The following is a 72,089-nucleotide window of genomic DNA, read 5'->3' as shown; positions in this document are numbered from 1 at the left end:
AGTTACGGAATGGATTCCAAGGGAAGGGAAGCGTAGCAGAGGGCGGCAGAAAGTTAGGTGGGCGGATGAGATTAAGAAGTTGGCAGGGACAACATGGCCACAATTAGTACATGACCGGGGTAGTTGGAGAAGTATGGGAGAGGCATTTGCCCTGCAGTGGGCGTAACCAGGCTGATGATGATGATGATGATGATGAACTTATATGCTTGACAATTGCGCTCATTGTGAAATAATTTAATTTACAACGGGAATAAAGCAGCGGCAGTGTCCACACTCAGTTTGTCTTTAAATGGCTTCAACTCCATGACAGTTCCTTTGTTTTGGACTTCTGTGGGAGCGTACTCGTCAAAGCGCACAAGAATCAATCTTGATTGCAGAAGGCTGCTGAACGGCACGAAGGCAGAAATGTGGAGCAGGTTCCAAGAAAGTAAAAGGCGTTTTAGAGTATATAGCGAAGTCTTGAGGCGTGCTATCGTCACAACATTTCCATAAATACCAAATAACATGAAAAGAAGCCGACAAAAATATGTGGACGTCGTAGAAGCTGTGCAACTTCTACGACGTTAAAGATAACAACCCTTGACAAAACGCTGAGTAGGGTGGGAAAATTTTGCGACAAATAAATTGGCCGTAGAAGGACTTGCGATACCGGCAGGCGTTGAACAGAGGCTCAGTTAATTATGTTGTTGACTCCAGTGCGCATCACTGTTGAGCGACTACCAATAAAAGCGAAATGTTTGCCATCGGTCATCCCAGGTTGAGTTGAGAATGAAATGTGGGACGGGTACTCTATCACACCAGTTGATGAAGATAATGGACTCCATGTTGCCAGTCCTTCAGGCCTGAGATGAGAACACCGATCTTCCTATGATGAGGATGCAAATGCATTGTGTTATGGGCCGAGTCTCGCCTTCCTCGAACTGCCAAAATCCCTTAATGACGGCCTTCGATGTCGCACAACTCTTGAATACTGTTAAGTGTGAGGAGCTGTGCGCGATGCCTCTTAGTACGTGGGTGGGCTTTTCGTCTTTCGGTATTAGCAAGTCGTAACGGTGGTGGGACAGCCAGTACAGATAACAGACAAGCCCGCATGCATTACTGCACAATCGTCAGAAATAGCGGCCTTTCTTTCTGCAGTTGAGTGCCTCACGTGAGGATATTTGGACAACTAACTGCAAGTAACGTATCTATTCTAACCAAAGACAAACAACTGGCCCGGTGTCGAGTAAGTCTGACGCACCATTGTGAGTGCAGCAAGTGAAAACTAAGTGCGAAACCGCAGCTTGCGGACACATGGAGCCACCAAGAGAACAACAGCCATGAAGAGTGCATACGGGCTGTCGAGATGGGGCCACGTGAGTACGTGGTCCAATCAGAGACGCGAAGACGAAAACGACGAAGTAAGGTGACGAGTGCCACTCTGATTCACCCCGTGTGCGTGTGTACGAAATGATTCAATCAGGCTTGCCTTCGTGGTAATCTGATGGCGTGTTTGCTACCACTGGTCACGTATGGGGAATGTGTGCGCAAAAATGGGAGTGATTGCTAGAAGAGAGGCAGCAGAAGACCACCCATCCATCATCATCAGCCTGGCTACGCCCACTGCAGGGCGCCTCTCCCATACTTCTCGAACTACCTTGGCCATGTGCTAATTGTGGCCATGTTGTCCCTGCAAAATTCTTAATCTCATCCTTTCTGCCGCCCCCTGCGATTCCTGGAATTTAGTCCGTAACCCTTAATGCCCATGGTTTATCTTGCTCCCTCATTACATGCCCTGCTTATGCCCATTTGTTTTTCTTGATTTCAACTCACATGTCATTGACTCACATTTGTTCCCTCACACAATCTGCTCCTTTCTTATCCCCTTAACGTTACACCCATCATACTTCTTTCCATAGCTCGTTGCGTCGTCCTCAATTTAAATAGAAGCCTTTTCGTAAGCCTCCAGGTTTCTGCCCCGTAGATGAGTACTGGTAAGACACATCTTTTATACATTTTTGTCTTGAGGGATAATGGCAACCTTCTGTTCATGATCTGAGAATGCCTGCCAAACGCACCCCTGCCCATTTATATTCTTCTGATTATTTCAGTCTCATGATCCGGATAAGTGGTCACTACCTGCCCTAAGTAGATGTATTTCCTTACCACTTTCAGTCCCTCGCTACCTATCGCAACATGCTGTTCTCTACCGACACTGCTAGATATTACTTCAGTTTTCCGCAGATTAATATTTAGACCCATCTTTCTACTTTGCCTGTCCAGGTCACTGAGCATGCATTGCAATTTGTCCCCTGAGTTACAAAGCAAGGCAATATCATCAACAAATCGCAAGTTACTAAGGTAATCTCCATTAACTCTTATCCCCAATTCTTCCCAATCCAGGTCTCTGAATACCTGCTGCAAACATGCTGTGAATAGCAGTGGAGAGATCGTATCTCCTTGCCTGACGCCCTTCTTTATTGGGATTTTGTTGCTTACTTTATGGAGGACTACGGTGGGTGTGGAGCCGCTATAGAAATGATTCAGTATTTTTACATACGGCTCGTCTTCGTCCGGATTGCATAATGGCTACTTGGCTGCTGAGTTTTCGACTGAATTTAAACACTTTGTCGTAATTAATGAAATATATGTATAATGGTTGGTTATATTCCGGGCATTTCTCTATCACCTGATTGATAATGTGAAAATGGTCTTTTGTTGAGTAGCCTTTACGAAATCCTGACTGGTCCTTTGGTTCACAGACGTCTAAGGTGTTCCTGATACTACTTGCGGTGACCTTAATAAATACTTTGTAAACAATGGACAGTAAGCTGATCAGTCTATAATTCGTCAATTCTTTGGCCTCCCCTTATGGATTAAGATTATGTTGGCGTTCTTCCAAGATTCCGGTACGCTTGAGGTCATGAGGCATTGCGTATACAGGATGTCCAGTTTGTCTAGAACAATCTGTCTACCATCTTTCTACAAATGTGCTGTTACCTGATCCTCCGCAACTGCCTTCCCCCTTTGCATAGCTTCCACGGCTTTCTTTACTTCTTCAGGCGTTACTTGTGGGATGTCAAATTGCTCTAGACTATTCCCTCTTCCATTATCATCTTGGCTACCACTGGTATTGTATACATCTCTACAGAAATCCTCAGCCACTTGAACTATCTTATCCATATCAGCAATAATATTGCCGGCTTTGTCTCTTAACCTATAAATCTGAGTCTTGCCTATTCCTAGTTTCTTCTTCACTGCTTTTAGGCTTTCTCCCTTCCTGATAGCATGCTCAAATCTAGCCATATTATACTTCCTTATGTCAGCTATCTTACGCTTGTTGATTAAATTGGAACGTTCTGCCAGTTCTATTCTAGCTGTAGGGTTAGATGCTTTCATACATTGGCGTTTCTTAATAAGATATTCCGTCTCCTGCGGTAGCTTACAGGTATCCTGTCTAACGAAGTTGCCACTGACTTCTATGGCACACTCCGTAATGATGCCCATAAGATTGTCGTTCATTGCTTCAACACTAAGGTCCTCTTCCTGAGTTAAAGCCGAAATACCCGTTTTGTAGCTTGATCCGGAATTCCTCTACTTTCCTTCTTACTGCTAACTCATTGATCGGCTTCCTATGTAATAGTTTCGTCCGTTCCCTCCTCAAGTCTAGCCTAATTCGAGATCTTACCATCGTATGGTCACTGCAGCGCACCTTGCCGAGCACGTCCACATCTTGTATGATGCCAGGGTTAGCTTAGAGTATAAAGTCTATTTCATTTCTAGTCTCGCCATTCGGGCTCCTCCTCGTCCATTTTAGGCTATCCCGCTTGCGGAAGAAGGTATACATTATCGGCGAATTATTCCTTTCTGCAAACTCTACTAATAACTCTCCCCTGCTATTCCTATAACCTATGTGATATTCCCCCCTTACTTGTCTTCAGCCTGCTTCTTGCCTACCCTGGCATTGAAGTCGCCCATCAGTATAGTGTATTTTATTTTGACTTTACCCATCGCCCATTCCACGTCTTCATGGAAGCTTCCGACTTACTGGTCATCATGACTGGATGTAGGCGCGTAGACCTGTAGTACCTTCAATGTGTACCTCTTGCTAAGTTTCACAAGAGGACCTGCCACCCTCGTTAACGTTATAGAATTCCTGTGTGTTACCAGCCATATCCTTATTAATCAGCAATCTGGCTCCTAGTTCTCGTCTCTCCGCTAAGCCCCGGTAGCACAGTACGTGCCTGCTTTTTAGCACTGTATATGCTTCTTTTGTCCTCCTAACCTCACTGAGCCCTATCATATCCCATTTACTACCCTCTAATTCCTCCAATAACACTGCTAGACTCGCCTCACTAGATAACGTTCTAACGTTGAACGTTGCCAGGTTCAGATTCCGATGGGGGCCTGTCCGGAGCCAGCTATTCTTAGCACCGTTACACGTTGCCAGGTTCAGATTGCAATGGCGGCTTGTCCGGATCCAGAGATTCTTAGCACCCTCTGTTGCGTCCCAGGTCTGACCACCGCCGTGGTCAGTTGCTTCGCAGCTGCTGGGGACTGAGGTCTGGGGTTTCATATTCTCGAGCGACCAATTCCTGTGGTGCATCGTCTTCAAGATGTTTCCCATGTCTCTACATCGCACGCGTAGAAGTATACGAAGAAAGTGCCTTCTGACACAGCGCCAGAAACGAGCAGGACTTGTATGCTGCAGTTTGCACGAAGGAGAACGCGACGCGGCAGCGATGGTGTAGATGTGGCGGCAAGCTATGCAGGAATGCAATGCCGCCACAGCGAAATGGGCGACTGCCCAGCCTGTCTGGCCGTGTGTTTATGCACACTTAGCACCGAGCCCCTCTAGCCCGTCCACACGAAGGCTAAGCTACTTATGATCCTTTACTACAGACGGCGCTAGTTGTCTGATCGGTCTACGGATCCTACATGGAAACAGTGCTTTTGCTTGCATGTAGGTTCTCTAGACAAGTCTACAAGTCCGGCGCTTCCAGCGTGCGAGCAAGCAGCCAGTGAAGTCGCATACGTCGTGCCGCTGATGGTAAGATAGCTAAAATTTTATCCTGCGCTTTAAACGTGACCCGCGGCAGCGCGGTGATCCGGTATTGCCGCAGCGCTAGTGCACAAGTGCCCGGCGAGCGATCTCTTCAGTGAACTTTAACAGTATGCTGCTGGTAAGCCAAGCTAGCGCGCGATGCACCTGTTCCAAAGGCTGCGGCATGCGACAGGACTTGAACTATTCCCGCGATAGCCACACAAGGTTGCAGAGCGTCCAATTTCCGCCGCTTCAGCGTAACTGCGCCACGCGTGGATCCCCTCACCGTTCACCCGGACCACACCACACTTTTAGCTTGACCACCCCAATACGCTCTTCTTCGAACGGAGGCAGAACGCATCGAGACCCTGCTGTTGAACGTAGGCACGGAGATAGAAAAAACCGAGTGGACTCGGAGAATATTTCGCTATAAGAGAACTTCGCGGGCCCGCAGCAGCCTTGCAACAGCGCACGAAGCAGCTGAGAAAGTTCACTAACTCAGTGACTAGTACACGCGCAAGGCCTGTTCAGTGCTCATAGGAAGGTTGCGAACGTAGTTCCCGCGCCTACTAGGGCGCCCCTCACGGCGGCGAGCGCGCACCCGGCAGGATACGATCGGCTCGCTTGCTTTCGGAAAGCGTGTGTGTGCACTGTTTCGCGCGCGGCTGTTGTCTTTTCTGAGCAATGTTGAAGTGCAGCCCGAGCTGTTGCGCAGTGGGCTGCAACAGCACGTGATCACGACGAACAAAGTTTTACAGGTTTCCGAGACGACCGTATGAAGTAGAACGGCGTAAACGCTGGATCGCGCTTGTCCGACGGCAGACTGTTTTATGTTCCGGTGTATTCCAAGTGCGTTAACGCTGAATTGGTTGCTGTACAGCAACGGGACACTGCTGGTCTGTTGGTTGCATCGCTCCTCGGAGATCCCGTCTAAAGGTCGGTTCCATCGCTCCTTATTGCAATCTTCTCTATTCAGGCTCTCCTTAAAGGCATCGTGCCTTCTCTAGATACCACAGCTGGGCAAAAGAAGCCTTTGATTTGTTTTTCTGGCCCTTAGTAGCGGCTGGCTGTTCGGGCCCTTCGGCCCATGGCTCATACCCACTAGCGGGGTATGGCTGACACGAAGGTGCCCGGCGCGCGATTACCGCCCGGCAATCGCGATGACACATCGTACACAGGCGACTCGATGCGGTCGGATGTTTCTGTATTTGACGCGGATGGAGATCGCTTAATCGCAGATCTCCATATCGGTTCGCAGGAGGCTGGGGCTCCTGCGGCAGTGGGGCGCGTTCCAGCAGCTGGCTCTGGCGGGTTGCAGGGCGCGGCGGCGCCTAGTTGGGAGCGCGGCTTGGTCGATGCCGCGCTCACTGCTGCCTACCACCGCGCGGTGGAATTTCAACAGGAAATCACAGACGTCCTGTATGACACTAATTTTAAGGTGACCAACTGCCACAGGTCGCACATCCTGGGCCTGCTGAGGCAGTTGATGCAAGAATGCGCCGATATGCGAGCAGTGGCGGCGCAGCAGTGCGGCCGCGCTGAAGAGCTGAGCGACCAGCTGGACCGGATGCGTGGTGCCGGCCCGGTGATGTGCCCGGAGGCTGCCTCCCTTGTGACGCCGGGGCTGACTTATGCGGCGGTTGCCCGGACCGGTGCATTGAGTAGTGCTCTGGCGACCGGTGCAGGCGCGTCAGGCCTCGTCCGTGTGGGTCCGGCGTCTGCCCCGGCGATCGTTTCTGAGATGGTTCCATTGCAAGCTCCAGCAACAAAACGGGAGCATGCTCACACCATGTTTTTAACACCGCTGGTGCCGTCGCCCACTGCTGCGCAGGACGTATTCCGTCTACTTAAAAGCAACAGTGACCCTGTTCAGGCGAACCTAACTGATTTGACGCTCCGCAGAACACCTTACAGAGTCACGGTATTGTCAGACGACCTTGCTACCATGCAGCGTCTACAACAGTATATAGAGAATAACACCATAACCAAAATGGCTATGTCTGTTCGCCTGATTAATCGACGCAAGCCACAAGTAAAACTTACAGGGGTCGACTCTGACGTTCCGGCAAACGCGCTTATTGATCAAATCAACCTGCGCAACACAGACCTTAACCTTGACCCATCGTCATGTGAGGTGCGGGTCTCGTTCCGTGAGCGTTCGGGGAATTTCTCCCACGTAATCGCGGTAGATCCACCGGCGTTTCGGATGCTAATGAGCCGCGGGCGTGTCGCTCTAGGATGGACTTCTGCGAGCGTGGTGGAAGACCTTCACGTGCCAACGTGCACCTTTTGTTCCACCTACGGTCACCCCCGGTGCGCATGTCCCGTCCGAACACAGCCTGAGCGCGCAGTATGCACGCGATGCGCGGGGCCGCACCTCGGCGAGCGGTGCGCCGTTCACTTGGGGGATGCGGCCGTCTGCTGAAGCGAGTGTAAGCGCGCAGGATCACCGAGTGCTCACCCTGCGGGCTCCCAGGCCTGTCCCATTCTACAGGGCAGGATAGCCCGCTTGCCGGCCCGCACCGACTATGGATAACCGAGCTTTCTCCATCTCTGCGTCCCAGTTCGGCGGTCCGCTGTCGCTCGCGGTCGCCGATGGCGCTTGGAGCTGCGCGCCCTGTTGGAGCGTGCGGCCTTCGGCGTGGCGAGCTGGCGGGAGATCGCCGTGCGGCTTTCGACTGCGTCCTTGCTTCTTTCTATGCTTTTCCATCTCCTTGGTCACAGTCTCTTTCTTTGGAGCCTCTTTATATTTTCCTTTTTCCTGTTCACCGTGTCTGCGATCGTGCGGCTGCCTGCGGGGGTGGAGGAGGTCCTGTGGTACGTTTGGCGTCCGTCTCTGTGCGGTGACATTGGGCCACCGTGTCCTGGCGTCATCGGCGTGAGCTGGCGTTTGGTTGCGCGTACGATATGTTGATTGGACTTACCATGTCCTAGACCTTGGATACGTCTGGCTGGTCTGTGCCTGTTGCTCAGCCACTCCTGCATTGGACATGGCTGATCTACATCCGTTCAAATTTAATCAGGCTAACCTTGCCAGCAGCCGCGACGCCACAACGCTTTTAATTCACCGCATGCTCGAGCAGGACATATGGTTTGCTATGATATCCGACCCGCATACGCGTGACCACAGAGTGACCAATGTGCACCACGCACCCCACACTTTCCATGCCAACGAACTTCCACGTGTGGTCCTGCTGGCACGGGCTCCGTGCCTACTGTATTTCACTATTTACAAATATAATATATCACAGAACTACTAATTCTAAAAATTCTTACCCAGCTTTTGCACGCATCTTATGATGCACCTCACCCACTTTCTCAGTCCTGAGAAGAAGGCTGAGGTCTTCATTTGATTTGTTGGGCTCCTCAGAGTCCTTGTCCGGACAAGGACCTTCGCTGAGGATACCCAATTTTTGAAATATATTATACCATGTGTTTGGCGCATGATAGCCTGAGTTGCTTATGTGCCATAAAACCCAATACAATACAATACAATTGTATCGCAATTGGTTGTGGCGGTACATTGCGAGGGTGCGGGCGTTTCTTGTGGGGTTGTTGCTGTGTATGCACCGCCCCAGCGTGCCCTTGGGCCCATACTAGACGAACTCAACCAAGTATTCACGCAATATCCATCCTCCAGTTTTGTCTTGGGCGGGGATTTCAACGCGAAGCACGCGTTATGGGGACCCGTTGCAGGGGATGAGCGCGGCGCGCAGCTTGTTCAATTAGCCTGCGGTAACAACCTGCACATACGTAATCTCCTCGACTCCCTCCCAACATTTGAGACGCCCTATGCCCGCTCGTGGATAGACGTGACCTTGGCGTCTGTCTCACTTGTAGGCGGTCGGTACCGTTGGTCCGTCTAGGACGAGGACACCTTATCGGACCACCGATACATTGAGTTTACGCTGAGCGATGCCGCGAGCGCGCCCGAGAGGCGGCTCACCAACTACGCTCGGGCGCAGATCTTGGAGATTCTCAGCCGCGATCCCTGGTTTCGTCATATATGTCGCTGCCGCTTCTCGTCGGCTTGGATGCTCGACGCGGCGGTTGAGTGATTCTATAGCACATATAACACCTTATGCAAGCGGTACGCCCGCAATCCACGGCCCCGTAGTGAGGGTGCCAAGACTTGGTGGACGCCTCAGTTGACTGCGGAACGGTATCGAGTGCGCGCGATGCGCAGGCGTTATCAGCGCGTACGTGACCCCGCCTTGTGCGAGGTGTTTCGCTTACAGTACGCACAGGCGTTCGCGGTATATAAGCACAGCCTCCGTTGCGCGAAAGAAGCCGCCGACCGAGCGCTGTGCTCGGACATCACGTCGCGCAACCTCTTCGGCCGGCCTTTCCAGTCGGCGTTTGCCAAGCTGCGCCCTATAACCTGCATTCCCCCACTCGAGACCTCGGACGGCGCCCTTACCATCTCGATCCAGGCGTCAGCAGCGCTTTTATTGAGCACGCACGTTGCGGTTGACGATCCCGCGCCGGACAACGACTACCACAGCCGCATTCGCGCGATCGCGTGCTCTCCTTATCCAGAGGTGCCCAACGATCATCCTATCAACCAGCACTCCCTACTTCTGGGCAACCTGCGCGCGGCGCCGGGGCTAGATGGGCTGACGAGCATGTTTGTGCAAAATCTTTTTCAGATGCACCCTCACTTCTTCTTACATATCTTTAACGCCGCTCTTCGATTAGGACACTTTCCCTCTAACTGGAAGACGGGTCGAATCATTTTTATTCTCAAGCCTGGCCAGCCCCCATCTTCCGTCCGCCTATCGTCCGCTAGTAATGAATTCACTTTTCGGTAAAATTCTGCAACGCCTACTTAATTCTCGCCTCTATTAATTTCTTCACTCTCGTCACCTCATCAACGAAAACCAATTTCGCTTTACCCATGCCCGGAGTGCACCGCTGCCCCTATATGCCCTAAAGCACCGGCTCAGTGCACTTAAGACCGCCAAGACGCCCGCAGTGTTAATTTCACTGCATTTTACGGGCGCCTTTGACAGTTTCTGGCGCAATGCCGTGTTGTTTTTTCTGCGCAAGCACAAACCGTTGCCCGATGAACTTATATCGCCTCCTCCAGTCATTTCTTACCGATCGGACGGTCGTCCTCCGGAGTAAGACTAGGGACATCTCGGCTCACCCTTCCATCGGCAGTCCGCAGGGATCGCCTCTTAGCCCTCTGCTATGGAATTTGATAATTCATTCCTTACTAAGTCTCCCGCTACCAGAGGGCGCGCATATACTTGCCTACGCTGATGATATCAGCATAGGCCTGTCGTATTACTCTCTGGATCGTCCCGATTGCAATTGCAGGCTTTAGCAGAATCGATCTGAACCTTGATTTGCGATTGGGCCAGGCACAACAAGGTCAAAATTAGAGAATCAAAATATTTCTTCGTCTTCTTCAACAACGGGCACATTGGTACATCTAAGCGCCGTCCGTCTATCCGATTGGATGGCGCTTATCTAAAACATCAGGACCACATTAAACTCCTCGGCGTGGTCTTCGATGACAAACTGAACTTTCACGCCCACGTTGATTTTCTTAAGACTAAAGCCGAGATAATGGTTACTCGATTGCTAAATTTCATTCGCATGCATTTTATCCTGCGTCTAGTACTTCTACGTCGTTTATATAGACAGGTTCTGCTGCCTGCGATTGCCACGCGTCCCCGGTATGGTGGCCGCCTTTCCCGACGACGCATCTCCAGACGCGCGTCCTGTCGGTGCAACGGTCGTTGGTGATCGCGTTAACAGGCGCATACCACACAACCAGGACTTCCGCCCTACAGATATTGGCCCACTGTCCGCCTCTTACGGTAGATTTAGAACGCCTCAACGCAGAGTTCTCCTTGTTTACGATCCGTCAGATCACGCACTACGGGTCTGACACGTTTCACCCAAGCGACATTGACTCTCCATTTAATCGATGGTCCCACCACCCGCGCGAAACATGTCGTTACATGTTCATGCGCCTCACCACAGCAGACGCTGCTAGAATCACTGTCCGCTCAGCTTTCCATGTATATACTGAGGGCGCGTTCACGAGTGTCTTGGCGGGTGCGGCATTTGTTGCGTTTAACCCGAACGGACGCTTGACAGTTGTACGAAAATTCAGGGTAATCAACGCCACAAGCGCGTATAGCGTCGAGGCTGTCGCCTTCGCCGAAGCGCTCGTGTACATAGCTTCGCTGCCGGCCAGACCTCCAGTCCATATCTGCACAGACTAGCCAGTCGACACTGGCGCAGTACTTCGAATATAAACTGTAGTGTTCTACGCAGATGTGTAAGTTGACTTTCCTGTAGTGCGTTTTCGGTGCTAACGGACAAATCAGTGAGACATAAGAAGCTTCGTTTAAAAAAAAGCAATAAAATGTCGCCAAGTGTTCTGAGAAATCTTCCCGTTCACGAGCAGTGTCCACATTTGTGCACGCTTTTATAAAAGCCAAGTGCGCCTTAGCGAATAGTTAGGAGACATTAAATTAACTAGTGTTTATCAGCCTCTACCACGCTTTATGCTGCTTCCAAAAGAAAGCGCCATTGTTTCGCCTGAGGCGGACGTTAAAGAACGAAGAAAATTTATCTCCTTGCGTCCACAATTGTGTGGACGGCGTCTTGGGCATCGAAATGCTTTTTATGTCGCTAGATTATTTTGCAGGGGGCTCCTGGAAAGTTGTGAAATAAAGATTTAACATAGAGAACCATTTCCATACCTACACTTTTTTCGTTAGTGAAGAGGGCCTGGTCGCCTGATCGGCCAGTATCAGACATAGTGCCAGCAAACACCAGAAACAGTGTGGATTGTGTGAAACACTAGAATATGGCCCGAATCGCTCCTACTGGGCATAGTGCGAAGAAACACCGGATATTGTGCTAATTAAAGGGGTCCGCCATGGCAGATGATGCATCTCAGGGCATGCGTGAACATCAAGAGCAATATGTCCTTAGTGTCATGATGTCTTCATCATTTGATTGTCTTCATGACACCGTAGCAAAGTGGCGCAGCTATTATCATTCGGACGCATTAGCTCACCAAGGAGGCGACGATTAAGGCGGATGAGCTCCGGCAGATCCAAGCGCAAATCGGCAGGTACGACGACAACAAAATGTATCATCCGAAAAACTAGGTATATTAATTTGGCGTTAAAGTTATACTGGACACGTTTTACATATCAGACGATGTCATAGTCCGCGGTGGCCTGCCTGTTTGGCTTGGTCTCCCGTGGTGAAGTGATTCCGTCGGCTGCTGTTTTCTTGCTCACTCTAAAAACACTCAGACCTCCTCCTTAAATTGGCGTTTGCAGCATCGAAGGGACACGGCGATTGTTGGGAGACACAGGGCTCTCCACTAATCGCCTACTCGGACCAACGAGCAGGGCCGACGCGATTCAATAGGCGCCAGAGTTTAAGCGATCAGACATGGCCTTGAAGACACCCAGGGAACAAAATTAATCATGACTGAGGGGCAGAGCCGAGTTTGACCTGAACGCGACACGTACACAAACACTCGTCATCACCAGTTTCGTATCCCTTCAAGGTAGGCTATATGTAAAACAATCCTGGGCGGTGCGCACACGAAGTGACTCTCAGGTACGACTGCGTCCGACGGACGAGAGTACATGGCCGAGGCACCGTCGCGTTGGTGCCCGCACCGCTCGTTTTCGTGTGTCCACGTCTCGGACATGACTCGCTGCCCGGCTCTCCTGTAACGAAAAACCCACGAGTTACCAAAAGGAAAAAGACACCTGCGACACACTTCTTTCTCAACAATATAGTGATCACTTCTAACGCGATTGCGTTAAGGACCCCGTGCCGCAAAAATCCGATGCCGACATGGGACATTGCTTGGCGAAGGATTACTCCGAACCCCACCCACACAAGCCCTCTGCGTGGCCCAAGGCGTTAGTGAACTAACTCAATTCCTCAAAGGAAAATACGTCATAAAAATTGTAAAGTACGGTCTAGACACTACCTACAGACGCGATAGCGTTGGAATTTAATTTGAATATACCAGAAAACACAATTATGTTACGCGGAAACTCAAGCAGAAACCCTTTTCTCGAGCAACGCGGCCCGCTCTGTTTCTTGCAACAACACCATCGTGCTGGTGTACGCGCATCCGCAAGTAGGCGGCGGTTGCAAGGAAGTGTGACAAGCAGTGAGGGATCTTTGAAAATTATCACGTTCGACTCTTAAAGGGGAAGCTTAGGCGTCCTCTAAATTGTTTGATTGTGTTATTGTCACCTTTCTGCCGCTCTTACTCTGTCGCTGTCACTGTGTTGTCCAGTCGCTGTCAACACGCCATCTTAGACCCGTGGTCGTATTCGCCGTCGTCATCATGCCGTTGTCGGTATCGCGTCATCACTACTGATTCGTCGTCATGACGTCGTGGCGGTTCCATTGTCGTCATGTGTTCGTAGTGACCGCACTGTCGTCAATCCATTGTGGTCGTATTTTTGTCGTCACGCCATCGTGATTCCACCTACATGAACTCTTTGTCGCCAAGTCACTGTCGACAAGCCGTCATCGGCATACTGTTGTCGTCACATTATTGTCATCATGTCGGTGTAATTTCACCATTGTAATTATTTTAACGTCGCCATCCAATTGGCATGACTCCCGCATTGCCATTGTAATGTCAGCTCCTTGGGGGGATATCGTGCACGCAAGCGCAAACTGGGTGCGAATACCAGACAGAGCCGTTTGCAGATGAAATTTGATATTTTCTCACTGCACTCTCATAAAATTGAATAAACTCTGTTTACAGCACATGCAGAAGTACTCATAATAAAACGTTGTTATAGCTGGCAAGAATCAACTATCAGGGCACGATCAAAGCTTTAGAGTTGCTCCGCACGTTTCGCTACTTTGACCCTCAACGACGAGATAAGTCAGAGTCACAGTGATATTATAAAGGCGGATTCACCGAGAAAGATAGGTTTGCCCAGATGCCGGGGTCGTTGCCGAGGGTGCGTCCATGGATGAACTGCAGGGTCCCTTGTCGACGCTGGCCTCAACGCGACGCTTGGTAGTGGCGACCAGCACGGTCAATGAACGGGTCCCAGCTGCGGTCTCAGGGAGACGTCATTAGGGCGGGGTGCTGGATCAGCAGTGATTAATGGTTGGCGCACGGGCCGTAGCCGCGCTCTGCGGAAAGCATTGGTCGGGCAATGGCGAAAGGCCGGGCTCAGCAACGGTCAGCGGGGCCCAGGTTGCGCGGCAGGCCCGGGTGCTCTTGCTTGACCGGCCATCGGTTCCATCCACCAGGCTTACTTAGCTCGACCGTGGACCATCGTCCTTGGACATCGCCGGAACAGTCCCCTTTCTTGGAACAGCAGGGCTGCCTCCTGGCTCTGCGTAGGTACGGTTTTCTTTATTCCGCCCCACGAACCGGCACCACCTCCTTGTCGCCAGTCTTCCGAGCCCCCGCAGGGCACGCTCTCCCGCCTCATGCCTCACGCTTTTTTCTTCCTTCCCCTCTTGAACTTTCCGCGACTTGTCTGCAAGCCTCTTTTTCCGGGCTGTTGCTTTTCTCTCCCAGAAATTTTGTTACAGTCGTCCACACAACGTATCAACACAGTCCGACCTCCTGCGCATAATATCAGAAAAGCTTTCCTTTGAATAACTTTTTTGGTCATAATAAAGAAACCCTACACACATGCGCTAGAGAAAAAAAACAATGGTGTTCAGATTTCAAGTATATCCCCAATGTCCACAGAGGATAATTGCTCTGATCAGAGTATATGCTTTGAAAATGAATTCCTTGTTATGTCACACCGTTTCATTAGTCGGCACCAATATTTGCTGATCATTTGATGTATTCCATACGGAAGGAGTGTTCCTGCAAGACCATGCTCCAACGAAATGTCCAACTGTATAAATGTTTAGCCTGCGAAAGATATTGCAACAGCTGACGGTCCATCTGCACAGCGACAAAGGTTCCGTACAAAAATATGTAGAATTTTGCTATCGGCCATATGAGTGCCAAGCAGTGATGTTCAATAGGCGAGTACCGTGTCTCGCGTGGGAGAAGTTGCGGACTAGCATGGGAGACCAGGGGAAGCATGCCATGGTATCGTTGCAGCAAAACTGCACCCAAACTTACGTTGGATGCGTCTGTCCAGAGTACGAATTTTTTGTCGAGATCTGGTGCCCTTACGACGGCTCGTGACGAAAGAGCGACCTTAAGTCTGGAGAATGCAGCCTCGCGTGCAGCTGTCCAAAGCGCTTTGTTTGCCTCCGCTTTCCGCGTCTTTTTCACCAGAGGCTGTGCTGTCTAGACGTAATGTGGAATGAGGTCACGATAGTATGCCGCCAAGCCTAGAAACGACCGTACTTGCTTCTTTGCGGCTTCAGTGCACTGAGTATCTTGGTTACCGTAGTCTCTACAGATTGGACACACCCGCCTCCCAAGCGATGGCCTCAATGTGATTGACGAGGCTCCGATTTCCCACTTTTGTGGTTTTACCACAAGACTGCCCGCTCGTATTCGATGAAATAGCTGGTATACAGTTTCAAGGGGCTGTGGCCATGTCAAGATTGCCACCATTACAACGTCAATATAACGCACGACGCTTTTCATACCCTGAAGCAAGGTCCTTATCAAGCAAGTGAAAATACCGGATGACGTTCGATCCCAAATGGCATGAAAAGAAAATCATAGTGACCACACTGACTGCATAAAGCTGTTTGGGACCTCGAAGACTTCGCTAAATGCACCTGCCAATAGCCTTTCCTTGGGTAAAACTTTGAAAAATATGTCTTGGTACCAACTTCCGCAAACATTACATCAGTTCTCGGGATGTACTCTGCATCGTTGGTGAGCACATTGTTGATACGGCGAAAGCGTGCACGGTAACTTCTTTCAGGCTTTCGTACAAGGAACAAGGGTGAGTTGTAAAGAGACTGAGAGCGCTGTATAACTGCTGACTTCAACATATCATCCACTTCTTTCTCCACAACTTCTCTCAAGGCGAACGGCAGCGGGTATCAAGGGGTATTGATGCGCTCGGTAGTAGTCGATTCTAAGCGACATTCCAATAGTTTCGTTTTTTCAGGAATCTGGAAAAACTCTTTGGAGGTCTCTAAAAGTGTATGCAACTCTGCGCGGTGACTCATAGTCAGATGTATTACATCAGAGATAGTAAATCAGAGTTAATTATCGCCTCAATTCTCTTGCTCTTTTCAATGTCAAAACTCGGAAGCGGTGTTTCGTTCTCATTTTTCGACGACGACAAACGCTGAAGCTTGATAAGGTGCGATAGAGCGTTCCTCGTAGCGTTTTAACATATTTATGTTGAAGAGCTCTTACAATGGCTTAGCTCCATCCAGTAATCAGAGTCATTCTTCTTTGCAATCACCGGGAGTGGTCCCTTCCATTGCATAAGAAATTTGTTGTGATCTGTTGGGAGAACGATCAACGCTCGGCCTCCGACCTTCAGTTGCCGGCGCTTGGATCCCCTGTCCAAATATTTCTTCTGAGGCTTTTGAGCTCGCAGCCAGTTTTGATGTGCTAGTTCCCAGGTTCGTTCGAGAGGCTGCCTAAGATCAACAACTTAAGAATATGTATTCTTGATCTCGCAACTAAGGTGTTGCTTAGGGCAAAGCCCCTTTAGAACAGCCAGTGGTCTCCGCACATGCCTTTCATATATCAAAAGCTTAGCAGATTGGGCGAGTTGGTATCCCATGACTTTTTAGGCTTGTAGCGCAGCTCAGAATGAGCAAAAAGGAAGGTGGAAGGGGTAATCAAAAGGAACGGAGAACAGGCTGACCGCTAACATCCAACTCATGGATTGTTGCGTCACTCAGAAGTCTACTTATACACTCAGTGAGCCATGCGACATCAAGAGATGAGAACACAAAACCAAGCAACAAAACGAAAAGTAACCATGTGTAAAAGAAAACATATTCAGAAAGCCTGTGGCGGCAGTCCTAGATACGCCAATTCATTGCTTGATAACGATAACGAAGGCGAGCTTACACATACCTGGCCAGGACCTAGCCATTGTTTCAATGATTTCTCTTATAAGCTTATTATGACTAAAACCCAGAATGACGCATTCTTCCGAAAAAAGTTCGCAACCACATGTTTTGCAGTGCTGTGCAAAAAACCCGCCAGCTATAATGCAATTCTTAGCATTGTAACTATAGTCGCGCAGCCTATCAATCAGACATTGGCCAGTTTTACCGACGTAACGTTTTCTGTACTTGAGTGAAAAACAATAACAACACAATCTGTGCAATTAACGAACTTCTTGTTATGATTCTCATCACAGCTAGGAGGAGCCTCCTCATCCGGATTAGTGAGCTTCGAAATCCTCATAAGAGGGTTAGGGGCAGAAAACACCCCACAAATATTCGCTCGCTTGGCGCTTTTCTTAAGATTATGTGAGATGGTGTGGATTTAAGGCATAACGCTTGTCCTACCCCGAGTAATTGTAGGACTAGCTTTGTGTTGGTTGTCTTTTATAAACTATCTTGAATCCGTTCTGCTACTGACACTTGTAAGGACACGGGATAACAAACCTGCGAAAGCCGATCGCACTGAGAAGCAAAGCGAGGCAAAATGTTATGGTGGCACAATATTTTCAAAGCATTATTTAGGCAAAAGTTAGCAATGCCTCTCTTAACCAACTTAGAATGAGCAGAATAATATGGAAGATGTGGTTTGTTGGCACTATGTTCCTTCTGAAGGCCCGAGTAGCCTTCTGAGTCACGAAATAAACCATCACTTGGAAGTTAGCGCTCCCCCTGTTCTCAGTTTCTTTTCATTACATCTTCGGCCTTCTTTTTTGCTCGTTCTGAGTTGTGCTAGAAGCCTAAAAAAGTCTTCCATATATCAATTCGAACGGCTAAAAGACCAGGCTTGCTTGAGGTACTTCTCTGTATGCATTCAGAAGGGGCGCAAGGAAACGGTCCTAGGACTTCGGCCGTTCCTGGCTTAACTTACGCAGCATATGCTTCAGGGTGCCATTAAAGCGTTCTACCATTTCAATGCGCATAGGTTGGTCTGTCGTAGAACAAAAGTCCTTCATTGCCAGCAATTCATTCAATTCTCTCATCAAGTTCGACGTAAAACAAGATGCCTGGTCGCATAAAATCTGCTTAGGAAAGCCGATTCGAGAAAACATCTCCACCAATCATTCGGCTGCGGTAGCTGCGTCGATGGAAGGTAGAGGCACAGCATCCGGGTATCGTTTGGAAAAATCCACCAGCGTCCATATATATGTTTGCTTTGGTTGAGACAGTGGCCAGTGCGCCAATGATGTCGATGGCCACTCGCTCGAAAGCGTGTCTATTAGTGGCATGGCATGCGTCCCAATGGCGCCTTGCCAAGTCTTCCTTTGGGAGAACTCCGTTGGCAAACGTCGCATGAGCGTATGTATCGGCGGACTTCTTGCACTCCGGTGGAGTAAAAAGATGCGACGACTTGGTCCGTCGTCTTTTTGATGCCCTGGTGTCCTGCCTGGGTGGTGTAGTGTGCCACAGATAACATCTGGGGTATCAGATAATTCGGTACCGCGGCTTGCTGCCCTAATTTACCCGGCCAAAACTTACCCGTCCTATACAAGACGCCCTTGTCGTAAAAGAATGTATGAGTTGCGTTTTTTTTCTTCCAGACATGGGTTTCCCAACTTTTCCTCTACACGCATGTAGAAATTTGCCCTTTTTTGTTAGGCACAAAAAGTGGGTTTTCTCACTTGTAAGGAACTGAAACCTACCACTTTCTATGCTTGCTTCCGTGGTCCTAGGCATATTCTTCTAGGCATATTCTTCAAAAAAAGAAGCCGTCCTAGGCATATCCTTCTCGTCGACATATTCGTTTGGGTCTCGGGATATCAAGAGACCTCGCAGTGTTTTCCATTCGCCGTCCGGAGTGATTGGTTGACGAGAACCGGGAACGTTTCCAATGATCACATCCTACAAGGGATTTTCCAAGCACTTAGCTACCGCGGTACCTGGATAGTATGGCACATTAATTCCACGTTGGATTCTCGGACCTCGATACTCCGGCCATCCGCCAGTAACATTATTGCCGTCGAACCCGCGAGATCAGTATCGGGTATGAGAGCATGGTGCACCACGAAGGTGTTGCTGCCAGTGTCCCGCCACACGGACACTACTTGACCGTAGAGTTCACCGTTCTGTACCGGCATTCCGTTGACTTGTAAGGACAGGTTTTTTTCATCTCTGTACGGTACTTTGGAGGATGCAGGAGACCTTTTGCTCTTCTTCCTCGTTTTCCGGTGACATACAGCAGGCTGAATAAGTACTTGTGGCGCCTTTCGTCATCCTGCAGTTCCGCGTGTCATGTCCCGGCCATTGGCAATAGCCGCAGTAAGGGTTCTTCGAATTGACCTGACAGTCAGAAGGCTTGTGTCCACTTTCATTAGAGGAATCACTTGACTGGATTTATTTCTCTCCGTGTTTCGCCCTCCTTTACGGTGCGGTCTACCGTTTTAAGTGGGAGCAAATTGTATTGCCGCTGCCCTTCCATGCAATGATCAGCGGTTTCTGCGATTGTCTCGACTGTTCTGCGGTTTCTTTCACGCAAGAACAGCGCTAATCGGCTATGGCAGTTATTCATAAACTGCTCTGCAACAACTAAGTCGCGATACGAATCAAAATTCTTTCCTCCATTGGAGAGTTCGACCCACCGCGCAAGTAAGCTAAATAGTGTAGCAGCGTACTACTTATCAGTCTCTCCATCTTGAGGCTTCCTTTGGCGAAGCTTTTCCCGGCAACCATCCGCCGAAAACCTGAAACGTTGTAGCAATGCTAGTTTATTCTTGTCACAATCGAGAGAGTGCTCCGTAGACAACCGATGAAGCACTCTAAACGCTTCAATATTGAGTCATAGGCTGAGCGTTCTAACCCATTTCGCTCTTAGCCAACCCTGTCCGGTGGCTACTCGTTCAAACCACTTCAGATATGCGTCCAAGTCAACACGGGTTTCGTTGAACAGAGGGGTCATGTTGTGCGAATTTACGCAAACCGAGGATTCTTCCTGGTTACTTGCAAGCGACTGAGACATATTGTCGTGACCATCTGCTCCACCCATCTCCGCTAGCCTTATCCACAACAGCAGAATCTTTTTCCTCGCGCTCAAAACAATCCTTTGCCGCCTCACATTCCGCTACACGTTCCCCACGCGCCGTTCTCTGCTCCTCGTTAATCCATTCTTTCAGCTCTGGACGGACAAGATCCATGCGTTCAGCTTAAGCGCTAAGCTCGTGAGTACTCATTTTGTATCTACTCCAAGCACACCGTATCGCAACCGGCTTTCTTCTGTTGCCACGGACGCCAATTTGTAAGATCAGGTTCTTGGGAGGATATCCTGCGCGCAAGGGCAACCATGGTGCGAATATTAGACAGAGCCGTTTGCAGACGAACTGCTATCTTTTCTTACTGCACTCTCATAAGATTGAATAAAATGTTTACAGCACATGCAGGAGCACTCTGAATAAAACGTTGTTATAGCTGGCAAGAATCAACAATCAGGGCGCGATCATAGCTATAGAGTTGCTCTGCGCGTTTCGCTGTTTTGCCCCTTAACGACGCGATAAGTCAGTCACGGTGATCTTATCAAGGCAGGTTCACCGAGAAAGATAGGTTTGCCCAGATGTCGGGGTCGTTGCCGAGGATGCGGTCGTGGATAAACCGCAGGGTCCCTTGTCGACGCTGGCCTCAACGCGACGCTTGGCAGTCGCGACCAGCACGGTCGATGAACGGTGCCCAACTGCGTTCTCCGGGAGACGTCAGTAGAGCGGGGTGCGGGATCAGCAATGATGAATAGTTGGCGTATGGGTGATAGCCGAGCTCTTCAATAAGCGTCGGTCGGGTCGGGGCGCAGGAGCCGCACTCAGCAAAGGTCGGCGGGGCCCTGGTTGTGCTGCAGGCCCGGGTCCACTCGCCTAACCTGCCAGTTCGGCTCCATCCATCAGGCTCAGCTCGACCATGGACAGTCGTCCGTCGATATCCCCGGAACAGTCCGGTCGCATTGAATAGCAGGGCTGCCTCCTGGCTCTGCCTAGGCACGCTTTTCTTTTTTCCGCTCCACGAACCGGCACTGCCTCCTTGTCGCCAGTCTTCCGAGCCCCCGCCGGGCACGCTCTCCCGCCTCGTGCTTCGCGCTTTTTTCTTCCTTCTCCTCGCCAGCCTTCCGCCACCTGTATGCTAGCCTCTTTTTCCGGGCTGTTGCTTGTTTCTTCCAGCGGTTGTGTTGCAGCCGTCGACAAAACGTCTCAACACAAGACTGACATCATGCGCATCATATCAAAGACATTACATTGACTTGACGCCTTCATTGTCGCACCATCGTCGGCGCACCAGCATTCTCGTCTTGCTGTTCGTAGCGATCGCACCGTCGTTTATCCATTATTTATCCGTTATGGTCGTATCCTCGTCGTCATGCCATCGTGATCCTACTCTCCTCGTGCTTCTGTCGTCATGTTATGTCTAGGCGCCGTCGTCGCCATGCAGTTGTCATCGGATTATCGTACTCATGTCGCCTTCTTCCCTTGCTCAGTAGCTATGGTGTTAGGCTGTTGAGAACGAGGTCGCGGGATCGAATCCCGGCCACGGCGGCCGCATTTCGATGGGGGCTAAATGCGAAAACACCCGTGTACTTAGATGTAGGTGCACGTTAAAGAACCCCAGGTGGTCAAAATTTCCGGCGTCCTCCACTACGGCGTGCCTCATAATCAGGAAGTGGTTTTGGCACGTAAAACCCCATAATTTTTTTTCGTCTTCTTCATACCACTGTAATCATTTTAGCATATCATCCAGTCGGCATTACTCCAGCACTGACATCACATTGTCGTAATGCCATCGTTATCACACCACGGTCGACATACCTCCATCGTCACTCCAGCGTCTTTATTTCATGGGCATCAAGTAGTCGTCGTCACATCATCGTTGTCGCATGGCCATCGTGCAGTCGTTGTCACACTACCTTCATTATACCATCCTTTTCACCCGAGTGTCGCGATCCCATCGTCGTCATCTACTCACCGACACACTGGCGTCGTCATACCATTGTCGCCCCTCTATGCCCACATTTGCGCTTTCTAGACTTTTCAGAAATTTTTCGCATGAGTCGATAATCACAAAACATGGTTTTCGCCTTTATTATTGTTTTAGTTCTTGCGAAACAATTCTTTTGCAGAAAGAAAAAAACAAGAAGTGGTACTTCAACGCTTCATTTATTTTGTTCGCTAACGTAATTAGCAGTCACTTTTTGCTGTCAACCTAAATTCATAATGACTGATTTGGTTGTATGCATAACATGCGCTTGTACATAAGGCATCGACCCACAACCAAGCCCGGTAGTTTAGACCCCAGGTCTGACCAACCCCGAGGCCATCAGGGTCGGCCAAGGTCTGCAAAAGAACGTTTTATTCGGCCTGAACTGACGGGTAAGTACGTGCCCCTGCAGTGCACTACTCCTTGATCAATCGCTACACACACGTTTTCTATTACACAATATGCAAGAATATATATAATTTATTGCCAGGAAAGACAGACAGGTTGACCTGAGCTAGTGCGCTTTAATATTCAAGAAGGCAGGCAGGCAACCTTATGCTGTGTGAGAAGACAACAAGACGCAACGAGTCTACCGTCTGTGGGAGCTTTTCAACATGTTTATTCTATTAAACAGGAGGCTAGCCAGCTCACGTGGGTGAGTGGTTTGTCAGAAAGGTTGTGCTTCCCTAGAAGAAGACTTATTCAGCTGGGTGATGACGCGTCAGAAGTACTGCCCTTTCGGCTGCAGCTTTGCAGCTGTGATTACATATTCCCACAGCGCTGAAATAAGTGTGCTCGCATGGTCGGCTGCAGAAACAATTATTTGAAAGAAGTTGGTTTTGACAGTGGCTTGTAGCGTTAGTCTCGGTAATTAAGGCTGATTACAGAAGTAGATACAAGTTAGCAGTATACGCTTCTTGACGTTCATGCTGCTCCATATTATTTCCTGATATGGAAGCTGAAATACGATTTTGCTCCCCATGGCGCCACTTGCTTTTACTAAATAGCGAGCTTGTTTTCTTTTTGTTGTTATATGGAGAGTTTGCTTGTAGCTTCGCAAGTCTTCTGGAGGTCAACTTGGTATCAATTATCAGCGCATGGATGACCTTAGAGGGCTTGCTTCACCTTTCAGCCCGCTACCTCCAAACACATCAGCGACATATCGCTTTAGTTTCAATAGTTGCTATTGAAACTTATCCGCGGTGTTGTATCCATCTTGAATTTATCCTAATGAAATATGTTGGGTCCGATTCCTTGCAAACCTTGTCTAACAATGCTAAATGCGGAAAATGAAGACTCAGTGCCTATCGGCCGTTAAAAATATTTTCATTATTGCCATCACCTTAATAAAAAATAATATCGCACCTATTTCTTGTCCGCTCTAAACTCAATCATGACCTCGCCCAGCCATCTCCTATTACCCTTGCGTGACGTCAGCCAACCCTGCCCTTCTATATGTAAGTATTATACAGAAATTTTACTTAGGGTCATTGTGGAATATAATACTCAACGCAATTTCTAATGATGCCTCTGGCAGAGGCAATTTCGTTCAACCTTGCGTCCTTTCATTACCATTTTTAATTCAATAACGACGCTGTGTCAACCTAGACGCGCTCCTTTATATTGCTGCACTGCATTGAAGCTGCCAGAACAAGCTTTTCTGCTTTGACGTAAGTTAGTAGAGGTAGTAAGTAGAATTTGAGGGCTCTGCACGCATTACAATGACTATGCCCTTCCTATGCACGTAACCTGAAAAATCTATAGGAGAAAGGGGACGCTCAAATTGATAAAGTTCCGATCTTATTCCCGAAATTCCTTTCCAAACCCACAACGAGTGAACTTTTCAATGACGACATCGGTGGAGGTGACGACGCCTTTTCCTCGTCTGTGACGGTGCCAGCTGTGCAAATGACCGCCTTTACGGTTGCGTTATTCTTCTTCTTGCTACACACAAGGAAGATAGCAAACTGAACCATGACGAAGAAGTTCATCCCACCGAGCATCCTGTAGAAGTTGTCGTATGAACCTCCCGTATCCCGGAAGAAACCTGCAACACCAAATATATTCATAAATAACAAATTATACGCGGATGTTACACACGTAACGGTGTGACGAAACACTTGGAAGGGCATTTTTTTACAAAAATATCACGTGCTTCAAAGCATTGTTCAGCTACGTGTTATCTTGGTGGCCATGGTTATTACAAGGTGCCCTAATCACCTGAATGGCAATGGTTTTTGCTACTTCGATTGTGAACATGCGGCATCATGCACAAACACGGACAAAAACCTTCCATTGGCCGCAGTGGTGGCTAGAATATAGGGGCGATTGTTCTAGGAGCACCCTTTCAGAGTTAGTTCCGATGTCTCCTTTCTTGTCCATCTGAAATGTGGCTGAAAACCAGTGCTCTTCTCTGTCTTCTTGTATTTCAGTGCTTCTTTGACTCGTATAGGTCTGGTCTACGACGAGCAGAAGCGCTAAACCTGGTTTGCAAGAATAAAAGGACTATTCTATGCACTAAAACGCTGTTTTCTTTACCTCTACAGTGAGATTTGTCATGTAATGAGTAATATACATGAGCTAGTTGTCTAAAGAAATGGCAGCGTGTGAGTGTACCCCACATGGTACACAGTCTAATGTAAGCGCGTTCTAAGTGATATAAGCGTGGTGTGAAAAGCTTAAGCAGAAAATGTTAGCTTTCTCCGTCCATCGCAATTGCATTTCCTCGAATGCCAAAACCAAAGAGTCGTCGTTGTACTTACCAATGATCGTTGGGTTCGCCAGAGATAAGGGGATTATCGCCAGCCCGCTGATGCCCCAACAAGCTGCCGTCCTTTCAGGGCCAACTTGATCGGCTATAACTACGCACTTGACGCACCTGATGAAGCCCATTGCCATGCCGTGTATCGGCAGAAGAACGGAAAGGCTCGGGATATCCATCACGTGAGGCAGCACCACCAGAGAGACAGAGGAAAGTGCGAAAGTGACCACATAGAAAACCGAACGGCTATGCCCCACACAGTCGGCTAACAGAGGTAATAGGCCACTCCCGAGGAACTGCCCTAAAAACCACAGAGTGACTAGGTGTTCACTGTTTTTGATGCTCATTGACTTATCCTCAGCGTATTCCACGGCCGTGGCGAGGAACACCATTTCGGTGTAATCTCCAACTAAAGATCCTAAGAGTAAAACGTAAAACGCTGGTTCTTTAAACAGTGAAAGCGCAATTTTTAAGGAGAAGCTTTGGTTTGGCACAACCGTTCGATTTCGTGCAGTGTTCAAATTCAGTCCCAAACTTGGTAGCGAAGTTTTGTGCTCTGCTTTTAAATGGGACAAGTTTTCACTTCGAGTATTGCAGGACTTGCTCAGAGAATCCTTCGCACTAGAGCCTTGAAACATTGCAGCCTCCAATGATAATTTCGCATCTGCACTAGTAACTTCAGGCGAGAATACTTTTTGCCCTGTAATAGAATTATTATTTACAGCCCCAAAGGCAAGCTGCTGTTCCGCGCTGCCTTGTACATCCGAGAAATTCCGCTGCTGCCCCGACTTTAAAAAGGCGGCTTTGTTTGATCCACAGATCACAGGGGTAACAATGATGTTGGCGTCGAACGCTAGTAACTTCTTTCGTCGGAAGCATGTAAGCCGTATCCGGCGCGGCTCGTTCATAAGCATGGCGAGTGGTACAGCGTGCATGAGTATCCCGCCGAGTATGACCAACGCTCCTGTGAGGCCGTAACTCTCCTCGAGGCACGACAGCACGGATTGTCCCACCATGCCAGCTGCTCCTTGGGAGGCACTGATGAAGGACTGCGCTGTAGCCCGGTACTTGTCGAAGTACAGCATAGTGTAGATTGAAACGGCTGCCACGAATAGCTTGACTGCGAAACCTGACAATAAGATATTCGAGTATACATTAGTACGCGGTAATGTCTTCGTGCTCGATTTTTCCCCATACGTGTGTTTCTCCCACCTAATAGATCAGTATACGGCTGAAAGACGAATTTCTAATGGCCTTTCTAAAGCCAACGTTCTGACAAGGCAATTCGTTTTGAGCAGAGCGAAAAGTGGCTTGCTTTCCAGGATTTCTACGAATCAGGATCCCCCAACTTCACGAATAAGAGATTATATCGCCCTTAGGGCTATTGTTTGGGTCACAAGTCTCTCCGCACTATCCTGTATATTAGAGTATGTGCAACATGAAATTTAACGAGCGTAATTAACTCATGCTTTTTGATAGAGAAAGGACAAAACTTACTGGCGTAAGAGAACACACAGCACATTAAACATTCACCGTTCTCTAGCGTGAATAACAATATCTTTCACAATGTCTCAACCTGAAAAATGCTGGCGTAAATATTAGCGATAATTTTTCACATCGGCAATATATTCAACAAAGACATGGTATACAACAGAATTTTGAGATAGATAAGTCATTAGAAAAAAAGAAGACATGCTTGTACAGTTAGGCAATGTTGGAGACGCAATAAGAAAAAGCGAACCTTCTCACGATTCCCTTTGGTTCAGAAAAACAGGCGAAATAGATACAAGTGTACCGCTTCTTTGATGCATGACGCATTGCGCACTTAGCAATGGTGTTTTCTCCAAGATGAACTTATGAGAACGTTCGCTCTCTCTAGATATATGCCTTGAATATCACGGTGTCTATATGTGCAGACGCGACTGGGTTATATTTCTTTGCAGTAGTGACAAGGTTGAAATCATTAATATAGAACTGAATACAAACGCAATCCCCTGGTAACCACAAACAACGTCCTAAGTTATATTAGGTAGAAGAATTATATAAAATATTGTTTTAAAACGTTCACTACAACCGCTGACAAGTTTGATGTTTCACTCTTTATGAGCGCTACTATTTTGACGTCTTTCCCATGGCTAAGGACACTCAAGCCAACAATGTCAAGCGCATATGCTTACCACAAATATTGTGGTTCTTTTCATAACCTACCGCATCATCTATAAGAAGGTCATATCCGTAATCAAACCAATTTCGTAATTACGACTTGTCTCATGGGACTCAAGAAATCGTGCTGATAGTCCAAACTCGCATAGTAACCCCTTCTTCTGTCCTTAGATTTCAAAACATACGCTAAATAATGTGTGCACCTTTCCATACATAGGTGCAACTCGTGGGCATTACATGGGTGTCAGCCATTCCGAATGACTTCCGATCCAAAGGCCTGTGATTGGGGAAGAAAGGCCATGTTTACGAGATCATTAAGAGTAACCACGAAATTTGGTGGGGTAGGCTACTTGATCCCTGTGCAACTGGAGCGTATCAAGGTGTGCGAGGCGCATCCGCTAGCAGTGCATTGTTGCATGTAGATCTTGACTCGTATCTACTGCACATTCTTCTGGACGTACGCCTGGTTTATATTTTTCATTGCAACGACATTCCATGTGATTCTCACGGACAGAACAGCTCCTCCTATTTGTACTGATTTCTGGAAGAAGCGCACGTCATTTCCGCAGTAGTTCGCAATTTTCACTTGATTAATCAAGAAAATTTAAGTAACTCTACACTTATCGACCTCAGGGCAATATCAATAGCCATGTGCCCTCAACATACGTTCTATATCCTAGACGTACTTTATTAATGTCGGTTTCCAAAGGCTACTGATAAAGCCAATTACAATTTTTTTCTACACCAAAGTACAAGGAAGGCATCTGTAAAAGAGCAGCTGAGATCAAATGAAGTTCGTAGCGCGTGTTATCGACAGAGATCTTATCGCTTAAGGATTTCGGCTAAGCAGACAATATCACTGCGATAGTACTCGGTTTCAGTTTTCAAATTGCAGAACGTAAACTGATCAGTAAACAATTCAAATATGATAATTCAAACATACTGGATTAGATAACCAAACGTCGCGATGTGTTGTGCAAGTAGTGCTCTCCTCTTCAACTATTGGCAATCAAGCAGCTTAGTTGGGAGTAACACTCAAAGCGATTTTATACCTAGAACATATTACTGACACGAAGCATCATGTACATAAATAATAATTTTTGTAGTTACCCGCCGTAATTTATTAGTGCTTTTGACGTTGGTCTGCTACGGAGGAGGTGGTGGGATCAAATCCTGGCCTTGGCGACCGCATTTTAATGGGGCGAAGTGCACGCACGTCGGTGCCCCGCCTATTGGGAACACTTTCGAGAACCCCAGGTGGCCGAAACTAATCCGGAGACCCACACTACAACTTGCCTTACAATCAGATGGTGGTAATACTTCGAAATTTATTCTTTTTGTTGCGCAACAATTCAGAAAAGGACAAACCAGTGATAGTAAAAACAAAAGACAGAAAGACAGGCGCTACACTCACAACTGTTTATTCTGACACAAACCAAGCTAGATATATACAATGAAAACGCTCGATAAAGGCCGATCCACACGACGGACCAAATTGCTCTTTTGGACCGCGGTCCGCGCATCACGTGATAGGACGTCACCAGTTCGTGCGTACCGCCCTTGGCCCGCGCAAGACCGCGGCCCTCGCGGTCCAACAAATCGCCGAGGCTTTTCTCGCTTCCGTTTTGGCGGCGGACCGCATGCAAACCGCAGCGAATTTGGCGTAGCCAACGATTGTTGTCCGGCAACAGAGTGTCTTCAGCCAAATCCAATCTAGTTTTCGGCTCAGAAAAAGCCAGTCAAGCCAGTCGTTTCATGTCTGCCGTTCCGCCCACATGTGCGTGCAGCAGATATATTTTTTAAACACCGTGTCCTCTTGGAATGACGAGGAGGTCTTTTCATTTTGTATACCTTGTTGAGCAGTTCCCGGCTTTGTGGGACTCGAACCGGAATTATAACAATGATAACACTCGGGCCGGGAGTGTAGCTGGTTGGCCTGCTCTGCCGTCTGCTATGGTGGTCCGCCGTGTGGATGTGCTCTGTGCCGGACCGGACCGCGCCGGGCCGTGACGTCGCATCACGTGACCGAGCGGCCCGCGGACTTGGTCCGTCATGTGGATCGGCCTTAACTGGGGGCGGCGAAGCGCAATAGACGTCACCAACGGCAAGAACTTATCAATAGCATTTCGGCATTATATGAAGAACTAGGGTATGGATAGCAATAAGCTGTACTATTGTGCCGATGTGAAAATATTATAACAATTCCCGCGCAGTTCTATCTGTGCTTTTGCCCCGGATCTTCACATCGCAGAACTGCGGTTCAGAAAGTCAAGATACCTGCCGTGGCTGCTCAGTGGCTATGGTGTTAGGCTGCTGAGCAGGAGGTCGCGGGATCCAATCCCGGCCACAGCGCCCGCATTTCGATGGGGGCGAAACGTGAAAACACTCGTGTACTTAGATTTAGGTGCACGTTAAAGAATCCCAGGTGGTCGAAATTTCCGGATTCCTCCACTACGGCGTGCCTCATATTCAGAAAATGGTTTTGGCACGTAAAACCCGACAATTTTTAGAAAGTCAAGATCGGCGATGCGCCGAAAGATGCGCACTCAAATCCTTCATTAAAATATTATTTGTTGGCAGATGCAGCGGCCACTCTGCCCGATATAGGTTCTACCACAGCTTATTTAAATTTGATGCACTACCCCAGCGGTACGCTGCACGCGAACTGTAACATAACTTACACCCGTGAACGTAAATAAGGACGTAAATGTGTCTATAACTCACACCTGCACTCGCTTTCGGTGTGAAAGCGCTGAACCACACCTAAATTCTCATTGGCTGCGACGCCACGTCACAGGCGGACGTCGCGTGCTCGTTACGCTCGCTCGTGCTTTCATGCTCGGGCCTTGTCGGAGCACATCGGGCCTCACAGAACACCTGCTGTAACGCCAGCGCGCAAACTGTTGGTTACATTAATTAATTCCCCTCTGTATTGCACAACTTTACCTCCAGGGCCGAATAAAAAAAAGAATAAATGCTTCGCATTCACAAATAGTAAATGTACTTGGGTTTCCTCGGATTTTTCGGTGTAAGGGTGTGAGTTACGGGTATATTTACGCCTTATTACAGCGAATCTGTTCGCCTCCTGTTGGTCGGCATTACTCGTGTCCGTTGGCACTGCCGGGCCAGGAGCACTGCCTCCTGTTGAAATAAACCGAACATGAACTTGAACTTGAAGGTGATGCTGAAAGTGCATACATTTTTTTTACAAATCACGCATACGACATATCGAACAGAATACGTTTCGGTAAAGAAAGAGCACAAAACAGTTAACGGAACCGCATAATTGATATGGCGCTCCTGGTAACAATACGAAGCACGTACCGCTTGGCACGTACGTCTCCTCGTAACGCTTACAGTTGCGCAAACTGATGGACCGACAGCAGCTTGCGACGTGGGGAATGACGTCCCTAGCCTTTCGTAAATAAAAGAACCACCCTAGCAGCTCTTTTCAATGTTGCTGCAGCACCTCTATGTGTGTCAGTGTGCTTTCAAAATTACAGTTACTACCATTACTCCAAATTACATTTATTACCGTTACTCTAAAGCGATGAAGCATTAAATACACCATCAGTAGTTGTAGTGGTGGTTTTCAATAGCTTCGCAGGGCATACACTTTTGCACGGATGGGATGGGGACTCAATTTTTCAGTTTTGAGGGTGGAAATTATCTTACAGCGTAGCAGTTAAATTCCTTCACAGTGATCCTTGCATAGCGCATCCTGTGATTCGTGGGCAGAGACGGGCAAGTTGTTTAGACAAAAAAAGAACACTCCTACCCCATACCTGTCCGACACATCCTTAAGCTTGCGGCTACCTTTGTGTATGTGTCGCACAACATGTACTCTTTTTCGACAGTTCAACTGGACTTCCTTTGGTGTGTTGGGTTCATTTCCCCATTTCAGCTTCTGTAACAAAGTTCGCATCAGTGACGTCAACACCGAACAAGGAAAGCTGGCTTTTAAAAGCAACTGGACCTCATTATCTGAGGTAACCTTTATCAAGTGAATACAGGAATTTCTAAGCGCGTTCCCAAGTAGAGCCTTACAAAGCCTCTTTTTACAATCGTATAGTGACTGGAGTCGCAGGCCAAAATGTCATTTTTTGCAACCGATGAATAGCACCAGCTGAAAAGTTCAGGTAAAAATTTCAATTTTACATCTAAGAACTGGAGTCCATTGTCATCCAGTATGTGTTCCGTAAAGTACAGGTTGTTTCCATCAAGTTGAAGAATATTTGAAACTTCAAGAACTTCATAATTATCAGGTAAAGAACACTTTTGGTCTATCAGAAATAAAAGAAACGCATATCAAAAGCTTTTTAGACCGTGTGTGCCCTCCACCTGCTCCTTACCGAAACATGAGGGCAAGGACATAAGTAAATTTTTTTTTTATTTAGCACTATCGGACTTGTTCACAGAAAAAGATCGCTGACTTAATAATCATTTTGAAATCTTAATGCCATGTCCGGAAATGGTGACACAAGGTGCGAAAGTACATCGTGAGCTCCTCGCAGCCATTGTCTTTTTTTTTCTTAACGACCACCTTAGCTAACTATGGCACCCTCCGTTGGAAGCAAGGTAAACCATTATGCTGGTTGATAAATCGCGCGATGGGAATTTCTCGGAACTTTTCGCTGAGGTATACATGACCTCATAGAAAGTATACACAATTAGGGACACTGATACCCAATAGTAAGATTTGCTAAAGCGCTTGAAGTCATGTTTCTATTTGGCGGCCGCCTGACTCGATATATGTTGTCCTCCTTTGGAAGCTAAATTAACCATAGTAAAGGCTGAAAATGGCATGTTATTTAAATACCGTGCTAGCTTTGTTTAGGAGTACTTTCTTTAATAAATCGTGCGCACAATTGTGGACACTGGTAGGGAAATGTTTAAAGTCGTGAGGACTTCTGTTGATTTGAGAAAGAAATAGGTCGCATTACAAAGGCGCTACATGCGAGCCGATGCATATGCCTTTCTCTTGCAGGCACAGTTAATAGCAGTCGAAAAGGATACCTTTGCTATTGAGATAAACATCCAGTGAAGTAAGGACATTGTCAGCGTTGAGACCAACACTACTCTGAAGCACGCACTCTCCTCTGGCATCGATACGTTACCTGAGGGCAAGAAACAATGCGCGACGAAGGATGCACTAAAACAAAACTGTGTCAACAACATAAGTAATCTGAACTCTAGTGTCAGATTATACTTAACCACGATTACCTTGGTGCCGTTTGCCTGGCACAAGACCCAGAGTGGTTCGCTGCTAGAAACGTAAAGACAACAAGTGCCTCGTCCACCAAATTGATCAAAGTACGTGTAGGAGCATCGTGATAAGAGTACTCAGGAAGCTAGAGCATTTCAGGCAAAGCAACAAACATCACAGCAGGCTATATGTGTAGGGCAACGCCCACGTCTCTGAATAAATGGGCAGAATTTTTCATAGAGAACCGAAATATGGACCAGAACCCAGAACATCAGCGCTTGATTCAGCAGCAACGAACAGAAATGCCATTGGTAAAACAGTTTCGGGACAGCGTGAGAGGTGCTAGCTTGAAGGGGCGAATCGCCTGTACAAATGCGCGGTGAACCGCCGTATAAGTCACACAATTTATTCCATGCACCCGTATTCCTAAACATGTCAGACGAAATGATTTGCTGAGTTTGGAAACCAACAAAGAAACGCGCTTTTCTCATCATGCTGAAAGGTATCGTTCAAAAAAGCAATAGATGCCATTAACAACTTTCTCTAACGTTAAGGCGTCCCGCGTCAAAAACTGCTTACGGTTGTTCTTCGAAGACAACGACTTCATTATTTAAGCGAATAACGTAGGAAACTTGAAAAATGACTGCCTTACAGTTTTAGTCAGAGCAAGAACACACAAACATTCTTTCTAAGGCTGTACATAGCGAACATGGTTCTGGCCAACTTAAGGTCAGTATTTATTTGTTGAAGTAGCTTCGGAATTTAGGAGTTGCAATCATCTTCGTCCCAGGTTAGTTCAAACCAACAACTTTCTTTTTCCTGACAACCGTAACATTGGCTTTCCCTTCTCTGTTGACATGACGATTTGTTTAACCGCATCCCACCATGCATATAGTTTGTTTCCCTCAGGTCAAGTATTAGTAATAAGGGTGAATCAGAGTTTCTGGATGGTCTTAGTGCTGACAATTTTGAACTTTGCTGGATGCTTATCTAAGTATAATATTTATCTTTTTTGACAACCTAATTTTCTTGCAGAAAAAAGTGCATATGCATTGCTTCGTGCATAGCACCTTTTTTACGGGACCTTTTTTTTTTAAATTGACAGAACTCTTGACGATCACTTCAAGGGCACACAAGTTCTAATAGTTCTTAGATACGCAGATGATTTTTTTCTTTATTTTCATGGATCAAGTGTGCTTTAAGTGATAATCATGAGGCTCTTAAGGTATTGCCTTTTTTAGCTTCATGGCAATGACCTGTTTTTTATGCAGGACATTCGTGTTGACAATGAGCTTCAGTTTTTAGATTTACATATGAAGTTTTTAAGAGATAATGTCTGCTGGTACTATTCGTTACGTGCGAGGAAAAGAACGCTTGCCTCATGACTCCGCTCACTCTAAGGGCGTAAACAAAGGCATCGCAATGCTCGGCTCTAGATCTGTGCTTAGAAATTTATGCGTCCGCCAGATAAAGGTTAACTTTGATAATCATGTCCAGTGGATTTTAAAAGGCTGCTTTCCTGCTTTGCTGCTGACGTCAGTGTTGCGAACATTGTTACGGAAGCTCAAAGGAGTATGAAAGCCAACACATCTGAAGTAGTTGATCGGAATGTAAAAAAAGGCCACAAGTTGTGTCATACATATGCAAGGCTAGCCTCAACCGCAAGAATGGGGTGAACAGGTACGGGGCAGCTGCGCTATGTTTCCACCACAAACAAACTTACCCATATGTGCCCCCTAAACCTTGTGAAACGGAGCGCAGTGAAGCAAGTCAACGGCTACGCGCCTAGTTCCAGAGGGATCGTACATTACATTTTTTTTAAGCTGTGGTAACACGTATGTCGGACAATACGGCCGCGGCATCAACGACTGAATGCTTGAGCGCACAAACAGTTAAATAAAGGATTTGAGTGTGCGTGTTTCAGCGCAATGGCGAACTTGCCTCTGTGAGTCGTGGTTTCCAGATCTGGGAATCCTGGGCAAAAGCAAAGATTAAACTCTGGAGGAATTGTTCCAAACATTTCACATTCGGATCCATGGTCACCAGTGTGTGAACCAACCCTTAATTTCTTTACCTGATGCTGCAATGCAATTGCCTAAAATCAGACAGAATAAAACATGGTATAGGACAAGGCAAGGTATATGCAGTGAAGGTAAAAACGGCAATGTCCACAGCAATTTCTATGCTATTGTAAAAGCAGCAGAACACTTATATGATGACCTGTCCTGTACCCAGACAAGCCACGCTACCTTCACTGGATGTAGTGATGGACAAGATACAGGGGCTCCTTTATAACCACAAATTATGTTAGAATGACCTTGCAGGACAGGTGCAGGAGAAACGCGACAGGCGAAGATAGAATAAAAGTCAATTTATTCGAATATTGGCGAGATAGTATGCTTGAAATACATGCGACGCTTTGTACGCTGTGCTTCACAACTTCAAGTGTACCAGAGACCTGGCAAAAGGCCAACCTTGTATTAAGAAGGGAGATGTCCAAAATATTTTGGAGAATAGGCCCATTAGCTCGTTTTCAAAATTGTATGACATATTAAACAAGATTACTTTCAATAAAATCAAGACAACACTTCATTTCACTCAACCAAGCAAACAGGCTGGCTTCAGGAAGGGATATTTTACAATGGATGACATCCATGTCATCAATCTAGTAATTGAGAAAAGAGCGGAGCTAATTCGACCTCTGTGTATGGTTTCGATAGATTCTGAAGAGTCATTTGATTCAGTAGAGACATAAGCAATTATAGAAGCACTGTGCTATGAAGGCGTACAGGAAGCATGCATGAAGACCTTGGGAAATATCTATAAATATTGTTGCGGAAGGATGAAAGAATAGAGAGGGAGACGAAGACTCATCCTGTATATATACGGTAAATATAGTTTTTATATACTCGCAACATCCCCGTAACATATTCGTGAGAGGTGCGGGACAGCATGGCTGGAAACGGAGCTTCGCAGTGGACGTCGCATCACCGTCCGCACCATGAATGAATGTGAGCACGCGGGATGAACGTCGTGGCCGCCTCCAACGTCACCGACACCAGATACGTCGCTCTCACCTTCTGTTGTCGTTGTGCAACCCATGGATCCTGGAACTTTCTGCGGCACCGATGGCATCGACGTTGAAGAGTGGGTGGCGATTTACGAACGCGTGAGTGGAATCAACAGATGGGACCCTACGCTTACGCTAGCTAACCTGTTCTTCTACCTAGGAGGTAAGGCCAAGGTGTGGTACGAAAATAACGAAGAGGAGCTAACCAGCTGGGACCAATGCAAAGAGAAATTGACAGAGCTGTTGGGCAAACAGCGGGCCGTAAAATTGACACAAAGCAGGAACTGGCCTCCCGTGCAGAATTCTCTACGGAGTCCTATGTATTGTACACTCAGGACGTGCTCAAACTTTGTCGTAAAGCCGATTACGACATGACGGAAGCTGAGAAGGTCGGGCATGTGCTCAAGAGCATTGCTGCCGACGCGTTTAATCCACTCAGGTGCAAGAGCGGATATACAGTTGACGCAATCATTAAAGAGTACCGACAATACGTGCCGGGTCAAAAACCAACGCATCTTGAAACGATTCGCCAGACTTCCTAATAATGCAGCAACGGCGACATGTGAAGATCGACCCGCACAGCAGCATGCGTCGCAATTAGAGGACGTGGTGTGAATTGTTAGACATGCACTGGATGCGATGGCGCCCGAAGCTCTCTGTTCGCGTAGCCCTGATGCTACATTTTCAGTTCCCCTCGTGCAAGCCATCGTTCGCCAGGAACTTGAAAATATTGATTTACAGTCTGTGTGTAATGTCACCAATCCCAGAGCTAACGAACGCCGTTCTACTATTTTCGCTCCCTCCCGACGCTTCTCTCCACGTTATCCCAACGCAACTGAGTGGAGAACTGCGGACGACCAGCCGATATGCTTCACTTGTCGCCGCATTGGTCATGTCGCCGGAAACTGTCGCAACTCGGGGCTCTCAACACCTCGCACGCCGACCAACCTGAGCCGTTTTAATGGAAATGCCTGCAATTTTTGCCCACCGCCGAGTCCAACAGCGCCGACAACTCTACTAGGAACACGTGGTACAGTCGCTCACCATAGCCGCATGGACACGAGTGGCGCTCACCGTAAACGCGTCGCCCATATTCCCGTTCGCCGCAGCCACGTGGCCTTTCGTCCCCTGTGGCTTTTGGTTGCAACTTTTCGGAAAACTAAGAAATGCAGCCCTCGTAGGGGGTTCTGCATTGCCTACTACTAAGTAGAAGCGTAATTGACATTAAAATAGACGGCGTACCTGTCCAAGCACTCGTCGACACTGGAGCCCATGTTTCTGTGATGAGTGATAGCTTACGTAGGCGTTTGAAGAAGGTCCTCACCCCAGCAGCTGCTTCAGTGCTTCGCGTGGCCGACGGCGGCGTGCTTGTTGTTGGAATGTGTACTGCGCATTGAAGTATAGCCGGCCGCCCTGCATCTGTTCTGTTGGCTGTGATCGATAACAGCACTGACGGCACGTGCCGCATGCTTGTGCTGCACGACGGCATCCTCTACCACTGCAATATGACCTCTGACGGCCCTGAGTTGCTCCTTGTCCTTCCTCGGATTGGACTTTTTATCCACTCATTCTGCTCTCGTCGACTGCGCGACCGGCGTTCTTCAGTTAGAACTGCGTTAACTCGCCGATGCTCCGAGCACCGCCCCACCGCACTTGTGCTCGCTTCAACATGTGCGTCGGGCACCCGAGGCAGTTACTTACGTCACTTTGACCGCTCAGCCACAAGTTCCTGACGGTGAATATGGGCTTCGCCCAGTCGTTGACGTGCTTTTGAACCGGAACCTTGCTGTTCCGCATACGCTGGTCTCGGTTACTAATAACGAGGTCGTTGTAGCGCTTCTGAATTTCAGCCTGTGCCCTCAAGTGATTCAAGCTGGCATGTTCTTGGCCAGCGTTTCCAGTGGTTCCAAATTTGACATCCTGAATCTGAATGCCGAGAGTGGTTTCTTAGCGAAAATTGCAGCTCACCGCTCTGGTTTCTTAACAGATGACCTCGCGAAATGATTGCACCTGTCCTCACCTCGTCACAAACCACGGACACACCTCTCCTGCTTGAATCGTACAGTTACATCTTTGACTTCGGCGGCAGGCCTTTAGGCCAAACATCTGTTGTTCACCACCGTATCAACACTGGAGACAATAATCCCATTCATCGGCGGCCCTATCGTGTATCGCATGCTGAACGTCGAGTCATGGACAAAATGGACGTCAAGTGGACAAAATGCTCCGCAAAGGCGTCATCGAGCCATCAGCCAGCCCTTGGGCCTCACCCCTCGTGCTTGTGAAAAAGACAGATCGTACCTGAAGTATTTGCGTCGACTATCGCCATTTAAACAAGATCGCGCGAAAAGACGTCTACCCACTACCACGAATTGATGACGCCTTAGACTTCCTGCACGGTGCTAAATACTTCTCGTCCATCGATATTCGATCCGGCTACTGACAGATTTCAGTTGATGAAATTGACCGCGAGAAGACGGCTTTCATCACGCCGGATAGCTTATTCATTGAAACGACGTGCCCTTTGGCCCATGCAATGCTCCTGCGACATTTTAACGCATGATGGACTCTCTTCTACGAGGCTACAAATGGAGCACCTGTCTTTGTTACCTTGACGACGTTATTGTTTTTATTCCACGTTCGGCAGCCACCTTACCTGACTCGCTGCCATTCTTGCAGTCTTCCGAAAAGCCGGCCTCCCACTGAACTCCACGAAGTGTCAATTCGGGCGCCGTCAGATTACCGTGTTGGGACACCTGGTTGACGCATCCTGTGTTCAACAAGACCCGGAAAAAGTTCGCGCCGTAGGCAGTTTCCCTGTGCCATGTTCTGCTTCCGGCGTGTGCTGCTTCGTCGGCTTGTGTTCTTACTTTCGCCGTTTCGTCGAAAACTTCGCCGACGTTGCTAGGCCTTTGACAGATCTTCTAAAGAAAAACACGCCATTCTCATGGGGCTCGGAGCAAGCTCATGCGTTCACCGCCCTCATCGGGTTTCTGACTACCCCTCCCATACTTGCCCACTTTGATCCATCTGCACCAACTGAAGTTCACACTGACGCAAGCAGCCATGGCATCGGCGCTGTTCTCGTCCAAGACAGAATAGTACCGAGTGCGTGATAGCTTACGCCAGCCGCGTGTTGTCACCTGCCGAGTAAAATTACTCTATCACCGAGCGGGAGTGCTTGGCTTTAGTTTGGGCTGTCGCCAAGGTGTGGATATATTTGTACGGCCGCACGTTTTCGGTCGTTACAGACCACCACGCACTCTGCTGGCTGTCTTCCCTCCGGGACCCGACAGGACGGCTTCGTCGACGGGCTTTGCGGCTCCTGGAATTATCATTTATTGTCAGACTGGACGCCTTCACAAGGACGCTGACTGCTTCTCTTGCCACCCCATGGATGTCCCTGATCCTGGTGCGCATGATCCGGTGACTTGCGCAATGGCTTTTACTGACATGGCCGACATGTGCGTTGAACGACAACGCGACGAATCCTTGCAGTCCATCGTCTCCGGAGTGCAATATGGCAGCACTGACGGCACGTGCCGCATGCTTGTGCTGCACGACGGCATCCTCTACCACTGCAATATGACCTCTGATGACCCTGAGTTGCTCCTTGTCCTTCCTCGTCATCAGCGATCCATCGCTCTCGAACTTCATGATGCACCGACGACTGAACACCTTGGAGTTTTCCGTACATACTAACGCATACGATGCCGGTTCTTCTGGCTGGGCATCTACCGCTGTGTGCGTCGTAATGTCGCAACTTGCGAATTGTGTAAGCGCCGGAAGAAAGCTCCCCTGGCACCTGTCGGCACGACTCCATCCCATTGAAGTTCCCTCTGAAACGTTCTTTCGCGTAGGCGTTGACCTGCTTGGCCCTTTTCCGACAACCAACAGAGCGAACAAGTGTATCGCCGTCGCTACTGATTACGCAGCACGCTACACGATAACAAAGGCGTTGCGGACTAGTTGCGCAATTGACCTCGCCGATTTGCGCCTTCACGATGTCATTCTCCACCATGGTGCGCCTCGACAATTCCTTACAGACCGCGGCCGCTCGTCCTTGTCTCGAGTTGTCGACGACCTCCTTCGCTTCTGCGCTACAGAGCACAAGCTGTCCACCGCCTACCACCCACGAACGAACGGTCTTACGGAACGTCTCACCCGAACAACAACAAAGATGCTGTCGATGTAGCTCTCCAACGATCAGCGCGACTGTGTAGCCACGCTGGCTTACGTGACGTTCTCGTATAACTCGTCCCGACATGACACCGCAGGATAGTCACCCTTTTATCTATATTATGGTCATGACCCCACACTGCCGTTTCACACCAGCCTAGCTTCTGTGCCACGTGTTGCAAATGAGCACGCTCGTGAAGTCATCGATCGCGCTCACATGGCGCGTCAATTCACCCGATCTCGTTTATTAGCCTCGCAGCATATACAAAAAGAGCGTTACGACCGCTGCCATCGCGATGCTAAGTTCGCACCAGGTGCTTAGGTGCTCCTCTGGTCAACATATCGTCGGGTTCGCCTTTCCTCGAAGCTTCTCTCTCGCTACACAGGGCCTTATGAAGTCCTACGCCAAGTTAACGACGTAAATTACGAGATTTCGCCGCTACACTTTGATGCATCCTCAAGTCAGACGCCTGTTGATGTCGTGCACGTTTCGCGGCTGAAGCCATACTTCATCGCAAATCTTCGCCTGCCATGCGCCGAGACGGCGCTTCGCCACCCGGGGCTGCTGTTACGGAAGGATGAAAGAAGAAAGAGAAAGAAGATCGGAGACGTTGGCTGCTGCGTGTTGTTTGTGGTCAGCCATCTTAACTTCTCTGACTCATCCTGTATATATTTTGTGAATATAGTTTTTCCATATTCGCAAGATCTCCATAACAATATTCCACAGCGGTCTTGTTTATCAACATAAAATAGAAAATTAATTATCGAGAAGGGCGTTAAGTATGGATACACAATTTCTACAATGCTATTTACTGCGTGCTTACAAGTATAGATGCTATTAGACTGAGAAGGCCAAGGAATGGGAATCAACGACGTATATCTCAGCAAACTGATGTTTGCAATGACATCGTTTGGTTCAGTGACGCTGCAGATACAGTCGAACAAGTGATTGAGTACTTTAACCGAGAAAGTGCAAGGGTGGGGTTTAAGATCTTTATGCAGAAGATAAAGCGATGTTCAATAGCCTGGTAAGGAAACAAATTCATGATCACCACTAGGCCTGTGAGGGCTGTACTGGAGTACGCATACCTATGTGAATTAATCACAGTTCACCCTGCTCATGAGAAGGAAATTTACAGAAGAATAAAAATTGGTTGAAATGCATACGGCGAACATTGCCAGATCCTTACTGGAAGGTTACCACTATCATTGAAAAGAAAGGTGTACAATCACTGCATTCTACCGCTGCTAACATATGGGGCAGAAACTTGGAGGTTGAGAAAGCTCGAGAGCAAGTTAACGACTGTGCAAAGAGCGATGGACCGAAGAATGTTTGGCGAAACATTAGGAGACAGGAAGAGAGTGGTACGGATCAGAAATGAAGCGGGGATAGCAGATATTCTAGTTGACATTAAGAGAAAGAAAAGAGAATGGAGCCGTGACACCATTTTTGGGGTATTTTAGATAACCAGTGGACCATTACAGTTGCAGAATGTGTGCCAAGGAAAGAGAAGCGCCGTCCAGGACGGCAGACACTTAGTTGGGGTAAGTAAATTATAAAAGTTGCAGGTGCGAGTTGGAGTCAGTTAGCGCAATGCAGGAGTAATAAAAGATCGCTGGGAGAGGCTTTCATCCTGCAGTGGCTATAAACATAGGCTGATGATGACGATTATGGTGATATGGAGCATGGTTTGGATCGAAATAAACAGTTAGCTTTTCCTGCCTGCGCTTTCCTCTCAGTTGAATTTCTTTTTCTAAATCTTTACACAGCAAGAACGATGTTTTAGCGTAAACACCAATCGCCGAAGAAGTCATCTTGCAGCGTCATGAACGTCTTCCATGTGTTTTGCTCTTGCTTGAATTGATGTGGACGTCGCAATCGTTGATGTGCGCACAAAACGCGTGCACACCAGAAAAATTCGCTTGAACATTAATTCGTCGCACCTAAAAAAATCAATTATGGGGTCTTACATGATAAAACCACGATCTCATTACGAAGCATGCCATAGTGTGGAACGCCAGATTGATTTTGACCACCTGTGGTTCCTTAACAAGCACCTAAATCTAAGTACACGGGTGTTCTGACATTTCGCCCCACCAAAATTTGGCCGCAGTGACCGGGATTTTCTACGGACCGCATGTAATGCGCTCAGAATTGGGTGCATACTATACTGAACTCTTGTGCTATATGAGGTCACTAGGTCGTTTCTCGACGCAGCAATACAGTATAATAACTGCAGGTTTGGCTCGATTATGTGGCTCCCTGAATGTCAATAATTCGTAATTTGAGCGGAAAATCTTGCTGTTAACCTCAAAACAAATGGTGGCACTTGCTACAAATGTTTATATCAGCCCCTGCACTAAAAGCATAGCATCTGTTCGTTCGTTCTAATGGAAGAAGGTTTTGTGTAGCTTGGGCACTCATTTTACTTATACTACATCTAACGTCACAATATATGAAAACGTGCGTCCAAAGTTGCTGGAGAGCTGGACACACCACGCAAATAGTTCTGAGAATGCGTAGAATTTACTGACATAGAAATAGAATCTCTTACCATAAAAACCACCGAAAGCGATGCTCATCCAAACCACGTTCGGAGCGAATGCAGAAGCGATAACAGCTGTGCTGGTCAGGACGGCGGCCATCAGCGCGATGTGGGAGAGAGTGTAACGCAGCTGAAGAAAAGCTATTGCAAGTGCTGCAAAGAACACAAACGTCGAAGTCTCATCATTGTCTATTGATAAAATACGTCAGTAAATTAACGTACAGAAGACAACTAAAAAATCACACGTCGTCACTTTAGAGCGTATGAACATAACAGTGGCTCCCCGTGTTAATAGTTCTATCTGACGATTACAATCGTACAAACTTCGTTAACTGTGCATATAAAAAAGACGCTACCTTCCTTATATACACTTTGATCTATACAACAAACAAAGCTTTAGTGGGCGCATAATAAAAACAGCGCCACCTCACAAGAAAGTTCACCATATCTGTCAAAGGGTTTCGTGATGCAACTAAAACGTCTCCTGCAATCTTGCTATAAACACAATTGTGGATTTCTTCCAGTAAATATACGCTGTTTCAATAGAATCAGTAAGGGGCTTTCTCGGTATGTACAAAGTTTGAACTCGATGCATTTATTCTGCTATTCGCAAGAACTCTTGTAGATACGTTAAGGAACACGGTTACCCTCAGAGGGTGACGTCCCCCAGGGAACGATATCGCTGTCAATTATTGATCTCCACATTCGAGCAGGTACCCTTTACGTGTCTAAAAACTGCATATGCAGGTTTGCCTTATTATCTGCCAAGTTTGAATTAAATATTTGTTATGTTCCTGTTCGCATTCTTTGAAAATCGCCACTGCCCACACAAGAGAGCACAGAGATGCAGAACGGACACTGCTGTAACCGTGCAATCAAGGTGAAACTCAGTGCTCCGATCTCACGCAAAAAATTACAAGAAGCTCTCTAATTCTTTTCCTCGAATTGCACAAATACTTTTAAGTTACAAGCATAAAATATAAATGTTGCCTAACCTATATAAACATTAGGAACAATAGGCTAACCGAGTACATGTGTTACGTTTGCAAAGAGCGCAGCAATCTATACTTTTGTGAGGGCGAGTGATGTCTCGAACTTTCTGCTGGCTTCGCTTAGAAGCTTGTGAATACTGTTTTCGAGGGCGGTCATTTTCGCACAGCGTGCGTCAATCTAACACCGCCTTATATATTTCACGCGTCCGTACAGATTATATGGAGTTGCCAAGCGATCAAGCTTGCCGCCTGCGTAAGATGCGAAGCTAGTAGCATCTTCAAGTGGTGCTAACTGAGCGCCCTAGCATGCCACAACAAATGCATACAAGACGGCAACGAAGTTGTTCTCAGAAAACGGCGGGTTGTCAGAGCAACCGCGACGCTTCGTTGCACGTCGTTGCAATTACGCCCGTTCGTTACAACTTATATTAGAATTTCAGGACAAATTATTGATGCGATAGTGACACAGTCTAATGCAACGAATGATCTCAAGCGAACGTTTTTCTAAGTGCAAAGTATAAGCCTCGAGGCAGGTTTTGTTCAATTTAAGGAAACAGTTTATAGCTATCCGCCGAACATTATTTATTGCAGTTCGTGGTTACAGTATATATATTTTTCAGTAGATAGCATTCAATTTTGTAGAGCACATAAGCTGGTGAATTTGCCGACGACATAGAAACCACACGGAACTCCTGTTGCGATTTCAGCTTGCTAGTCTCGCGAGAGCTTCAAAAAGGATATTGCAAAATATGCTCTCCAACATGTAACTGCTTCATTAGCCACTCTTGTAACCGCTCGTGTCGACGGCGGGGAGAACTGTTATCACGGTCACAATCACATTCAGTAGAAATGATGGAAAACGAGTGCAAAACGGCCTTGCCTGAAATAGGAATATCATTGCCATTTTCTTAGTGATCACAGGGACAAACTCAACTCACAAGGCCGACTACATCAATCATTCGCACTGTCATCGGACCCACCACAGCACAACAGAGCAATACAGCGGCGTCAACTGGGCTTTTTTTTACCCGCTGTGCGAACTTTCATCAATTAGCTCAAAGCAATTAAAGCAGTAGACTTCGTCCTCGATCACGGGAAGCGAACACCGTTCTATTTATTCTGTGTGAAGTAACGCAAGCACGTTTCGCGTTAGTTGATGGTGGTAGTTTCTATACTTCCCACTCTCGCAATGCTTAGCATGGGCACTAATTCATTACCTGATAGGTTGCTGCACATAATGAATACGCTTTCTATCCAAGACGTCTCTTCTCGGGTGGTCCCGAACTTCTCCACGATGATCACGAATAGGAGACCAAAGCAGGTGAATGGCATTGTCAAGAGGAAGGTCGAAATCGAGGCCAACAAGGGAACACACCAGGCATTGTCCAAGTCTAGAAAAACATGGTTAAGCAGTGTAAAGGAACGAAAAAAACTTGTGTTACGTTGCTATTCGAAAGCTAGACCACAACGCAGCCTTAGCATTTACCTAATAATACACTTCCTTTAAGGTGCTCCTGAGCCAAACTTCGAGCTACACTCTAAGGAAAAGAAGGAGTGACCTTTGCTCCACTAAGGGAGGAACGGCGATGCCAACTCTATTCGCCTTTAAATGGAGCGAATTTCCCCCCTCATGCGTGGGAGCAACGGTTTCTCCCTCTCTAAAACCAACATGGCCGACTCCAGGCATGCGAAGCGATAGAGGTGACTAGGCCTACGCACTGTGTCAGTTCCCAACTTGTCCACAACGTACTTGTCATTAGCACGGTGTACGTTATTGATACTTGCAAAAAAAAAGAAAAAGAAACACAGCAGCGCTAAGCTTTCTTTGGCGCATAAAAGGAACCAGGTGCAAATACGACACGATTTTGCCGCGATGCCTTCCGCTCGACTGCCACGCTTATCGCCCACCGCTGACAGTCGGCTGATCAGGGTAGTAACGCGGGTGGAGCGCCGCTCTAACCACTGCCGAAGCGTGAAAAGGAATGGCATCGCTAGAACATCACGGCGTTGAACTTAACTAAACATGGGGATAGCCATACATCAATACGTCACACGCACATACACATACGTCTATGTAAACCACTCAATTAGCGCCATCTAGAGAGGTTTCAAGTTACTAAAGCGTATAGTTACTGCATGGCCCGATAGACGGCGCAAAGAGCTGACGATATGAGTGATCATAAACGCATCATTTTGAAAATGCGATATGTAGTTCGGAAAGAGAGCATGGAGTGAAAAACGGCCAGTCCAAATTTGGACGCTGAACGAATAACAAATATAGTCACTAGAGTCGACGAAGAACTCGGCAAATGGCCAAATAAAGAGTCGGAATATAGTGAGCTTCTAAGTGTAATAGCGATAGAAATACGGAAAGAGAAACAACATGGTTCGTTGGAAAGGAAAAACGAAACCGAAAAGCTGGTGGAACAGGAAGATACCAAAAGCGATTTCTGAACGACAGAAAGCACCCCAAGAGCACAGGCAGGCAAAGAATGCGCAGTTGCAGCAGGATGAAGTAGCCAGTAAATGTGAAATATACCAGGAGAAAAAGTCTATTGTACAAATACTGTTGCAAGCAAAATTACATGGGGAAAGTGAACGTTGGTTGTCAGAAATATGTGAGAAAAAGAAGGCCGCACCTAGAATATTTTGGAACCACATAAAATTCTTAGGCAGGAAGTCAACAACAATACAACAACATAGCCTAGACGAAATAGAAAACAGACTGGAAGGAGAAGCGGCAATAAATTACATCCGAAAAATAACAGCCGAATCTTTCCAAGGCAATGCTCAGGTTGTATTTGAAGAAAAAAAAGAGCGTGAAAGAGACCCAGGTGGAAAAGGAGCTGGTGCTGACAAATTTCAACAGGAAGAAAGCCGAAGAGAAAATTCATAAGCGCACAGCCACAGGGCTAGACGAGGTTCCCGTTAGGCTGATTAATGAACTAGGAACAAAAAGTAAGGAAGGTCTGGTGAAAGCAGTGGAAGAAACTTTAATATATAGACGAATACCAGATAGTTGGCTACGAAGTAGAATGAACTTAATTTCTAAATGTAAAGGGGAGAAAGATAGAATTCACTCGTATAGACCGTTGACCATTACATCGGTAATATGCAGGCTAGCAATGCAGGCAATCAAATTAAAGCTTCAAGTGTCGGCAGAGATTTGATTGAAAACATCTTTATTTGCAGGATATTCGTAGAACTCGTGGGTGGGCCGCCTATTCCGGTAGCCCACTGGTTACTGCTGCTGCGCAGGCCCTCCCCACTAGCCAGTGCTGACGGTCAGGATCATCGCTGAACAGAATAGCCTCCCACTGCTCTTTTGAGGGATTTGGAATGGGGTCAACTATGGGATTAAATTGGCAAGCCCACACCATGTGGTAGAGGTTAGCTACCTCTCCACAGTGTGGGCATTGCGGGGAGTATAGTGTAGGGTACCACTGGTGTAAATTAGCTGGCGTTGGGTATGTATTAGTTCCTAGTCTCCTAAGAGTGTTCTCTTCCAATTTATTGAGGGATTTATGTGGTGTTGGGTACTCCTTCCTGGCTGTTCTGTATGGTGCGAGATTGTCAGCATACACTGCTAAAGCAGTTAGGTCCCAGCACTCTTCACGGTCATCAGGGGGAGACGCCCGGTATAGAAGAGCTCGGGCATGCCTGTGAGCGGCTTCGTTTCCTCCTGGTAGTTCCAGGTGACCGGAAAACCAGGTGACTGAGGCTTGGCTGGGTGGATGCTTAGTCAGCAATGACAACCCTGACCTGTGAATTAATCCTTTATTGAAGTTGCGACAGGCGTTCTGGGAGTCAGTGAGCACATCGGCGTTGGGGTTAGAGGCTATAGCTAATGCAATAGCTGCTTCCTCTGCGTGAGTGGGGTTGGATGTTTTCATCGAGGCGCAATTCACCATCGATCCTGAAGGCGTTGAGACCACAATAGTCATCACTCCATTCTTTGGCCCTGCAGCGTCCACACAGAGGGTGTTAGGTTGCTCGTCCCATTTCTTCTGCCGGGCTTCCCCTCTTGCTTTTCTCCTTTCGATATTATATGCGGGATGCATGTTCCGCGGAATGGGGTACACGTTGATGCATCTCCTCACATCACGTGGTACCTCTCCCCTTTGGTCTATCGTACAGGGCAGATTAATATGGATCTTTTCGAGCAGATCTCTACCTGGTTTTGTGAGTGCGAGCCTATTGAGTTGCGAGAGGCATTGTGCTTCCCACATCTCTTTGAGGACATTATGTACTCCTAGAGCCATGAGCTTTGCCGTTGGTGTGGAGTTTGGTAGCCCCAGTGCCGTCTTGTAGGCGTTCCGGATCAGTGTCTCCAACTTTTCAATTTCCGACTTCGAGAGGTTAAGGAATGCCGTCCCGTACATTATCCGAGAAATCACGAAAGCCTGCACTAAGCGGATGGCGTCCCTTTCCTTCATGCCATGGTGATTATTTCTGATACGATGCATCATCCGGAGGATTTCCTCGGTGGATGTTGTAAGCTTCTTCATCGTGGTGGTGTTCTGTCGCCCCTGCGGGATATACAGCCCTAGGATCTTGATCTCCGTGGGTTTCGGTACTGAGTGGTTGTCTATATACACCGTGATGTTCTGTGCCAGGGGTGTCCTCGGGTTCTTCAGGATGAGCAACTCGGACTTTTCCGGCGCACACTGGAGGCCTCTTTCCCTGGCGTACTGGTCCACCGTGTCCGCTGCTGCTTTAAGACGCTCCTCGATCTCGGCGTCACTCCCCGAGTTGCACCAGACAGTGATATCATCCGCATACAATGTGTGTTTGATACCCGGGATTTCGGAGAGAAGGCCTGGCAGATCTTTTATAGCCAAATTGAACAAAAGGGGTGACAGTACCGCCCCTTGCGGAGTTCCTCTCAGGCCTAGAGTGATGGGATCTGATTTTATTCCACCGAAGTTTATAGTGGCTTGCCTTGCTGATAAGACGTTTTTGGCATAGTTGTAGCTTCTGGCGCCACAGTTTGTGTCGGCGAGGCTTTGAAGAATATTTTTATGCAGAACGTTGTCAAACGCTCCTTTCAAATCAAGTGCCAGGATGGCCCTGGGTAGAGAATAATGTCAGTTCGGAAGAACTTCAGAATGGCTTCAGAATAGGTAGGCGTTTAGAGGAAAACTTATTTGTTCTTACTCAGTGTATTGAAATATGAAAAGTAGAAAGCAGGCCGTTATATGTGGCTTTTTAGACATTACAGGAGCCTATGACAACGTAGACCGCAAAATATTGTGGGATATTCTGGAAGGAGAAGGCTTAGGTGATGATTGTCTACTCATTTTGAGAGAGATTTACCTAGAAAATACCATTTGCGTTGAATGGGAAGGCATGAGGGGCGAGGAGAAAGTTCATATAAAAAAAGGACTGAGGCAGGGTGCCCTTTATCCCCAGTGCTGTTTGTGATGTACATGGTGAGGATGGAGAGGGCGCTGGAAGGAAGTAATATCGGCTTTAATCTCTCATACAAACAGGTGGGTATAGTAGTAGAGCAGCAGCTTCCAGGTTTATTTTATGCGGACGATATTGGTTGCTAGCTAACAAGCAAAGCGATTTTCAACTTCTGGCTAATATCTGCGGACAGGAAGGTAGCAATTAAGGTTTGAAATTTAGTGTTAGAGAATCAGGTGTTATTGCATTCAGTGAAAACAGTGAACAGACAGTGGCGATACAGGGCCAGGAAATACCTCGGGTAACAGAATATAAATACCTTGGTATATGGATAAGCGAAAGCAATAGATATAAGGAAATACAGAAATAGAAACAACAATGAAGGGGAAGAGAAATGCAGCCATAATGAAGCACAGAGCGCTATGGGGATACGATAGGTACGACGTACTCCGAGGTATGTGGGAAGGTGTAGTGGTTCGACGACTTACTTTTGGAAATGCGGTTGTTTGCTTTAAATCAGGGGTACAATCAGAACTCGACGGGAACCAAAGGTCAGTGGGTCGCTTCGCATTGGGCGTTCACGGGAAGACTACAAACGAAGCTGTGCAGGGTGATGTGGGCTTGACTAGTTTTGAAGTAACGGAAGCTCGCAGTAAAATTGAGTATGAGGAACTGCTGAGGAATATGGAAGAAAGTGAATGGGCTGGGACAGTGTTAAGGTATCTGTACAGGAAAAACATTGATTCACAGTGGAGGAAAAGAACTAGGAAGCTTACCAGCAAGTATGCGGCCTGTAGGGTGGGCAACACAGCAACAAAGAAGGTCAAACGGAAAGTCAGAGAGGCTGAAATAATCTCATGGGTGGCGGCAATGGAAAAGAAACTGGCCATGAGTAACTACTTAATAGGAAAAAACGAAATCAGGAAAGAAACGATTTATGATAACTCAAAGGAAGCTCATTACTTTCTGAAGCGAGATCGGGGTACCTTAGAACACGCACCTATAAAGCATGTGCTTGCTGCGGTAAAGCTAGGGAGACTATGGAGCGTGTTTTATTAGAAAGTGAAGACGTCTACCCAGCGGTCGATTTAGGCGCCTCTGGCCTCCTTGAAGCACTTGGGTTCAGCGAGAGCAGTGCAAAAGTAAATATGTCCGCAATAGGCATTAGAAAGAGCCGGTTGGAGGATTGGTGGAAGAAAAGTAGGGAAACGGCAGAAAAGCGAGACGTACAAAAGGACAGTTCGCAATAGGGTATCAGAAAGTTTGGTTGTGGGAGTTCATGGCGTTTTTTTATTGTTTAACCTAGGTAGGTCATTAGGCAGTATAATAGCCAGAGCTTGGTGGCGCAACCCACCACCCCGTTCCAAAGGGGACGTTCATAACATCCATCTATCTATCGATACAAAAAGGTTGCCCTTCCATTTTGCACCTTCCGTTCGGGAAAGTCACGACAGAGTAACACACAGTTTCACAGACGTACTATGTACAATATAACAGCAAGCAGTACTTTCACACATGGTGCGCGCTGCGTGGAACAGAGCACCCACAACACATAACACACGGAACATACACAAAGAATCCTCGAGCCTTTTTTTTTATATAACGAACCCTCCTCGAGCTTCTTAAATGCATGGGCCTTGGAACCTTCTTATATAGCCCTGATGTGTCGACCTGCATTGTAGTGCCAGTGAGTGACTCTTTGTTTTATACGTAAATCAGCAAAAAAATTCTATACAAAACTTGTTTGGGTATAATCACCTGATAGGTACGGAAAATACACACAGACCTGTTAATATAAAACCGCAGTATAATAAATACTTTTGACTAGCAATTTTCAATGATCAGCATGGTGGTGAGGGCGATCTAAGCCTTTCACTTCGAAGCCCAAGCGGATGGCACTTCAAGAACCACTGACGTTCCCAAAATACATTCCCTTGAGATCGTTTCAACGTTTTCTCGCCTAAGTTCATACAGAAACGGCAAACATTCTGCTATCCGCTACGCCCGTACGCCCCAGCAAAGCGGCTACGTGCGAGCCGGCTCGCGGTGTGCCGGCGGCTGGAATTGAGTCCGAGCGTATAGTGTAGGGATAAATCCGACCAGGCCGCTGAAACCACCGCCTTCGAGCAAGCCTTCGATATCATCTTTTGCCTTCCTGTCGACAGACTAAGGGTATTCTGCTGCGTCGAAGACGTCGTTCGCTGCTACACGCTGAGCAGGTGCGTGCAGTTTGAAAGGATATTGGAGGAGAGTGGACGTAAATAGTTGCATAGCATCCAAGTAGGCTACGATACAAGTTACTCACCATGATGTCAGGATACTACTACATACGAGAACCAAAGATTAGTCGCCGCGGTTGGCGTGACTTGCCTCGCTTGCCATTGACAATATCAGAATGCTAACTGCTGGTGTCTGTTGTGTTGTATCCATCTGCAGGAGAGTCGTGGTAAGGAAGATTGTTGCGCTACAGTGCACTAGGCTACAACTATTATAATCATAGCGTAAATAAAGTGCCTGAAGCGTAACCGTCGTAACATGTGACCCGGAAAGATAGCTCCGACTTTGAAGTATGCCGTCTCTCTTCGAGCTCCTGTATTGCAAATCTGTGTCTGCGCCGCGCTAGTCGTGGCTTCTGCTAGAGAGAGCATAATTTCGCTTCCTACCGACGTTCGAGTTCGACAATGCTCTCCAGCTTTCTTGAATCCCGACACTCGACACAGTGCACAACGCTGCCGCACCCATGTGTGTCCTATTAGCTTGGTTTCCCGTTCACGTCTAGGCATATCCGTTTGCTCCTTACCCTCCTGCCTTTCATTAGCTTTTCGTACTTTGTAGTTTCAATTGTCCCTCTACATGCTACCTTCGAGAGTGCCTCGTTTTCTTCACAGACGCCGACAGCCGTACGTGCAAAACTGCAACACAGAAGTAAGAAATTTGGAAAAACTTCTCTCAAGTTTATTTTCTGTATGCTTTCTGTTCGTACGTTTGCTTGTACCCCGCCTTTTAGGAAATACATCTTCTATTGTTGGTCGGTGCTTCGTGTCTCTGTAGTGTCGTAGTGTAGTGTCTGTCCCTGTAGTGCAGTGCCGGCGCTAGACGATGCATCACGAAAAAGCCGCCGCTGGCGGGCGGGGACGCAGAGGAACCAGCACGCGAGTGACGCTGGATATACAGCTGTATATCTGGTTGCATGGTGCACTCGATCGCCTCCTTGCCCTTACGGCCGGCTTTGTGCTCCAGCTGTGGATTTGACGGCGTCGGTTGCGGCGGTGATGGGCTCAAACCGTTCAGCTACGTGTCGACGGCGCAAGCAAAGGTATTTTGCTTTCGCTTCGAAGCCGCCGCGGATAGCGCTTGAAAATGGCCACAAATACATGCATTTCAAACAGCGTAACCTTCTGCTCATCTTAATTTCACGCATCAAAACGGGAGAGGCTGGCTGATATCTGCGGTGTGTGGGCCGAGATGCCTGAGTACAGGCTTGTCTCGCTGTGCGTCAGCAGCTGGAGGCAGTATTAAGTTGAACTGTTCTGGTATCGCAGCTCCCGTTGAAGCTGGACGTTTGGTGGTCGCTTGTCATGAAAGGTTTAGATATCAGGTTATACTACTTAGCATTATTTTCTTTCGAAAACAAGTTCTTGTAGCCGATGTTCGGGGCACCGGTGGCGGCAACGCCAGATACGCACGCAAGGGAGAAACGTTCCTCCCCTTTCGATTGCCGCAAGAGGGCGTGACATGTGAAGTGCGTGTGAAGGAGTAACTCATTGGCCTGAAGGAAGAAAACGGCTAGTTCCTCCTTTCTCGCTCTCCTTTTTTGATAATTGTAGGTGAAAAAAGAAATTAAGGCCAATCCACCCTGCGAAGGTGGATGACAGGGGGAGCTGTAAACATCGTTTTAAGAAAACTTGTGGTAAAGACTACACTGCATCACTCATTGTCACTTGGTAACGACCGTGACAATGGCTGTGTGGGCGTTATGATACAGTAATCAGAATACTCGCAACTCCGGACACATTCTTCGATAATTAATGTCAAATCGATGAGCAAACGCCGCTGGGTGTTGGTTGGGCCACTTCGGTTTGACCTAAGTAAATAAATAAATAAGTAAATAAATAAATAATGTAATGCAGATATGTGTGGGGTTTTAAAGGCTTTATCAGGTTTGCTTCATGCTGTCCCGCGAACATGTTGGCATACGTGGGAGCAAATGGTGTTCCCATGATAGTGCCGAAAATTTGCATGTAGTGAATGAAATCGAATTGAAAATAGTTGAAAACTAACCTCAGGAGTCACAGGTAGACTTGAGTAACGTGCGCTTGGGGATACACGCCGAGGTATTCCTATACGGCTTCACTTCCTTCACTCACGGGTATATGAGTGAAGGAAGTATATATAAGCATATAAGTATATAAGCATCCAAAGTGACTAGAATGGCACGGTCGGAAAGAATTTGCCGACGGCTTTATTGCCGTTAAGAATTCGAAGTGGGGCGTGTCTTGAACAAAGGATGGTAGGGTGTTGAGGATATTTTACAGGTGGTCATTTAAAAAATTACATTGAGAATCAGTAGGCGGGCTTATATTAGACACTATAGGTCGACCTGAGATTTACCCTGTAAACAGTTCATCTACGCGAACCTTATGCGTATTAGGAAGAAGGTAAAAGCTGCCTGCTTCATTGTTTTTGGGAATCATGAAGCGATATATAGATTGCGTGATTAATTCCCTGGACCGGAGCTCCCCTATTGTGCTTTGCACAAGACTGGTGTAGTCTGAAGTTGGGTTAGAGTCGAGTTTTCTATTATGGGTGTGGTTGTTGAGTTATTTGGAGGCCTCATTTTTGTACTTTTCTATAGGCCAGATTACGATACTACTGCCTTTGTCTGCTGGTTTTATTACAATAGCGTTCCTTTGCCCGAGTTCTCTAAGAATTCTGTGCGGAGAGGGGAACAAATCTTTGCGTTTGCCGCAATGCCGCGGGGACTGTAGAATTTCCGTGAGATTACCTTTATGTATAAATCAAGGTATAAGCACTGGTCGGCTTCCGGTGTCCACGTGCTAGGTCGTCTCTGTCCTGTTTTCTTACGTCTGGCCTATGGAAAAATATTCCTTTGATGCGCATACGTCTTGAAAGCTCTGTTATATCTTTGTGGAGTTTGTATTAATTTACTACATTGTTCGTGGGATAAAATGTTTGACAACGTTTCAGGGCATCAGCATCATAGGGGCTTGGCTCGGTGATATGTGATATGACTCTGTGAAACTCTGTGATATGTCTACTACGTTGCCGCAAAGCTGTAGACGTTAGCTCGTAGGACTATCGGTGGAGCTATGTGCTATAGGGGTCATAATAGTTTTCTTGGGCGGGTATGAAGCTCTAATACCTTTGTTCTGGTATTTATCTAGTAGGTTTCCCTCTCTAGTTCCTGCGAATTATTAAAGTTCTCATTTTTCTGGTTCGGATAAATTTATGTTGTCGAGCTGTTTAGTAATTATCGTAAGTCGTTCCTAGCAGTGTTCTTGGAGAATATGAATTAAAGACAGCGATGCATTTCCTAGGACAGGATTCCAGTTCAATAATAGCCTGGAGGCTAAAAAGCAGAGAGCCCATTGGACCTTAATTCTAAGGCTTATTATGATTTCCCTGTGCTTCATGCAGCTAGCGTAAGTATTTAGGTGAAATCGGGAACAAACTACATTTCTTTGTTTGGCAGCGAGTTTACAGGATTGACGGACACGGCGAGATTTCTTGGTACGTGTGCTATCCGTAGTGCGTAGAAGTCATTTCTGTTTGGTTCGGGCAGACCTCCGGGGTGAAACATCTTGAGGAGGCATCTTTTACGCTTTATTTTGTTGTCGAGGCCTGCACCGATGTCTGTCATATGTCTGCGTATTATGGTGTGTAGCTGTTTGCGTGAAGGCTTCGCGGGTGGTTGTGCGCTTCCGAATGAGTGGTTGTTCAGGTGCTGTTGGTTCCGAGTTAGCCGTGTGTGTAGATGCTTCTTGGCTTGTATGTGAGTAGGACGGTGGCTTTCCTGGTGTTGTTGGTCGCGTCGCTTTACATGCGTTCCTGAGGGTGTACGTGATGTTGTTAGCAATTACCTTGACGCCATAAAAATTGGGGTCTAGTCCATCCCAGCGAGCAGAATGTCGGGGTCCTGGTGTATTTCGGCGTGGTGGATGACATGGACATTTTCGGGTGGCTGTCCAATGTCTAGAAAAAAATCATTGCGCTTACGTGCCCCTCCTGCGCGAGCTAGGAGTGTGTCCGATTGTTGAATAAGTGGCCTGTGCTTGTTTACGATCCTGCGAAGTACTGTTGTAAGGGTGATTTCTGCGTTTTGTCTGCTGTAAAAATTCTTTATGAGCGCTCTCAGGGCCTTAATTTTATTGGCACCGCTGTCGTGCTTCAGGTAATTAGTCCCACAGTGAATAATGAAATGTGTGATGTGCTGCGGTACTGCGGGCAATGAGGCCTCGGATGGTGCGTGTCGTGTCGCCACTCTTAAATCTAATGTGTGGTGAACGTTGGCCTATCGGAAGCGTTCGTGAATGTACTTGTAGTGATTGTCGCCAATATATGCTGCATGAGCCAAGAAAAGCGTCCCCCCTCCCCCGCCCCCAGAGAGTGCTTACCTTGTTCTTTCATCTTACGTTTGTAGAAATCCAAGGAAAACACGGGGAAGGCGGTAGAGGGAAATTCCAGACGATAAGCAAGGTAAAATCGGGAGCCCACGTTTCGACAAGTGAGCTTCGTTTTTTCAGGGGAATGTATGCTTTCCTCGGCAGCGTCTACATTGGGAGGGTTCTTCTAAAGGGAAGAGGGGGTAAACCGCGTGGGCGAGGCAAAGACTGAGAGCGTGTTATTGGTGAGGGTGTAGAATCGAAACGACAGGTGCGCTGTGCAACGTCGGAGGGGGAACGTGAGATAGCGCCGTGCGTCAGCCGGTTCACGTGTGACTGTAGGTTCCTTTTCTCGGGGAAGGGGCCTGGATTTCGGTGGGGGGAGAGGTATGATCTGCTCCTCTGGAGGTCAGTGAACTACCGTCTCTCTCTAAGAGAGAATAAAAGAAGCGGCAGAAAATGCTGCTCGCGGAAGAGATCAATAAAATATATTGAACATACAAGTAAATGAAAAAAAGAAAAAGGAAAGGAAAGGAAAAAACGATGCTAAGCAACCCAATCAAAAATAATCAGAGGCTGTTGTATATACACTCTTAAAGAAAATTGCAGCCTTTGGGTCGTATCTAGCCACACAACAATGACCGCCATCTGTCTTGTACGCATTTTGTTTCTTTAACGCTACGAGCGCGGTAACCCCAAGTCACGAACAGCATGCGCGTTATTAGCATGACAGACGGTTCTAGACAGGAAATTCACGAGCGCGGCGTTTTCAACGAGGGAAACGCAAGCAAGACAGATGTTTATTATTCTGTTCGAGCTAATAGAGACCCCAAAGCGTGTACATTTGTCTAAGAGTGTAGCTTCAATTTAGCATAGCGAATAGATTCTAAAGCTCCCATTAGGAAGTTTATGCCTATTGTTTACAATGTCTTGGATTATGGATGAGGTATGATTCTCTGTATTTGCTGTCTCGCACAGGACAGAAATTTTACTGTAGGATGTAGAGTTATGTTATGTAAATCATCAACGTTATGACCTGGTTGGTTGGAATGCTCGGCGATGGCTTTGGAATTTTTTCATGTGTGTCTGGGCAACGTCCGTTTAACCTGAAGCACATTGATTGTCCCGTTTCACCGATATATTATTTCTTACAGAAGGAACATTCCAGCATAGAAATCATATCGCAGTAAGTGCAAGTACAGCTAGTTTTCACTTCACGTGTAACTATTTGCGGTGCTTTTCATTTTAGTGTCACTTAGCTGGTACCTGCAGGTTTTCCCCTATGGCGAAAACATGCCTTTATTACGGGGGAATTATGTTCCCTGACTTTTGCGTACATTAACATGTCTTTAAAGACGATATAAAGACGATATATAGATATGGTGTAAAGACGGTATATAAGGACACCGCTTTAAAAACAATAGTTAATTGGCCTACAGTGGAGCAGATAACCGCCATCCCGCTGTCCTGGCCGTTTCCCCGAAGTAAGGAACGTACAGTGACACGTCAAACGAAGCCCACACGGCGCTACCTCACATTCCTCCTCCGACGTTGTATAGCACACATTTCGATTCTACACCACGCTAACACATCCTCGGTCGTTGCCTTGCCCAGCCGGTTATCCCCTCTCCCCTATGGTAGAACCCTCCCTATATATACTGTGCCGTGGATAGCGTGTGGCGCCTTGGAAAAAACAAGTCCACTTGTCGAAACGTTGGCTTCCGCTTTTACGTTGTTCTAGTTTTGCTGATCGTCTTGAATTTCCGTCTCCGCCCTTTGCCGTGTGTGCTCTGACATTCAGATTTACGGTGACAAGCGTTTTATTTTGATGCCGTTTTACTAGTGAAGGGGGTCGGGAAAAATTTCGTTGTATGTAACCCATAATTCTCTTAGCGTTGTCAGTAACATAGTCAACATGTATGCGCCAAAAAACATCGCAACTGACGTAGATTCTAAGCTACTTGAAAGATATCACAAAGTGTCGCGGGATACCGTCAAGAAAATACGTCCGGCTAATAATGTGGCCCAGTCGAGTTATTCGCACTCTTTTACAATTCTTGACGTTAAGCCACATTATCCATTTATTATAGCACCAGGACAGATGGTTAATATCTTCGTGAACTTCCTGCAGATCACAGGGTGGCGCTAGTTGATTAGATGTGGCGCAGTTATTGTTAACAAGCTTTATTGATGACAACGTGACACAGTCAGGGAGGTCGCTAGTGTAAATGAGAAAGAGCAAGGGTCCCACCACATATCTTTATGGGACACCGGACGAGACAGGAGAAGGAGTAGAAGAACAGTTACCAGTAGTCACATGCCACGTATGGTCAGAAAGAAAGTTATTGATCGAGTGGAATACCTTGGTGTTTATGTTAAGTTTTCTTGGTTTAAGACGATGCAAGTAATGCGTCCCCCTTTGCAAATCTTCAGCGGAATACAAGAATATGCAATCAATGTAAAACCTCATCTGGTTATGTAAAAAGCGATCATTAGTAAAAGATTATAGCTGCATTTCAAAACATTTACCTTACGCCATGCTGGCACTTAGTGAAAAAGATTGTTTTCAATAAAATGAATTAAATAGGAGTGAATTACGTCGTCCAGAAGCTTACATGGCATGTTATCAAATCATATGGGTCTTTAGTTATCGGGAAGATGTACATTACCTGACTTATGGTTACGAACCACCTTCCGTTCCTTCCGGTCACCGGGAGTCGTTAGACACTCTAAAGACTCGGCAAAAGTATTAGACAGTATATCACAGAAGCAGAACTCCGTCATTTTCATTAATTCCGACGTAATTTAATCGCAGCTAGACGATGATGAAAGATTAAGATTTCTAATGAATTCAAAAATGCCTACAGAATCGATGATTATTGGGTCCGTAGAAGAAAACTTTCCGTCACGAAAAGATGAGAAACAAGCAGGCGCAGTACTGCCAAAAACAGAAACAATCGCATTGCTAAACACTGAGCAGCGCTGGTGATGAGGGGCTAAAGGGTTATTATCGAGTGCTAGTTGGATAACGTGATTGTCCGACCCACTAATAATATTTCTGGACTTGCGTCGATCAGTTCGCAATATATGCGGCGAGGTAGAGTTAAGAAATAAGTTTTAGGCACAGTCAATGTCGTGATTTTACTGCATGTTTGCTTCGAAATGGGCAGCATAATGATTGGAGTTATTGGTTCGCTTAGCGCGACGAAAATAAAACGTTTCATATTGTTCGAAAGCCGGATTAATACAGTACCAAGCCAGGGCGACCGTGGCTTAGGCATCATAGTTCACCGTGGTACGAAGCATTCGACGAAGGAAACCAATTTATTTTTATAGAGGCATCACTTTTCCTAAGCTGTGCGCCTACAAAAATTGCACACGAGGTCAAAGAGAAACGATTTAATTTCGGCTATACGAATATCACATATGTCCGACCGTAGTCGCGAATAATTTGATGCTTTTTGTCGGGTAAGGTCCGTATTTTTATGGTAAAGTGAATCAATGGATGATCACTTAAGCCAGGGTGGTAAGTAAGGGAGCTAACTACATCAGCTGTGGTGGTCAACAGAAAATTGAGGATGTTGGAGACAGATGTTTGAGTTAGTAGAAGAACAAGTTGAGTTAAGTTAAAATAGTGACAGAAGTTCAGGAAACGAATACACTCAGAATAATTACGTTTAAGCGTAGTAGCCTTATCGCTTCACATATAGATAAGATAACTGAAATTGTTCAAGAAGAACAATAACCGGCCAGATAAATGCGGGGTTAAGCAGTTAAATGTGTCGTGTAGTTCACAACAAAACGACAGTGATGCAGTGGGAGGCTGAACCATGCGCAGAAAATAAATTATTTATAGCCAGATTGAGCACGTACAGAAACTACTTCCATAGGAAATGCAATAGAAATAGGTGAAGGCGCAAGCTAGTCAGTGATAGCAACCAATATTGCAGCGAATGTTACAGTCATACCTGTAGATATTGTAGGCTTCCACGTAGTCTAAGGCTTCCCTATCATTTATTTCAGCCGGTAGCCACGTTGCAGTGAGGCTAATGACGTCTTTCTACTGAACATGAACCAGTGACGTACGATAGATCTATTCGATTGTTAATGACAGTTCTCATTTTTAATGGATATTTTGCCTACGTTAGCGTGCTACGATAAGAAACTATTTTTTTCTCGCATGGAGGGAAACACCATCACCGTCACCTTTCAGGAGCCTTCGCTCTGCCATGTCAGCTATAGAGGAGGCTTCTATCATCTAGCTTCCCACTTAGTCCATCTTTTGTTAAATCTGCTAAAACGTTGCCGTGCTTCGCATACACTGCAAAGAGATGAAAATGCTTTCAAGACTACATTGGGTGTTCGCTAGTGCTGGTCGTTGCTCCGTTGTAAATTATAATTACGGAATGAAAATTAGCCAGCTTGCGTTACTTTTCTTTTTTACCTTGAACCTAAACTCGAACTGGGAATAAGTAAGGGTAGCAAGATAGGATCACATAGTGTATTTAGAGGGCAGCATTGAGCTACAAAGAAGCGATTACAAAAATTCTGCAGCAAAAGCGGCCGAGTTTGACCAAGAAAGCTACGTGGACAGCGTGGAAGTAGTGCGTTCGTTCAGCGCGAGACGTAGACTCGCATAGATGTAAAGGAGAAGTGAAGTAAAGAATTTCGGTAAGCATTAAAGAAAGCTTCGCCTACCACACAAGTTATGGTTTGCGCCGAAACTCCTGGACAATGGCCTACAAGGTCAATACTAAAATTTGGTAGTGTGCTCCTTTCGGAAGCTCCAGTGTACAAAATTATTCCTATTGGGCAGTAATATGAAGACAAGTTCCGCCAGATTCCCTGGGACGTGCTAAGTTTGTGGCATATAATGTGGTTTGCCAGAAAGCGTATTTACCTAATTTAGCAGATACATTCCGGATTCCCACTGTAAGGACGTCCGCGAATACACGCAAGATTACCGTGCGAGTAACTGATTGAAGCACTGTGCGTGTATTCGCGGGCTTCTCTCATTCTTGGAAAAAAACACTTTGATACAGCACGTACTTACCAACATAAAGCTGTATTCGACGTTTTTCATGTTGCTTTACAACTTTGTCGTTGACACTTTCTATATAATTAAAGTATTTGAGATGTTGCTAATTAATTGCGACAAATTATGAAATTAGGAGGAATGCAAAAGACAATCTGAGTATCTCCAAGCGACGGCAAACTACATACCCTTCGTTCTGTCCAGATAATCATATTTTTTCGACTTCGGCTTCGGCTTAGTTACCTATATAATCGCTACTGATGCGTCCATGTGTGACGAGACAGCAAGAGTGACCAAACTCCCTCCACACCTTGGCAGGTCTTTCTCTCTTTGACTTCATGATTTTGCGCCTACTCTTCAGGTCGAATTAATGGCCATCATTCTAGCCCTGCGATGGTAGCCATCAAATGTGTGGACACCCATTATTTTAACGCATTCGCTCTCCGAGTACTTACTAGGAGAACATAATATAAAATATTTCGGACATTTGACTGATTTACAGGTAGTGAAATAAATTTCGATACCGGGTCATTGCGGACTAACTTGAAATGGCAGACTCTCTTGCTAAAGCTTTCCTAGATGGGCTGGTAGTTGCCGTTCTGCCGATCGCGGCATACCTCACTTCAGCGAGACACGGAAAATTCAACCTTACTGGAACAGCTCCAAAGCAAATAATTCTATTGAATTAAGGCTAGCGGCCTCTGCAGTTACCCTGGAATTCTCAATGGGGTCGACCTGAGTTGGCAACAACGTGATTGTGATGCAGCATGCCACAGGTAAATTTTTATTTGCACTGGGTTGGCCTTAGGTAGCCCACTCTCTGTCACTTCTCAATGAACCGGAAACAAATGATAATTTCTTGTGGTCCTGTCCTCGATTTTTGCTGCAACGGATAAGTAATCTCGGGGCTCCGTTTCACGAACTCGGAATAGCATTAACATTCCAAATTAGGCTTTCTTTCGGGTCCTCAGCTCTTGGCGCCTTGAGCTACAGGGATGTTTGTCTTGCCTTCTGTAATTTCAGCGGCAACAGAGAAAGAATGGCGCAAAAATTTATTATTATCCTTACTCTCATTTCGTGAGAGTTCCGCCGTCACCCGCCATGGTTGCTCAGTGGCTATGGTGTTAGGCTGCTGAGCACGAGGTCGCGGGGTCGAATCCCGGCCACGGCGGCCGCATTTCGATGGGGGCGAAATGCGAAAACACCCGTGTACTTAGATTTAGGTGCACGTCAAAGAACCCCAGGTGGTCGAAATTTCCGGAGTCCTCCACTACGGCGTGCCTCATAATCAGAAAGTGGTTTTGGCACGTAAAACCACATAATATATAGTTCCGCCGTCAAAGTTCTCAGTTTTATTTCGTTCACCTTTAATCACTACGGCAAGGCTCCTCTTCTGCTTATATTTGCAACTTTTATATTTCCCTTTATTTCATCCTTTATTATTATTAAATTTTAGTCGTACCACCCACTTCTTGGCAATTCCCTGTGGTGGGTGGGTGCCATAATATGGAAATCACCGTCATCATCACCACAATTTTTCTTTTTTCTAGCGGAGGTAGAATTTGCCGATTCGTTTCCTTGAACCGTCACAGCGATGAAGTTCCATATGAAATGTTCGCCTGAGAACACTACACCAAATGGCTCTCGAATTTCGCTTAAGTTGTGGACGAAAATGCGAGTTCTGTCTCCAGCTTCCAGCTGCTACCGCAGTTAAAACACATTGTACTTTAAAGGTGAAATTTGGCTGTAGACTTTTTAAAACCGCTCAGTCAGTGCAAATATTACAGTTAGCTAAAGAACGCGGCACGCATACGTGACGGTGGGCAACGCTGTAGGCAAACGCGCACAGGACGCACGAACAGCACCGTGGGGTTGCGCTGCGTTCAACGCCTTCGTGACGATACACCGGCCGGCCCAAATCACAACCGGGACGGGCCATAGCATATCGCCAAAGTAAACTGCAACACTTTAGTCACAAGCTATTTTTCAGCAATAAGAGACGATCCAATCGGGACGACGTTGCGATCTACTCGCGCTCATTTCGCCAATTTTCACACTTACTTGGTCTACGAAAGCTGACAGGTGTACAATCCATCGACTTCGCCGCTTCTTTGTTTCCCATCATGTATCAGAAGGTACATACGTCCACTAGGTACAGTTGACGTACGTCATCCTGCCTCTGACGGAATATTGCGTTATTTAAAAAACAGATCTGAAAAAAAAAGGTGCAGTGAGTATTTTTGTCACCTGGGATACTTCATCGTTGTTAGCAGTGCTATGAGCAAACGCATAAAAAATATGTTTTAAACAAGTCAGCGCAGCGCGTTATGGCATGCACTATAGTGGAGCAAACTAAGCAGCTTTTAACTACTTTAAATGAGTACCGAAACCTTGGTTGACGAGCGTTTTTTCAATACCGCCCTCATTGGAATGCGGCCGCGCGGCCGAGAAACGGACTCATGACTTCTTCATCTACACGAGAACGCATTAGCCACTCAAACATCGTGATGGGAGCGCATAATATTAGATAATAGATCAATCCATTAAACCGTACACAAACTCAGTCGAAACAGTGCCTAAGTCGGCTTCTTCAAGTGCTAAAAGCTCATGAGTCCAAATATATCACATTGCCTTCTACTACGTTGTCGGTACCAAAGTGGCAACATGGTAGTATGTCAGAGATATGCACACGTTGAGATCACACAAAATGGGCGATCAACTACCGATGCCACTGCTCTCGTCATTGTTCGCTCACTGACGTTCATAACATTCAGCATTAAGTTGGTTTACTGATTGTTGGGGTTTCGAGTTCGAAACTAACACTGGGACTATGAAAGACCTCGTAGTGGAGAATGCTGCGTTAGTTTCGACAACTTGCCATTCCGTAAGCTGAACCTAGTCTGAGAACACGAGCGTTCTTGTATCTCTGCATTGCTTAAATGTTGTCGCTGTGGACAGGGATCGAACCCGCTGCCTCCTGCTCAGTGGTAGAATGCCACAGCCGCTACGCCATTGTTTCGGGCGCTTAGCACGAATGTTCGCTGCCGCCAAGAAACGGCCACATTGGTTCCGCACTTATCATTGGCACGCGATAGAGGGTTAGCCACATTAAAGTGGCGTTCCTGTTTCATTCGGTGTGGAAGGAGAAATGGCTAATGGGCTGAAATTTATGTCGCCATACAGAAACCCTGGAATCGAACTAAATATGGCAATAGTACTCGCAGCGTAATACGTGAACTGAGAAGCATTCAAACAAATTTTAGTGCTGTTCACGCAGACTTTCTGCGCAGTGCGTGCTTACATTTCCAATGTGAAAACAAGACAACCAACGTGCAAACCTTGCCTTCCGTTAACCCGGCGGTCACTCGCGAAGGAGCCGAAAACGTCTACTTACCGACCACCGGTGACTTATAAATGTTTCGATGAACCAGAGGTAGATACCTAATCTAGGGTGCTCTCTTCGAACCACTGTGCTGCCGCCCTTCTGCTAAAGTTGCTATGCACATGCAGCTGTCCCCGCACTTGATAGTAAGTGGCAGCTAAAAGAAAAGCCCGAGACGGACATCGCATCGTGCAGGACGCATTTCAAGTGATGACTACGCAGTTGCGCAACGCTCACGTTAAGGTGTGGACACAGCTGGCGTCGCTGGGCCCAAACCACTCCCTCAACACATCTCAAAAATCCAGCGATCTCTCCTGCCTATTCGAACGCGGGAGTTGCTCGCGTGACAGCTCGGCCGATGTGTGCACAGGTGGTGCCTTTGGATTCTCTTCCGCACTGGCTTGCGTCACCTACCCCCGCGTGCCCGCATATAGTCCTTCAAGGCTATATGCAGTGCAGATGCGCACTTGTGCCCATTAAGTGTGGTCATGACATGCTTTAATGTATGGCGTGCCGTCAGCCCCTGCCCAAGAACTATGTTCACCCGTTGAGCGTGTAGTGTTCCCTAGGGTTATTGAAATAAGTAACCCCGTAGTGTTTCTTGATTGTACGTTAAGCTCCTCCGCCTCCACTAAGCGCGTGGCAACCATAGGCATGCGAACGTCCGGTTCCTCTGCGGACTTACAATAGATTTCCGTCGACAACTTCCTTTTCTCGGAATGTTAACACACATCTGTGGTGCATTACCTGAGCCTGCCTGAGAGGTTTGGAAGGGCACGAACAATTCAACTGGCATTTTATTTCAGCCTGTTCATAAAACGTTCATGAGTATACTAAACATCGGTGTCTCACATCACGCGCCAAGAACTTTTAAAATGTGAATAATCATCCTAAACGTCCGCCCCTTACCTGCAGACGTAGTCGTACTGACGTCTTCTTTATATAAGTGGATTCACTACATGCCCGCATGCACTAGCTTCCCTTCCACTGCGGGTTCCGCGGGAGACTACCAAGCAACGCAGGCCCTTCAGTGGTCGTGGCTCTTTCAGCAGACGCTCGCCTCTCTGCAGAATGCTACATCTTTACTAAAGTAATTATCTCTATCTTGACATCTTTCAAAGTGTGTTGACTTTTTTCTGCTCCGAGCTTTTCTAGTTGCACTTCCTCTCTTGTCTTCACGTAGTTCATCTCCTCCACCCCTGTGTGTTCTTCGTCTCACAATTGCGTGTTATTGCTTTATTGTGGCTCATTATGTAGCGGCCTATCCAGTACATCTGCTTCTTTAATGGGAAGCGATAGACAGAGAACTTTCAGCAAGTCACAAAGGGTCCTTTTCAATGTTTGGGTTCACCCTAAAGCAATCAATCTTGAGCTCAAGAATGCGGCAAAATTATACTATATTTCTGAACGACATCCAATATTCTGTATAATAGCCAAAAATAATCAGGACACCTTCATTACGTAAATGACAAAAATAAAACAAAACTCGCTTTCCTGGTTTCGTGAATACGGTGCTGAAATTTCTCGCAGGCCACTGTTCTTTGATGAGGTGTACCTGTGCCTGTGCGTGGTTGGGGATCACACGAGAACTGACCCGGAACTCAATTCGAAGGCGCATTCAACAAGCAACCAGCAAAAGCAGGCTTCTTCCTGTGTCTACCACAAATGCTTGCATTCGTATTGGCGTCAGTCGTTTTCAGTCTTTCTCAGACTTCTCTTAGCAGCGATGCATAATTTGATTCGTCGAGCACCTCGTGCAGTACGGACACCGAAGCCCATGCGGAGCCATGCACAGAAAAGCAGTTTGCTCCCGTCGAGCTCGTATAATCTTGTGAAAGAGCATGTTTGGGCATGTTGGTAACCCATAGTAATTTTTAGCGCACAAGAAGAGCACAGGACTGAAAGGAATGACGCGGACACAGCGCTAGCCTAGAACGTTTGGTTTATCTGCCGCGGCGGCATGGCGGCTGTGGCCTTGCGCTGCGAAGCGCGAGGTCGGGGGATCGAATCCCGGGCACGGCAGTGGTATCCCTACGAGGCGAAATGCATAAATGACCGCGTCCTCTGCATTGGGGGTGCGTTAAAGCGGTGGTGGCAATCATTCAGGAATACGTCGCAACGGCATAAGTCTTAATCAAGCCGTGGTTTTTTTTACCACGTAAATCCTCGAAATTCAATTTATTTCAACGTTTGCTTTATTTTTCTAGGCGATATATATATATATATATATATATATATATATATATATATATATATATATATATATATATATATATATATATATATATGTATGGTGATTAGGACTATTCGGCACTTTGGCTAGTGCGCAGTGATGCGGACGAAAGAGACTCATTTATGTGCATTTATAAAAATCGAAGCAGCCTTTGAAATATGTATATATACAGAGAGTTGATAGCTGTTTAAGTGCAGTCAGTGTGTCCACGGGCTAAAACAGTCCCGGGTTGCGAGGCTCACAGTTCGGTCGTCACCGCACCGTGCGTTCACCCGTACTGGAGCTGGCCGTGACGAAGACACGCTCAGGCCCCGTTCAGCACGGTTCTCGGGCTCGGCACGCTCAGGAGCCGAAGCGGCAGCAGCCAGGAGACGCCTTGTTCTCTTGTTACTGCTCGTACGCCGCTCGCAATCCACGTGCGGCGGTCGCACGTGAGGCCCTCGTCTAGCCCAGCAACATCTGTGCTAGACTGCAACGCTGCTAGGCACAGCTCAGGTGCGGCAGCTCAGGTACCTGCGGCCCTCGGATCAGCCAGCGTCTCGAGCACTGGCAGCAGAAGCCCTGGGACGTCCACGCTCGGCTGTGCGGTCCCCCGCACCTTGACACGGACGTCTCGCCTGGAAGGAACCCTCGCCTCGTTCAGCCCAGGAGCTCGGAACTGCTGGCCGCCTGGTTCGAACACTGCGAGCGCGCCCTCGTGCCGTCGTGCTCGTGCACCCGTTCCTCTTCTTTTTCTTCACGCAGCTTGGTGGCCGCTCCAATCTTCTAGTGCTGACTCGCGGCACTTACATATGACAATATATATAAGCAGTTAGCATCACGCGCAGGCGCATTTGTTCAGGTTTAGTGCTCTTAAAACCGCAAAGATGCATGGGTGTCGAAAGTTAAGATAAAATGTCGTAAAGAAGATATCCTGGTTGATAGATGAAAGGGCCAGTCTGTGAAGCCATCCCTGTCGAACCACTCTCTTTGTCTAGAGGGAAGACGGCGTAGCCGATATTCTAGTCGACGCTGAGAGAAAAAAAATGGTGCTGGGCAGGTCATGTATAGCGTAGGGTAGATGAACATCTAAACACGCGAACAGTACTTACAATTGCTCGTGGTGCATGAAACGTTTTCACATACAACACTCCTATGTGAGAGGGCACCTGTGTGTATCTCAGAGAGAGAGAGTAAAACTTTATTCAATGTAAATAAAATAAGGCACGATGGTTGGAGCCCCTATTCCAGGGCCCCACTGGCACGAGCGGCTCGCTGGGCTTGGTTCAGAAGAGCCAACTGGCTCTCCCGAGCCTCGTCCGCAAGCCATGCCTCCCACTGCCTATTCCTCATTAGTGGATGTTGGTGTAATATGGGACTGTCTATGTGCGGAGGCCTCCTGGGGCACTCCCATGTGATGTGTTTTAGTGTGGGTGTGTCTGTGCACCACGGGCACTCGTCAGTGAACCTCGTCGGGTGTATTCTGTGTAGGTGGTGCAGGTTGGGGTATGTATTCGTCTGAATACGACGCCAGTCCCTCTCCTGTTCGCTGTTTAAATCGGAGTGAGGGTGTCCAAAACGTTTGCGCTCCTGCCTTTGCTGTAGGAGGATGTCACGAGAATTCGGTGGAAGGACGTCGCTAGGCCATGCCGTTGCTCGGACGTTCAAACCTCGAGTAATACGGTCTGCCCTAGCGTTTCCTGCCAGTCGCTCGTGTGCCGGACACCAGACGATAGTGTGGTGCACCTCTAGTTGAGTGCCTAAAATTTTGATTATTTATTTGGGTACCGTTCCTTGTAAAAACAGGCGGCAAGCTGCTTGTGAGTCGGATAATATGACAGCCGAATTGGTTTGGCGCTCGGCATCCTGAATGGCCAAGGCGATGGCTGCAGCCTCTGCCACGCATGTCGAGGAGGTTTTGAAGGATGCCGTTGTTATGTTGTTGTTGCATGTAGAGACTATGCTGAAAGTGTCTGAGCTGGCTTGACTGGCATCCGTATAATACATCCCCGGTCCCATGCCGAAACATTTGTGAAGGGTCTTTGCCCTTGCTCTGCGTCGTCCGGGATGGTACTTGGGGTGCTCAAGTTCTGTGAAAATGTATGCGTGGTTTGCAATGACACGATACATTTTGATTCGAAGAAAAAATATGTGCAGACGTAAAAGATTCCCACAAGTAAACAATAACGCTCCCACTAACAGTTTTCCGTAGCACGTAATTTCCACCATCATCACCAAAGCCAGAGTCGATGAGGCATTGATGAGTCAAAAAGGCCTTTTCTTATACGTGCGTAACAATCGGGAGAAAAAGCCCGCAGGTCTCTCCTAAACTCTCGAATTTCCTACCCTCAAGGAGCTGGTACAACAGCTATAGAAGATCTCACTTTATTTTTGAAGAGAAACGCCGGTACTGTACGGAGCTCCACCATTTGCGCCACGATAAACATATTTCACTAGCTAAATCACTAAGCAACCAACGTACACTTGCGCAACCTCCTACACGCATATATTTATGCATACGTAAACGTACTTTACCATGCGTAAGTCGCATAATGCAAACAGAATTGCCTAATACTCGCTCCCCTTTCATGGGAAATATCAGCTTACGTTACACGTGTCCACCCTAAGTTAAAATGATGAGTGCTTTGTCTGTGATCGTTATGAGCATAACCTCTCTAATACACTGGAATATTCTTATCGAGGAAGCGTTTCGGAACGAACAGCCCGTGCCGGTCAGACTAATCTGGAATCCCGACACAGTTTGTCTCGTGTGCCAGATCAAATTTAAACTATATTACGAGCTGATTGCCAGCTAAGCCGCATTAACCACAGTAAAGGCATGTGTGCTCCGCCGAGGCAGTCCACTTCCCATCTACGCAATTTCTTTTGTGAGAAGAACAGGGAATTGGAACAATCTGTCTGCCAACACCAGGCACCACCCCGACCCACATCATCTCAAGGCTTCTCACGAGTGAATGCTCCATTAAACTCAGCCCGTTCCTACCCGCCGTGGTTGCTTAGCGGCTATGGTGTTTGGCTGCCAACCATGAGGTCGTGGAATCGAATCTCGGTCACGGCTGCCGCATTTCGTTGGAGGTAAAATGTGAAAGCACGTGTGTACTTAGATTTAGGCACACGTTAGAGAAGCCCAGGTGGCTCAAATTTTCGGAGTCCCCCCCTACGGCGTGCCTCATAATCAGATCGTGGCTTTGAAACGTAAAAAACCATAATCTTTATTTTACAGCCCATTCCTTACGAAATAAGGCAACTCTGGGGCCTTTGAGGCATAATAAATTAAAGAAAAAAGAATGAAAAATTATTGCGAGTTAACTCTTGATTTTCGGGCCACTTCTGCAAATATACCCACTCGCTGGCCTTGGAAAGAAAGGTGCCACACACGCGCTTTCTTTCAGCGTTGAAAGCGAAAGAATTTTCAGATGTGCACCACTGAGGCTGTTGTTGCGATCTGTGCTGACGAAACAAGCCTTCGTTTCTTCTTTTTCAAATCTAATTTACATATCACGGCTACTACGACATACGTTAAAACTCGAAGCCACACGCGTACAGCCACCTAGCGACCCCAAAGCTGCGAAGTCATCTTTTTGTTGCGCCTGTCGCTAGGCATTTTTGTCTGCATGGCTTTCTTTTCCACACTCGTCTTGCTGTATGCTTGCTGTGAGCAAATGCGCTCCTTGTGGCACTAGAAGTGGATGAGTCAAGTCGAACTGAGATACGACGACGTCCTTCTCAGGATAATTCTAGGGAAAAGTGCAGCCAATCCCTCGCCACCATGGCGGTGGTTTCACTGGGACAAGGTTATGCGAAAGGGTATAAGTAATGTAAGCCTATTGCATAAAGTGGAGGTGATCTGTAAGTCAAGTGTACAGGAGACCTACCTTTGAAATTTAAAATGTGTCAAGCTATCTGCAACTAGACGTCGGTTCATTTGCGTCTTGAGCACACTCAGACATTATTTTTTCGCGGCCAGGAGGCAGTGTTTTGTTTCCAGTGGTACCTCGTTTTGTCGTGTAATGGCCATTGGCTGACTTGTAGCATGTGGATTGGTACGTATATGCTGAAGCACGTTCTCATTCAAGTAGAGGTCCTTTGACGCAAATAGAAGATTTAAAAAAAGTAGCACTGCCGGTAAAGGCAACGCGAAATCTAGTAAAATGTCATATTCATATATAGTCCGATGTGAACTAACATTGCGTTGAAGCGTATATACATGCAGAATCACATTAAAAAAACAACGAGCGATGTAAATTTGGGTTTATTTGTGGAATTCACATTGCGGCAGAAAAGACGAGCTCGTGTAGATTTTAGGACCGCTAGTTTGCTTTCCGACCCAGTGCGCACAGCTAAATTCCATTGCAACTGGTTCGATTTGTTTCCCAATAACGTATTTACACGAATAGAATTGTTAATTGCCACAAGAAAACCTTTCCTGAAATTGGGAACCCTGTTGGAAGATACTAAACTTCGTCTGCTAGTTCGTTATAAATTACTCACGTTTCTTCGGGTTGCATGATTTCCACGGACGCAAAGTATATGCTGTGTTTCCAGTCCGGAGTCCTACCTCCAACACTGCGTACGACGAGCGCTCTACGCATGCAGTGTTCTAACACTATAAGAAAGGTTCAGCCTGACTAATTAACAAAACTTTCATTTTGGTCTCTCAAGAGAAACTCACAGGGTAACATTATAGCTTCTTCCCTCATTCTGTCAGTACCAATATCCGTCTATGGCTTCTGAACGCACGATAGACATTACTGTTACTATAATGGGAGATACTATGTTTGATATACTGCAACAGGAGTCGCAGTGTGGATTTGCCTATGCAGGTACAAAATAGTCAAGTATCCTAAGTGTAGCAGTAAAGCAACCCCGTGAACAAGTGTTCGCACCTTTCGCAGGCCTGCAACACACAAACACTAGCTTTTTTTTACCCTCCCACTCACTTGAAAGACTCTTTGTCTTTAAAAACTCTGATGCGGGTCCCTGGGCAGGCCGAGCGTTGGCACGCACAGTGCAACTATTTGCGCGATTTTGTCGCTCAAATCTTTGACACCGATCAAAATAAGGTGATCGTTTCCAAGGACCATTTGGGCTTCCACGAAACACCTTGATTCGACGCCACAAAAGTATCAAAGCATCAAGCGAGAGAGCCGCCATGAACCTGGATGTCGTAGCCATATTTGTTTTTTGGGGCGGTGTCGCCAGCTGAAGCAACGTATTCTAGAGTTAGCAATAGGACGTTTCATAATTCGTCATTTGCGGCTGGTACAATGATCGTCAGGCGAGCCGTAAGTGTACTTTTCCAAGTTACACCAGCAGCCACACTTTGTGCTTACGACACGACCAACCAAATGAATCGCCACATATTGCAACTAGGCAACGGCGTGACTGACATAACTTTGACATTATTATTTTTTTATTTCCAGAACTTCAGCTGTGCGCAGTAAAAATGTCACATGTGTCAGCGAAAATTTGTGAGCTGTATATTTCTGTTCCTCGAAGCCTTAGCGGAAGTTTCGTACACGAGCCTTTGGAAGGTTGTCAAGCTATGGCATGTCGTCACCGTATGGCGCAGATGCGAACCAGTCTCTGGCTCGATCATCTGTACAGAGATGTTTCTAAGTGCAAAATTCATGAGCCCTCATCCGCGGTCGAATATGCAAGCAGAACGGTGTTCATAGTGACTTGGGACTTCAATTACTACACGATAGCTGCGTATGAACTAGCAACAACTGAATTATTGTAAATAAAGCCTCAACAGCAGTCTTGTCGTCATCCCGAATGAAATGTATCTTGTGTAAATTAGCACAACACTACAATAAATACTGTATAAGAAGTAATATGGTACAACTATTCCGATTTGTAATGTCCCCTATGGAATGCTGTAATAATGCATTGTACAGCTAATAGCGAGACGAAAAATGTGTCCCTTCAATTAAAACTTCGTTCACCTTGTCGCAACCGCAAGTACACAAGGCAGTGGTACATTGTAAAAAGAGAACTAGGCTCGGAATATAGGGCACAAGCAGCACTTATAGTGCTAATTTTATACGGCAGCATTTAACTAAGGTTCTTACGAGGAAAATATTTCCTACTGCATGTTTCAACTTTGTAATACAGAAAAAATAGCACAGACCACGAGCCCACGTAAAATTGTACCGTTGAAACTGACAGAGTGCACATAGCTGTGCACGCCAGCGATGAATGTACGTGTGTTCCCCTGTAGCATGCCCTCCTATGAAGGCTACTGGCAAGCAGTGTGAATCGTAAAATCAGATGTTTAAGAAAAGCTGAGACCACCTAATGCATAACAAGGCATGCTCTCAGATCTACTGAGAACTTTCCGAAAATTTTCCCTTATTAGATATTCTGGCCGTCCAAACAACAAGCAGTGAATATCAGTGTCTGCCGGTCAGTGTCATGAAAGCAGACGCAA

General features: G+C 47.0%; 2 protein-coding genes across 2 annotated transcripts; both read right to left on the bottom strand.

Moving 5' to 3' along the window:
* Nucleotides 1-22,185: 22,185 nt before the first annotated feature.
* On the bottom strand, nt 22,186-63,630 carry LOC129383110 (uncharacterized). Its single transcript, XM_055067409.2, has 6 exons — nt 63,436-63,630; nt 62,103-62,253; nt 44,192-44,365; nt 41,992-42,135; nt 24,820-25,947; nt 22,186-24,104 (listed from the first exon to the last, which is right to left on the bottom strand). The coding sequence occupies exons 2-6, from the start codon at nt 62,164-62,166 to the stop codon at nt 23,836-23,838; spliced, it is 1,779 nt and encodes a 592-aa protein (XP_054923384.2). The 5' UTR covers nt 62,167-62,253; nt 63,436-63,630; the 3' UTR covers nt 22,186-23,835.
* Nucleotides 44,930-46,918, bottom strand: LOC126524649 (uncharacterized). Its single transcript, XM_050172952.3, has 2 exons — nt 46,416-46,918; nt 44,930-44,936 (listed from the first exon to the last, which is right to left on the bottom strand). Exons 1-2 carry the CDS (start codon nt 46,883-46,885, stop codon nt 44,930-44,932), a joined length of 477 nt encoding a protein of 158 aa, XP_050028909.3. The 5' UTR covers nt 46,886-46,918.
* Nucleotides 63,631-72,089: the final 8,459 nt, after the last annotated feature.

This window comes from Dermacentor andersoni, chromosome 3, assembly GCF_023375885.2.
Source record: "Dermacentor andersoni chromosome 3, qqDerAnde1_hic_scaffold, whole genome shotgun sequence".
In the NCBI taxonomy this organism is placed as follows: Eukaryota; Metazoa; Arthropoda; class Arachnida; order Ixodida; family Ixodidae; genus Dermacentor; species Dermacentor andersoni.
The sequence above is the reverse complement of the archived record's forward strand: the minus strand, read 5'-3'. Positions and strand labels throughout refer to the sequence as shown.

Excerpts from the sequence above, each read along its gene's own strand:
- LOC129383110 (XM_055067409.2), bottom strand. The coding sequence starts at position 62,166 with ATGATGGGAAACAAAGAAGCGGCGAAGTCGATGGATTGTACACCTGTC. Across the intron at positions 42,136-44,191 it reads TATGTGCAGCAACCTATCAG|CACTTGCAATAGCTTTTCTT; the intron begins GTAATGAATTAG and ends TGTTCTTTGCAG. Across the intron at positions 24,105-24,819 it reads GGCGAACCCAACGATCATTG|GTTTCTTCCGGGATACGGGA; the intron begins GTAAGTACAACG and ends TTGGTGTTGCAG.
- LOC126524649 (XM_050172952.3), bottom strand. The coding sequence starts at position 46,885 with ATGGTGAATTGCGCCTCGATGAAAACATCCAACCCCACTCACGCAGAG.